Source organism: Camellia sinensis, chromosome 11 (genome assembly GCF_055761805.1).
Source record: "Camellia sinensis isolate YWXY chromosome 11, ASM5576180v1, whole genome shotgun sequence".
Lineage (NCBI taxonomy): Eukaryota > Viridiplantae > Streptophyta > Magnoliopsida > Ericales > Theaceae > Camellia > Camellia sinensis.
This window is the reverse complement of record NC_138971.1, coordinates 34,791,991-34,864,079: the sequence shown is the minus strand read 5'-3', so window position 1 is coordinate 34,864,079 and position 72,089 is coordinate 34,791,991. Positions and strand designations below refer to the sequence as shown.

The 72,089-nt window shown below is 38.7% G+C and overlaps 1 long non-coding RNA gene and 1 pseudogene across 1 annotated transcript; one reads left to right on the top strand and one right to left on the bottom strand.

Annotated features, from left to right (window-relative positions):
* Positions 1–45,549: 45,549 nt before the first annotated feature.
* Positions 45,550–50,137, top strand: LOC114284232 (uncharacterized). Its single transcript, XR_014343733.1, has 4 exons — positions 45,550–45,693; positions 45,912–46,019; positions 49,675–49,719; positions 49,842–50,137. It is a non-coding gene; the product is annotated as an uncharacterized LOC114284232 (long non-coding RNA).
* A 6,534-nt stretch (positions 50,138–56,671) lies between these two features.
* Positions 56,672–71,866, bottom strand: LOC145802250 (putative late blight resistance protein homolog R1B-17; annotated as a pseudogene).
* Positions 71,867–72,089: the final 223 nt, after the last annotated feature.

Sequence of the window (72,089 nt, the reverse complement as noted above, 5' to 3'; positions counted from 1 at the left end):
CTTGATATACTCAAATTAATATTTTTATCATAAGAGGAAACTTACTAATTAGTTCTGAAGATAGTATGTCATGACTTGACAATTTGCATTGCGTGTACACTCAGGTCATCAACTCACATATGATAATGCTTGCACCATTATATTTGATGATAAATCATTTCTTATTTAGGACAAACACAACAAACAAGTTCTATGTAGAGGTCATCATCAGAATGGTCTCTATTAGTTTCCTTCTCCCTCATATTGATCATTGTTCAAAGGCTTTTTCTATTTTACTAGTTCTCCAACTACTACTTGGCATAAGAGACAGGCGTACTTCTTCAGATGTTTTTCATCATATAGCTCATTATTGTGAAGGTTCATCTCTTGGGGTTTTTATCTCTCCTCTCACAACTCTTGAGGTAGGAATACTTTTACCCTTGTACATCTATATTTTGGTTTGAATATGTATTAATTTCATGGTATAGATATGTGATTAGGTGGAGGCGATGATATATATCTATTGACATAAATGGTGACGGTGGGTTTAGCCTTAAGATTTATGGAAGGATTGATTAATTTTTAATGAAAACTAGTGAACACGTCTTGAGCTTAGGAAAATGAAATAAGGAAATGAAAAGCCCTAATTGTCTTGTAAAACCCTAATTAATGTTCATGGGTCTTGATTGGTCATAGAAGGGAAATCATGTGTAATGTGAAATGTATTGAGATTCCCTGTTTTGGAATAAAATTTGAGCTTTGATGGCTTGTTTATTGTATATTATGGTCTTACCCGCGCGGGGAAAATTGAGGTGCCCATTTGCTTGATCATGTGAGGACAACAAATGTGGGGATGTTTGATGTGTCCACGTGCCTGATCATGTCAGGACGATAAATATGGAAAGTTGAGGTGCCCACTGGCCGTCCGTGTGAGGACAGAGAAATGCGAAAGTTGATTAAATAATGTGTATTTGATTATGAAATTGGATAATTAAATGCTTTTGAGTAAGATGTGTGACAATGCATATTTAAATCAAATGTTTATATATTTGGTTAAATGTATTCTCTATTGAACAATTGCTCATTCCTATCTGTAACGCCCTCGGAAATAAACCCATTAAATATATATAACATCAACATGCAATGTTAAAAAGGAAACAGTTCATTATAATATTCATCAGAGTCTTACTAAACAAAAGCATTACATGTAACATCAAATTAAATGCCCTGCAGGCTTACATCTTTCCAAGCCAACACTTGGACACAAAAGTATGAGTTCTAACTCAAATACAAATAAAGCCCTAGGCTTGTGTGTTTACATGTACTAATAAATGAAAGCAAATAACTGAAAATAATCTTCAAAATCCAAGTCCTTCCAAGCTATGTCCTTGGAGGTAGCTTATCACCTGAACCTGAAAATGATGTTCCCATATAGGGTGAGCCACAGCCCAGTAGAAATATACTAAACCAAATATAAGCATTGAATAAAGCAATAGCATTCAATAGATGGTTAACCAAGATAATCAATTACATCATTATCCAATCTCATGACATTATTGTCAACGACACGTTTCACTTTCCAACATTATCAATATGGCTCAGAACCTGGCCAAACTTACAATAGTGAATTATATATATATCATATTCACATTCTTCCAATGTCAACAAATAAATGAGACTCAAGCTCAAATCAAAACACTTCATACTTCCAGATTGATACACATTTTAGTGTTGTATCAATAAAAACACTTCTATATAAATAAGCACACATAAAAGTGATGCTAATGGAGTCCATCCCCTATCTCCTCCCAAACAAAATCCGGTTTAGAGGTCCATCCCCTATCTTCCCCTAAACCGTGGAGTACATCCCCTATCTCCTCCCACACAAAACAATGTATGCAAATGCAATGCTCAATCAATACACGTATTTTCTGTATTAATGCAATAGTCAAAATTAATGACTTAACCAATGTGATTAGTTTCAGTTATTCCTAATCACGACTATCCTCCACCAATAGCCCAAAACAGTTATTTCTAGACTGGAAATAAATATAACAACAATTCACTAGGCGAGTGGTTTAAATTATCCCACCACACCATTTAATCAATGAATTCCTCAATTTCATGAATTTAACCAAATTCCCTTAAACTAATTATACAAATTAATTTATTAATACAACTAGGGTTTTTCCCAAAATTACCAAAGTATCCCCAACATATCAAAATACCAAAACTTAGAACAAAACTTATAGAATGGAGTAGGAAATCCCTATCTCGAAGTGAAGAACTCAAATAGAGATGATGACCAAAGACCAACGTGCTCCAAATCCCAAGTTTCTCAGATTAAAACGAAGCCCTCAACCCACTCTATCTTTTTAATAAAGGACTAAGGTTAGATACTCACCCTAGGTAGATCAATTCTTAGAGAGAAGACAAGTTTTAGAGAGAGAGAGAGAGAGAGAGTTGGCTCTAGGGTTTCAAAAGAAAAGATGATGAAAAAAATCATGTTTAACCCGCTGCTGCTTACTGATATATAACAACCCATTAGGACCTTACAATTACACCAAAAATAATGACCATTAAACAAGAAAATGGTTACACCAAAATAATGACCATTAACTAAGAAAATGGTTATACCAAAATAATGACCATTAACCAAGTTCATGAATTCTATTTATCCTCTATTTATGACCAAGAGGTTACCAAAGTAATGAAACCCCATAAATAAATATAAGATAGTAAGGATTGGTCGCTATAATGGACCACTAATAAGGATAGTAACTGAACCACTAATAAGGATATTAAATGAACCATTATGAAAATTTAATGGACACTAACCCTTGGTTTCCAAATACAACCAACATGTTTTAAACCTACCCAACACAACCCAAGACTCATATACAAAGAGTAAAGGATGGAAACGGGAAAAAGACAACAACACATCTACGGAACCGAGTCTGAAATACAATTAAACAATGAAGGGAAAACTGGGATCGCTATAACCTCCCCCCCTTAAAGAATTTCGTCCCCGAAATTAGGTAAATAAATTTCAACAATATGATTTCTCAATTCTCAACAATATTACAATTCAATATTCATCAACCTGACCTATTACCGGTTATTCTATCTCTATTCAAGAGGCAACTCACAACATATAACATAGTTCACAATTCCATAACATATTCAATGCCAATAATATATTTGCATTTCTATAACACATTTAACATATACAGTGCTAAATTAAACTTCTATTTTCAAGGCATGACCAACCATTACCATACTTCCAATAACCAAAACATACTTAATGTTTTTCAACTTAAGACACATTCAGTGCGCTTAAAGTTTATCAGTACAACAAAATTCCCAATACATGGTTAAATATTAACAAACAAGTCCAGATACTTCTCACAGACATCCAACTCACGTTCCCACGTGGCTTTCTCCACCCCGTTATGTTTCCACAACACCTTAACTAATAGAAAAATCCTGCTTCGCAAGACTCGATTACAAAGATAACAGTATGACACAATCAACCACTACAGTGTTCTGAGACATCCACCACGTCTCAACTACTGACAATACTCAGACCAGTATCTAGTACTTAATACCTCAACATAGGAAACACGAAAACATTCGTACACCAGGCCTCCGGTCAACTTTCACAGAACGAGGACGTAAAACGAGACACGGGTAATGAACAACATACGAACCAAGCACTATCACACATCGTACTAGGCAAAACCTCCTCACTTACTGCAAGTTATCTTACGCCCATACTGAATCCCTCATTCAGGGATTTCACTCGCCACCTCGACTAAACTTATAATAACAAAATTTGCATACTCATTCCCTCGTACCGAATTAGCTAACAAGGGTTTACCACGCCGCAACACTTATCACTACCACATAACTGTTCGTACCAAACACAAGCAAATATAGTACCTTCATTCCTTAATGACCTATAGGGTCTACTCTTTATTCCGCATCCTACTTGTCACTTGTCTTGAGAGTACAATCAAGACACTAAGCCTCCGTGCCAAATCATTTGCCACCACTACCACTGAACCACTGCTTAGAACCAAACCCTGGCACAATCGCATGTCGCCGACAAGGCTTTCAAAGACGCACCATCCTAACTCTCCAGAAGAGTAAGAGTCCTCACCCTCATCGCTATCAACTCAAACCTTTATCTGCAAACACCATACCACTGTGACTCTACTCACAGGTCACATCTTAACCACGGGTTATACACCCAACCAACCCTACCGACAACATCTCCTAACCTAACCAGTATTAAGGTACACACCAAATGCATTTAAACATAGCAAAAGAATCCTGAAACTTAAGAGAATATCCATTATACTACTACCCAGGATATAATACCAGTTGCTCACAACACGCCACTCCCCGATGCCAACAACCACAATCTTAACAAGGGCTAACACTCCCTCAAATGAGACAACCATTCAGTACGTATGCAAATTCGGTAACGTCACCTACCATGAAGGTGTAAGTCTACTCCTAACGAAATTATGCGCTATGCCTCCGTAAAACATCATGCTAAATATACCAGACCTAGTAGTAATCGCACACTTCACATCCTCTTGAAGAGTTCTCACGACAGTTGGCCACAAACTCTACCACTCACACAAGATTAAATAGGTAACACCCTTGAAATTTCGCACACCCGGCAAGTATAACTGTTCTCGCCCCATAGTAGTCCTGACTAAGATACGCATCCCTCAATAATTCTTTCTAATTTCTAAACATGGCTCACCAGCCCTCATTCTCCCAAACCAAATCACACGTATACCGATGCATTGTTACAAATATTTTACGGTTTCACAACTTGTCACATTAATAAAACTTTAGAGCCACAACATGTTCCAGTCCGCCTAACCCAAGGAAATTAATAAACACAAACATATATATATAAACAAGCAGTTTTGATGTTTCAACATTCCTAAAACACATTGGTTACACAACAGAACCCATGATTTCAAAATGATAATTCACCGATTACAAAACGGATTAGTCAAAACAAAACCATACTATTGGTACTACCACTGTTATCGTCCCCCACTCACACAGCCTACTCTCAAACTCCGAACAACGCAGCTCCTCCGTCTCCACTAACTCTGGGGCAAACCTTGACAGGTTAGCAAACCATGCTTCAAACTGTACCAAAGGTGTAGTACCTTGGCGTAACTCCACAAACTGTTTCCACAACTCTTCCCGTGTGGAAGGAGGGAAATCACAACTTCCTCGTCTAGGCATCCTAGTAAAGGTAACAAAGATATTAGCACATTAATAAATGTGCCGAAGCTAAACACCCACGTCCTAATGCATTGGACAACAATAATTCATTCCACGTAAGCACATAATCACATAAGCACCTACGAATTTAATTCCCGGATAATGATAGTCCCAATGCGTTACTATAGTTCCGGTTGGAAGCAGCAGTGATCAAGTGCCTTTCCAACAAGACTACTAGAAACTCAAGGGTCCAATCAACATCCTAGAAACTACATTCCATACCCACATAATCCCATAAACATGTTATCACATAAGCATATAACATTACACTAAGTCTCTATCAGACGAGATGAACCCATTGTGATACTAATCACTTCCCACGTACCCAAAGTACCCAAAGTATTCAAACCCGGTACGCTCTGATACCAAGTTGTAACGCCCTCGGAAATAAACCCATTAAATATATATAACATCAACATGCAATGTTAAAAAGGAAACAGTTCATTATAATATTCATCAGAGTTTTACTAAACAAAAGCATTACATGTAACATCAAATTAAATGCCCTGCAGGCTTACATCTTTCCAAGCCAACACTTGGACACAAAAGGCTTGTGTGTTTACATGTACTAATAAATGAAAGCAAATAACTGAAAATAATCTTCAAAATCCAAGTCCTTCCAAGCTATGTCCTTGGAGGTAGCTTATCACCTGAACCTGAAAATGATGTTCCCATATAGGGTGAGCCACAGCCCAGTAGAAATATACTAAACCAAATATAAGCATTGAATAAAGCAATAGCATTCAATAGATGGTTAACCAAGATAATCAATTACATCATTATCCAATCTCATGACATTATTGTCAACGACACGTTTCACTTTCCAACATTATCAATATGGCTCAGAACCTGGCCAAACTTACAATAGTGAATTATATATATATCATATTCACATTCTTCCAATGTCAACAAATAAATGAGACTCAAGCTCAAATCAAAACACTTCATACTTCCAGATTGATACACATTTTAGTGTTGTATCAATAAAAACACTTCTATATAAATAAGCACACATAAAAGTGATGCTAATGGAGTCCATCCCCTATCTCCTCCCAAACAAAATCCGGTTTAGAGGTCCATCCCCTATCTTCCCCTAAACCGTGGAGTACATCCCCTATCTCCTCCCACACAAAACAATGTATGCAAATGCAATGCTCAATCAATACACGTATTTTCTGTATTAATGCAATAGTCAAAATTAATGACTTAACCAATGTGATTAGTTTCAGTTATTCCTAATCACGACTATCCTCCACCAATAGCCCAAAACAGTTATTTCTAGACTGGAAATAAATATAACAACAATTCACTAGGCGAGTGGTTTAAATTATCCCACCACACCATTTAATCAATGAATTCCTCAATTTCATGAATTTAACCAAATTCCCTTAAACTAATTATACAAATTAATTTATTAATACAACTAGGGTTTTTCCCAAAATTACCAAAGTATCCCCAACATATCAAAATACCAAAACTTAGAACAAAACTTATAGAATGGAGTAGGAAATCCCTATCTCGAAGTGAAGAACTCAAATAGAGATGATGACCAAAGACCAACGTGCTCCAAATCCCAAGTTTCTCAGATTAAAACGAAGCCCTCAACCCACTCTATCTTTTTAATAAAGGACTAAGGTTAGATACTCACCCTAGGTAGATCAATTCTTAGAGAGAAGACAAGTTTTAGAGAGAGAGAGAGAGAGAGAGTTGGCTCTAGGGTTTCAAAAGAAAAGATGATGAAAAAAATCATGTTTAACCCGCTGCTGCTTACTGATATATAACAACCCATTAGGACCTTACAATTACACCAAAAATAATGACCATTAAACAAGAAAATGGTTACACCAAAATAATGACCATTAACTAAGAAAATGGTTATACCAAAATAATGACCATTAACCAAGTTCATGAATTCTATTTATCCTCTATTTATGACCAAGAGGTTACCAAAGTAATGAAACCCCATAAATAAATATAAGATAGTAAGGATTGGTCGCTATAATGGACCACTAATAAGGATAGTAACTGAACCACTAATAAGGATATTAAATGAACCATTATGAAAATTTAATGGACACTAACCCTTGGTTTCCAAATACAACCAACCTGTTTTAAACCTACCCAACACAACCCAAGACTCATATACAAAGAGTAAAGGATGGAAACGGGAAAAAGACAACAACACATCTACGGAACCGAGTTTGAAATACAATTAAACAATGAAGGGAAAACTGGGATCGCTATACTATCTAACAACATTTCAGGACTTGGCGAACTGCAACCACATCAATGAAGAAGTTGACCAACGCTTTTGTATTAAACTTAAAGATATTTTGAAATTATAATCTAATAGTCGAACTTTTACGTTGTTTTCTTTTGGGAAATTATGGGCCCTTTTGTTCTTTGATGGCCATATTTAAAACTTGTAAGCCCATGAGCTAATTGTTTTGTTTGCTCTAACTTAGTGAACTATGAACGATTAATATGTAATTTGTAACTCTAAAATTATAGTTTAATGTGAAAGAAAAAAGTTGAGATTCGTTGTGAATGTGAGTTTATTATTATGTGTACATCCTTGCTATGTTAGATAGTTTATAGTTTTAGATTTTGGAGCGTTACAAATTGGTATCAGAGCGAACCTGATTTGAATACCTTGAGCTCATTGGAAGTGGCTAGTGTCATGATGGGTTTGCCATGTTAGGAAAGGATGTTAATCGCTAAACATGATTATGTGTTTATGAGACTATATAGGTATGGGGTCAAACTTCAAGGATACAACTTGCATTCATTGAAGTCCTCTTGGAAAAGCACCTGATCAACGGTTTTTCCACTTGGAAGTCTTTGAGCTTCGGGAAACATGTTGATATCTTAGATGGGTGACCCGTATGTGTTCTGTAACGCCCTCAAAATAAACCCATAAATCATACATTCTTGACATGCTTAAACATAAGGGAATGAAGCCTAATCACATTTCATCAGAGTATTCATTACAAAATATATTACATGTTGACAACAAAAGTAAATGCCCTATAGGCTTACAACTTTCCAAGTCAACACTTGGTTACAAAAGGAGAGTATTAACTCTACACAAAAGAAGCCCTTGGCTTGATATACATGTAATACAAAAGGTAATCACAAAAGATGTCCCAGCCACTAAGCCTCTCAAGCTACGTCCTTGGAGGTGGCATGCTACATGTACCTGAAAATGATGTCCCATATAGGGTGAGCCAACGCCCAATAGAGATATGCTAAACATAATATGAGCAATAACTAAAACATTAACACTTGATAAATGTTTAACTTAACAAACTCAACTTATACACATGTTTCAGAACCTGGCCAAATAACTGAAATAAGACTACATCTCATGCCAACAATACTACAAACTGCCATTTTACGGAAATTGCGTCCGTGGGATTCAGCACCCATGTATTTTCAATCTCTTGTGGCCATTTTACGGATATTTCATCCGCGGGACTCGGCACCCATGTATATATATTCGGATTGCCATTTTACGGATATTGCGTCCGCGGGATTCGGCACCCATGTATAATTATATTCAAATGGCCATTTTACGGAAATTTCATCTGCGGGATTCGGCACCCATGTATTCAAATACACAACTTGATTAGTTTCAATTCACCTAATCATCATGCAATGTCTACAACAATTAAGACTATCCTCCACCGATAGCCCAAAGCAGTTATTTCTAAACTGATAATAAATGCCTCAACCCAATTTCATAACAAATGTCATTAATTACGCTAATGACCCAAATATACCCAAATATGGCATTTTCCCTTTAAACTCAATATTGACCCAAAGGTCCAAATATTACCAACAACATCAATAATCTCTTTTAAGACCCCAAATATGGATATATGAGCCAGAAAGACAAAACCCTTCTTTTTCAATATGGTGCAATACAAACCCTAACTTCCTAAACCAAACCATTTATACAAAAGCTCTACATTTAGGTTAAAGACCATAAAGATGAGTAGGAATCCCTACCTCAAGAGATGAAACCCAAAAGAAATGATGAAGAATTCGAAAATGCTCCAAATCCCAAGATTCTCAGATCAAAAGGTAGCCCTCAACGATCAACACACTTTTTACAAAGGCCCAAGAGTAGAAAATCATTCCTACTAGATCAATCCTAAGAGAGAAGGAAGAAAGTAGTGAGAGAAGCTCTCAAAAATGGCTTTTCGAAAAAGTAAGAGAGAGAATGGAAGTTGAAAAGTGATCTAAAAAGACCCAGCTGATAACTGATATATGTATGACCCGCTCGAGTGGATAATAGGACGCTCGAGCGTCAGACACAAAAACTGGACCCGCTCGAGCGTAAAGATTCCAGCTCGAACGCCAAGACACAACTGCAAAACACACCCGCTCGAGCGCAAAGGGAAAGCCGCTCGAGTGTAGATTTCCCCCTTCCAGAACTTTCACAGACCGTGAACTACCCGCTCAAGCGCCAAGACACCCGCTCGAGTGCTACCCGCTCGAGCGTAAGGAAATCCGCTCGATCGTGAAAAACACACCTGCAGAAGTTTTGCAGAGGTACGAAATGCTGAGAGTGTGTAAACTCCACTCGAGTGCAAAAAGGACCGCTCGAGCGGACAACCAAAAATCAAACTCCGCTCGAGTGCAAAGGGACCTACTCGAGCGTACCATAAAAAATCTGGACAACAAGGAATGAGACTAAAGCTCAACCAACCTGTTCGAAACTCGCCCAATACATCCTAAAACTCAAACACACGGAATTAAAGGATAACAACAAGATATACAACCACCAACTCCACGGAACCTAAGTCTGGAATACACCAATCAAAGGAAGAGAAACCGGGATCGCTATAACCTCTCCCCCTTAAAGAATTTTGTCCCCGAAATTAAGTACGAGTTTTCAAAAGCATGTTTTCCTCAATTACCAACATTATTACAACGTAAAATTCAACAACTTGACCCATTACCGGTCATTCCATCTCTATTTAAGAGGCAAACTTCCAACATAATCTCCAACATGCATTATCAACATGCATCACAAAACAAATTCAATGCCAAAATTATATTTGCATTTCTAAAACAGAGTTAACATATGCAATGTTAAAATAAACTTCCATTATAAGGCAAGTTCCACAATATTCCCATAAACCAAAACATTCACAATGTTTTACAACTTAAGACATATCTAATGCTCTTAAAGTTCATCACTATTACAAAATCCCAATACATGGTTAAACATTTACAAACAAGTCCGGATATTTTTCACGGACATCCGCCTCACGTTCCCAAGTGGCTTCCTCCACTCCGTGATGTTTCCACAAAACCTTTACCAAGGGAATGGTCTTGCCTCGCAAGACTTGATCCCGCCTATCCAAGACCCGTACCAGTCTCTCCTCATACGAGGCATCCTCATCTACCTCTAAGTCGGTCCAATCCAACACATGCGATGGATCCGGCTCGTACTTCCGAAGCATACTAACCTGAAATACGTTATGCACTCCGGACAACTGCAGCGGCAAAGCTAAACGGTAAACAACCTCCCCAATCCTCTCAAGGATCTCAAAAGGACCGATAAATCGAGGGGACAACTTCCCACTCTTCTCAAACCTCATCAAACCCCGCCTAGGTGATATTTTCCAGAAAACATGATCACCCGTCTCAAATGCCAAAGGCCTCCTCCTACGGTCGGTATAACTCTTTTGGCGACTCTGGGCTGTAACAAGCCTCTTACGGATAAGCTCAACTTTCTCCGTCGTTTCCCTCACCAACTCCGGGCCCAACAAAGGTGCGTCACCCACCTCGCCCCAACAAATCAGAGACCTACACGGTCGGCCATATAAGGTCTCAAACGGCGCCATACCGATACTAGACTGAAAGTTGTTATTGTAGGCAAACTCTACCAAGGGCAAGTGTCTCTCACACGTCCCACTAAAGTCAAGGACACAACCCCGAAGCATATCCTCAAGGATCTGAATAGTATGCTCGGATTGTCCGTCAGTCAGAGGATGGTAAGCTGTGCTAAAGGTCAGTTTAGTACCCAAGGCACTCTGCAAACTCTGCCACAACCTAGCAGTAAAACGAGGATCTCTATCAGAGATGATCGACACTGGGACTCCGTGCAACCTCACTATGTCCCAAATATACAAGTCGGTAAGATGATCTACCGAATCTCTCACGCGCATAGGAATAAAGTGCACTGACTTAGTCAACCGGTCTACAACCACCCAAATAGCATCACTACCCCACTGAGTCCTCGGAAGACCTACAACGAAGTCCATAGTAACATGCTCCCACTTCCACTCGGCAATAGGCAAGGGTTGCAACAAACCCGCTGGCTTCTGATGCTCGGCCTTCACTTGCTGACAAGTAAGACACTTAGACACGAAAACTGCCACATCCTTCTTCATACACCGCCACCAAAACTGATGACGCAAATCACGATACATCTTAGTGCCTCCCGGATGTACCGCAAGGCGCGAATGGTGAAACTCTCGAAGTACGTCCTCTCGGTAAAACTCTGGGACAAACGGACGGTCTCGGTATCTCACACTCAGGTCGGGATACACAGTCAAACCCTTCTCAGCCTTCCTACTAAAGATCTTATCTCGAAGGGATTCTACCTCAAGGTCACCTCTCTGTGCCTCCAACACTCGATTCACAAGTGTAGGTTGTGCAACAACAGAAAACAAGGCCGCACCCTCAATGGATTCGCCCAGAAGTAAATCAAACTGGCCAAGTGCGCCCAACATCTCCCACTCCCGGATGGCTATGCAAGCTACATCACTAATGGATTTCCTACTAAGGGCATCGGCCACAACATTGGCCTTTCCCGGGTGATAGTGCAACTCAAAGTCATAATCCTCTATGAACTCCATCCACCTTCTCTGCCTCAAATTCAAGTCTCTCTGTGTAAACAGATACTTCAAACTCTTATGGTCCGAGAATACCTCGAACCTCTCACCGTAAAGGTAGTGTCTCCAAATCTTCAAGGCAAAAATCACAGCTGCTAATTCTGGGTCATGTGGAGGGTAATTCTTCTCGTGTATTTTCAACTGACGTGAGCCATAAGCTACCACTTTCCCCTCTTGCATCAGCACACAACCCAAACCCTCTCGTGAGGCATCACAATAAACCGCATAACCCAAACCTCTCTCTAAAATAATCAAAACCAGAGCGGTGGTTAATCTAACTTTCAGCTCTTGGAACGACTTTTCATAAGTCTCACTCCATACAAATTTGACCCCTTTCCGTGTCAATCTAGTCAAAGGTGAAGCTAACCTGGAGAAATCTTTCACAAATCGGCGGTAATACCCAGCTAATCCCAGAAAATTACGGACCTCAAAAACACTCTTATGCTGTGCCCAATCCTGCACTGCCTCTATCTTGGATGTATCAACAGACACCTCTTCCTCGGAAACCACATGGCCTAAGAACTTGACCTCTCTTAGCCAAAACTCACACTTTCCAAATTTGGCATACAGCCTATGGGCTCTAAGCAACTCGAGCACCACTCTCAAGTGTTCCTTGTGCTCCTCTTCAGAAGGCAAATAAATCAGGATGTCGTCCATGAAAATGACTACAAAACGATCTAGGAATTCCCGGAATATCCGGTTCATCAAATCCATAAACACTGCCGGTGCATTAGTGAGCCCAAATGGCATCACCAGAAACTCGTAGTGGCCATACCGCGTACGGAAAGCCGTCTTCGGAATATCCTCCTCCCTGACCCTCAACTGGTGGTAACCTGATCTCAAGTCTATCTTAAAGAAACAACGGGAACCCTTCAACTAATCAAACAAATCATCTATACGGGGCATACGGTACTTATTCTTAACCGTAGCCCGATTCAATTTCCAGTAATCAATACAAAGTCTCAAGGCACCATCTTTCCTTTTAGCAAAGAGGGCTGGTGCTCCCCACGGCGAAACACTAGGGCGAACAAAACCCTTATCTAACAACTCCTGGAGCTGAATCTTCAACTCACTCAACTCGGTTGGAGCAAAACGGTAAGGTGCCATAGAAATTGGTGCCGTGCCGGGCACTAAGTCAATAGAGAACTCTATCTCTCGATGAGGTGGTAAATTAACAAGTTCCTCGGGAAAAACATCCGAATACTCGCAAACCACTCTCGGCAACTCAACTCCGATCTCATCACACTCACTACTCAAAAGGCTAGCGAGAAGACCACTAAGCTCACTCCGTTCTCGCGGATCATACACCGGTGGTAATACACTACCAACCCAATCCCCCAAGAAATGAAAACATTCCCCGCTCAAGTTACATACTGTGACTCTCTGGCGGTAACAGTCGATAACTGCCCGATATGACAATAACCAGTCCATACCTAAAATAACATCAAAACCTGACATGGGCATAACTACAAAAGGAAATGGAAGTCGACGGTCGGCGACCTTTATATCGTAGCCCCAACACACCTGTTTCAAAATCAATTCACCCCCAAGAGGCGATACAACACATATAGGAGATGCTAACTGTGCTAACTCCAACCCCAAAATAGATGCAAATGCAGCAGATAAAAAGGAATGAGATGCACCCGTGTCAATCAACACATTGGCAACCGAGTTGCAAAACAAAAAGGTACCTCTCACAACTGATGGAGCCGGTACAAGATCCTGCGCGGTAACAGCATACATGCGCCTTGTAGGCCCCTGATCTACCTGCTCACCTCTCGGAGCATAGGACTGATACGCAGACTGAGACGATGAAGCCCCCTGATTGCCCCTCGAGGCCTGAACAGATTGTGCTGACTGCGAACTCTGCGTCTGTCTCAAACTAGACGCACCGGGTGTACCACCCAACTGTGGGCAGAACCTCTTCAGGTGCCCTGCCTGACCACACTGATAACAAGAGGACAATCGGCCTCTGCCCTGACTCTGGCTCTGAGGTCGAGCTGAAGATGAAGCTGTTCCCTAACCTCCTCCCCTCTGTGGGCAAGCTGGAGACTTGTGGCCCAACTGACTACACTTGAAACAGGTAAAGTCTCCCTGGCTGCCTCTCTCAGAACCTGAACCTGGTACTGGAAAGATAGATCTCGCTAAAGCACTCTAGGACTGCTGAAGGTTAGAACCCCTCTACCTCCTGCCATCCCCCTGGCCTTCCTGACTCCTCTTGGAGCCCCTCATCCTCTCCTCCTCCTCCATCATGGACTCCATATGGGTCGCGACATCCACGAGACACCCATACTCCCAGATCATGGATCCCCCAACCCTCATCTTGAGGCCATGCCTCAACTTCCTTTCGAACTCAATACAACAGCATTCCTCCGACGCCACGAGCTCAGGTGCGAACCTAGACAAACTAGTAAAGGTGGCCTCAAACTCGGCCACTGACAAACCTAGTTGCTTAAGCTGGCAGAACTGGTCCCTCAGCTTGTCCCTAATAGCTGGGGCTAAGTACTTCTCCTGGAAAGCATCTACAAACGCCTCCCAAGTGCCACCAATACGGCCCTTCGTGAACTTCTACCATTGACCCGCATCTCCCTTAAGCTGGAAAGATGCCAAGGTCACCTTTAATACTCCATCCTCGATGCCAATCATTTCAAATGTCTTGGTCATCTGCTCTAACCACTCATCCGCCTTAAGTGTCTCCTTTGGATCCCCAACAAACTCGTCCGGATTAGACCGGAAGAACTCCTTCTTTGAAAGGAAGGCCGTGCATCAACAACCTGGGCCTGCGCTGGAGCCTGGACTGGAGCCTCAGCTCTAAGGATGCCCGTGGATTCCCTCAAAGTATCTGCTATCCTACGGGCTAAGGTGCCCATAGCCTGCTGACCTGCTGGCTCGGCCATATTGGCCTGACTAACCCCCTCCTACTGTTCCAGAATATCATCCGGTATAGGCATTTCCTACCTCCTAGGCCTGCCTCGCCTACCACCACGTCCTCGTCCTGACATCCTAATAAAGGTAACGAAGAACATTAGCACATTCACAAATGTGCCAAAGCTATAACACTCGTGTCCTAATGCAATGGATAACTGTAATTCACTCCACGTAAGCACATAATCACATAAGCACTTATGAATTTCATTTCCGGATAATGATAGTCCCGAGGCGTTACTAGAGTTCCGGTTAGAAACAGCATTGATCAAGTGCTTTTCCAACAAGACTCATAGAAACCTAAGGATCCAATCAACATCCTAGAAACTAAATCCCATACCCAAATAGTCACATAAACATGTTATCACATAAGCATATAACACTACATCTAAGTCTCTATCAAGCGAGACGAACCCATTGTAGTACTAACCACTTCCTGCGTACCTAAAATATTCGAACCTGGCACGCTTTGATACCAAGTTATAACGCCCTCAAAATAAACCCATAAATCATACATTCTTGACATGCTTAAACATAAGGGAATGAAGCCTAATCACATTTCATCAGAGTATTCATTACAAAATATATTACATGTTGACAACAAAAGTAAATGCCCTATAGGCTTACAACTTTCCAAGTCAACACTTGGTTACAAAAGGAGAGTACTAACTCTACACAAAAGAAGCCCTTGGCTTGATATACATGTAATACAAAAGGTAATCACAAAAGATGTCCCAGCCACTAAGCCTCTCAAGCTATGTCCTTGGAGGTGGCATGCTACATGTACCTGAAAATGATGTCCCATATAGGGTGAGCCAACGCCCAATAGAGATATACTAAACATAATATGAGCAATAACTAAAACATTAACACTTGATAAATGTTTAACTTAACAAACTCAACTTATACACATGGCTCAGAACCTGGCCAAATAACTGAAATAAGACTACATCTCATGCCAACAATACTACAAGTTGCCATTTTACGGAAATTGCGTCCGCGGGATTCGACACCCATGTATTTTCAATCTCTTGTGGCCATTTTACGGATATTTCATCCGCGGGACTCGGCACCCATGTATATATATTCAGATTGCCATTTTACAGATATTGCGTCCGCGGGATTCGGCACCCATGTATAATTATATTCAAATGGCCATTTTACGGAAATTTCATCTGCGGGATTCGGCACCCATGTATTCAAATACACAACTTGATTAGTTTCAATTCACCTAATCATCATGCAATGTCTACAACAATTAAGACTATCCTCCACCGATAGCCCAAAGCAGTTATTTCTAAACAGATAATAAATGCCTCAACCCAATTTCATAACAAATGTCATTAATTACGCTAATGACCCAAATATACCCAAATATGGCATTTTCCCTTTAAACTCAATATTGACCCAAAGGTCCAAATATTACCAACAACATCAATAATCTCTTTTAAGACCCCAAATATGGATATATGAGCCAGAAAGACAAAACCCTTCTTTTTCAATATGGTGCAATACAAACCCTAACTTCCCAAACCAAACCATTTATACAAAAGCTCTACATTTAGGTTAAAGACCATAAAGATGAGTAGGAATCCCTACCTCAAGAGATGAAACCCAAAAGAAATGATGAAGAATTCGAAAATGCTCCAAATCCCAAGATTCTCAGATCAAAAGGTAGCCCTCAACGATCAACACACTTTTTACAAAGGCCCAAGAGTAGAAAATCATTCCTACTAGATCAATCCTAAGAGAGAAGGAAGAAAGTAGTGAGAGAAGCTCTCAAAAATGGCTTTTCGAAAAAGTAAGAGAGAGAATGGAAGTTGAAAAGTGATCTAAAAAGACCCAGCTGATAACTGATATATGTATGACTCGCTCGAGTGGATAAATGGACGCTCGAGCGTCAGACACAAAACTGGACCCGCTCGAGCGTAAAGATTCCAGCTCGAACGCCAAGACACAACTGCAAAACACACCCGCTCGAGCGCAAAGGGAAAGCCGCTCGAGTGTAGATTTCCCCCTTCCAGAACTTTCACAGACCAGGAACTACCCGCTCAAGCGCCAAGACACCCGCTCGAGTGCTACCCGCTCGAGCGTAAGGAAATCCGCTCAATCGTGAAAAACACACCTGCAGAAGTTTTGCAGAGGTACGAAATGCTGAGAGTGTGTAAACTCCACTCGAGTGCAAAAAGGACCGCTCGAGCGGACAACCAAAAATCAAACTCCGCTCGAGTGCAAAGGGACCTGCTCGAGCGTACCATCAAAAATCTGGACAACAAGGAATGAGACTAAAGCTCGACCAACCTGTTCGAAACTCGCCCAATACATCCTAAAACTCAAACACACGGAATTAAAGGATAACAAGAAGATATACAACCACCAACTCCACGGAACCTAAGTCTGGAATACACCAATGCTTATGTGGTTTACGTTATGTGAAATAGATGCATGAGTAGGGTTGGGACTATTCGGTGAGATTCGTGGAATGATATGTGAGTACGTGAATTGTGAGTTAATCCTACCTTATCTTTACTTTATGTAGGATTTCTAAACGTGGCTGAGGCCATGGTAGGCCTCGCTAGGGTGATCAGGGTATTTCGGCCCAACAAGACCTTCCTTCCCAAAAAGAAGGGGAAGGACAAAACAACGTGGCCGCACCTCCGGTCCAAGATGCAATGGGGACACTAGCCTAAGAAATGGCCAGGGCTTTTAGAGATTCTATGAATATATTGAGAGCTGAGCAAATGGCTTGGACCGTAGAAGGAGAAACTAGAACTTCCTTCTTAAAGAAATAATTTTTTTCGCTCTAATCCTGCTGAGTTCACTAGTAGGTCGGATCCCATGAAGACTGATGAGTGGCTAGAACAAACTATCAAATCCTTTGAAATCTTGGATATCCGTGAGGGAGAATGTAACAACCCTCTTCCGTAATTAGTTACTAATCAGTAATTAAGAATGCTAATTAAGTGTTAAGGATCAAATTATGTGTTAATTGTGCATTTTGTGTGTTATTTATATTCCTATCTGTCTGTTGTAGGAATATCTGTTTGGAATTCTATTTCGATATGAAAATTGAAAGCCTTATCGGCATCTGAACATGAAATTGATGAGGTTAATGCGTTATTTAGAATTTTTAGAATTTTATGATGAGTTTAATTAGAAATTGATTCGAAGCCAAATAATTAGAATAAATTAATTAGAGCTGATTAGAATTAACTAATCTAAGCTAAGTTAATTAGTCTAAGTTAAACAAGACTATAAATAGGCGTGTTGAACTTAAGAATTCACATTCCCTATCACCTTTGAACCTTAAAAACGTGTAGAAGAATAGAGTAAAAGGGAGAGAGTTTAATTCAAGAAGAAAAGAAGAGATTGAAGAGAGAAATTAAGGAATTGACTTGGAAACTAAAGAAATTTGCTACATAGAGCTCAATTGAAGACTTTAGGTAAGAATTCAACTCTTAAACTTTGCATTCAAAACATCAAATGTATGAATTTGAGAGGGTTAAATACATTGCCATAAGAATTGAGCTAAGAGAGTATAAATGAGGTCAATTATTACATGCATGCATAATTCTTCGTTCTAGAGTTGATTTTCATCAAATTCCTCACATGCATGAAGCTTTGTTCACTAAGTTTTGAGAATTCAACATGATTTTGCACTTAACACCTCATTTGTTCATGTTTTGGAAGCTAAGAGCTCAAATCATTACATGCATGTGTTTGATACAAAGTTTAAAGCTTGGTTTTGAAGAATTGAAAAGAGTTTGATCTTTGATTTTGAGAATTGATCATGAATTCATGTTTTTGAAAGAGTCTTTAAGTATTTTTCCAAGTTTTGGCTCAAATGCACAAGTTTAAAGCTTGGAAGTTGTGTTTTGAACTTGAAATTGAAATCTAGAAATTCCAAAGTTTGGTCACATCGCTCTAGCGACCAAACCATCGTTCGAGCGCACTTCGCGAGCTCTCAGAAGTTTTGCAGACATATGCAGTCGACTTGAGCGATCAATTGTTCGCTCGAGAAAACTTACCTTTGCATGGCACTTGGCTCGAGCTTAGATACATAGCATCCAGCACTTTTGCAGACTTTACAGACCACTCGAGGGAACTACCCTGTTTTCTAAAATTTTGCAAAGTATTTCTAAGTGCATACATCCATTCTCATTCCATCTTAAGCATTCTTAAGCCATGGTTTAGACCGCAATAACGAGGAAATGAATTAGAAACATACTAAGAAAGAATTGAATCAAGTTAAGCACTATTTAGAATGTGTGTTTCAATCTGTATCTGTTATGTGTTTGTGTAGGTCATGCACTACAGTGTGACATTTTTGTCTTAGGTGACCGCTTGAGCGGTGAAAATACCGCTCAAGCAAAGATGGAGAACATGCAGTAGTTTTGCAGGCGGGAGAGGATTGCTCGAGCAAATGAGTGGTCAATTGAGCGAACTTGCAGAGCTCCTGGTATCTCATTTTGCAGAAAAAAATACTGAGAAGCCTCGTTCACCGCTCGAGCGATGAAAAGACTGCTCGAGCAGTCTGCGTGAAGTCAGCAATTTAAAAAGGCACTTTTTAGAACATTTCTTCACCTTTTTCTTTCTATCTTCTTTCTTTTCTCTCTCTCTCTCTCCGAAAGCCCTAGGTTTTTTAACCTAAATATCTCTCATTTCTCTAAGATCTAAGCCCAAATCGCTTGCAAAAAGAGGAGTACACATAAAGATCTTTGTTCTTCTATTGATTGGATCTTAGTTTTGCAAAGGATTCTCCTAGAAGTCTTGCTTTCTTGCTCTTTTCTTGAGGTAAGGTTACTTTTAACTTTTTTGAAGGTGATTATATGGTATAGTTGTGACTTTAAAGTTTGATTTGATGATTGAGTTAGATTAAACTTTGTATTTAACAAAAAAGGACACTTCATTCAACTTTTATCAAAATTTCACCTAATTTTACATGAAACATGAACATTGATGTTGAGAATCCATATATATATATATGAAGATGAAGAGAAAGCCCCAAATTTGTTAAAACCCTAATTTTGAATTTGAGTTTTGTGAATAATCAAGGTGTGAACTATATGGTTATTGTTGTTGAATTGAAATTGTGACTTGGAAGTTGGTATCTCTTGAACATCATTTTCTTCATTTATTTCATACAATGTTGAATGCTTGTTTGCTTGGAAGAAAGCTTAACTTAGAGGTGAAGAGATATGAACTTGGGTTAGGAGTCGATTTTGTGAATATGGTGTTGTGTCGGTACCCGCGTAGGGAGTTAAAGTGCCCAATTGCCCTATTTTAAGCTTATCTCCAGATGAATGTGGGAAAATATTTTTGGGTGTCCACTGGTCCTGCCATATAATAGTCGATAAAAGTGGAAAAACGGATATTTTTGGGTGTCCACTGGTCCTGCCATATAATAGTCAGTAAAAGTGAAAAAAATGGACTTTTTTTGGGTGTTCACTGGTCCTGCCGTATAATAATTAGTAAAAGTGGAAAAACAGATGATTTTGGATGCCCACGTCCTGCCGTATAATAGTCAGTAAATGTGGGGAAAGTTTCAATTGGATATGACAAGTATATGTGGTTTGGACTGTTATAAGGGACTTACAGTGTATTTCTCTTTCTATTATTGAGAATGTGCTTTGTTCGTTACTTATTTATTTTCTCAAAAATACAAATTTTTAATGTTGTTTTAGTTATAACCATGCCATGTGATTGTTCAAATGATTAGATACTTTGTTAAATGTATCTCTACTGGGCAAATAGCTCAACCCTATCTGACTTTTCAGGAACCGGTGACGTGCCTCCACCGAAGTGACTTGGAGCTTGCACTTTTGTTTTGTTAGGAAACTATGGCTCAAAGACATCAAATTTTGAAGGCTTGGAACCTTAGCATCAAAAATTGTAAACCTATTTTGTGTACAAGGCAATGCCTTAAACCTTTCTCTTTTATTTTGTATGCTATCAAGGCTATCTCTATTGTGTTACTTTCTAACTTTTTGAACTTGGTCATGGATTTGAATTGTAATGGAATTGTAGAAGTTGGAATTGTAATCCTATATCTTAGTTCTATGAGAAAGAAGATTCTATGGTATTTGGCTATGCTTGGTTGTCGTATATTTATTTGAAATATTTCAAGGCGTTATATACAGTTTGTCCGATCTGTCTCTAGAGCTATCTGTAAGTAACAACTTTGTAAAGATATATTGATTATAAGTATTTTTTGAATTATATGATATACTTTGTTTCTGAAATGATATTTGTGAATAAATGAATGATTGTCCATTTTTTTAAATGAATGATAGGCGTTATAAATGAATGAGCATCTATATCTGTTATCTACTATTTGTTACCTGGTACCAAGGATCTCTATGGGTTCCAATCATGGAACTATCTGTTAAACCTATATGGTTATCTGTTATGATTATACATAATTATCTGCTCTATATATAGGTCTTAAATGACCATCTGCTCCGTATATGGGTCTTATATGATCATCTATTCTGTTAGCTAATGGATGTACCACGTATGATTGAATACAAATCTGAACATGTATCTGAATTTGATATAATCTGAATTCTAATTTCTGAATCTGTTATGGGACATCATTCATTAAAAACCTTTACTTTGTTGTTATTCACTGGGCTCCAGCTCACTGTTAATATTATGCATGTAGGTGATCAAGCGCATGACCAGGTTTAAGACTACTAATCTGGGATCTGTTTTTGTCAGCCAACTCGTGTGTCTCACGTGGAGGTTCCGAAATTGTGATGTGAACAAGTTTTCTGATCAAGATCCAAGTTTTATTTTCCATCTTTCGAGCGTAGATATCAAGCTTCCAGTATTTTCATTGTAGCTCTGCAAAACTTCTGAGGCCTTGCGTTTACCGCTCGAGCGGTGGATAATTCGCTTGAGCGGTCTACTTGTGTTGTGCGCATTGCTAGAGAGATGGAAAGTTTGCTCGAGCGATCTATTCGAGACAACTATTTTAAAATTCGATCTAAACACTTTTTTGGCTCACTTTTTAATCTAAACCCCATTTCCGAAAACCCTAGCTCCTAAACACTAGATTTCATCTATTTTTAGCTAGAATCCATCCTTGCTCCTTCATCAAATTTGTTTGTCTCACCTAAGGCTACATTTTGAACCGATTAGATCTTGTTATTGTGAAGGTTCATCTCTTGGGTTTTCATCTCTTCTCTCATGACTCTTGAGGTAGGAATACTTTTACCCTTGTATATCTATATTTTGGTTTGAATATGTGTTAATTTCATGGTATAGATATGTGATTGGGAGGGGACGATGATATATATATATCTATGGACATAAATGGTGATGGTGGGTTTAGCCTTAAGATTTATGGAAGAATTGATTAATTTTTAATGAAAACTAGTGAGCACATCTTCAATTTAGGCAAATAAAAGAAGGAAATGAAAAGCCCTAATTGTCTTGTAAAACCCTAATTAATGTTCATGGGTCTTGTCTGGTCATAGAAGGGAAATCATGGGTAATATGAAATGTATTGAGCTTCCTTGTTTTGGAATAAAATTTGAGTTTTGATGGCTTGTTTATTGTATACTATGGTCTTACCCGCGCGGGAAAAATTGAGGTGCCCACTTGCCCGGTCGTGTAAGGACGACAAATGTGGGGATGTTTGAGGTGTCCACGTGCCCGATCGTGTGAGGACGATAAATATGGAAAGTTAAGGTGCCCACTGGCCATCCGTGTGAGGACGGAGAAATGTGGAAGTTAGTTAAATAATGTGTATTGGATAATTAAATGCTTTTGAGTAAGAGGTGTGATAATACATATTTAAATCAAATGTTTATATATTTGGTTAAATGTATTCTTAACTGGGCAATGGCTCATTCCTATCTAACAACATTTCAGGACTTGGCAAACTGCAACTACATCAATGAAGAAAAAGCCGATCAATCCCTTTATATTAAACTTAAAGATATTTTGAAATTGTAATCTAATAGTTGAACTTTTACATTGTTTCTTTTGGGAAAATATGCGCCCTTTTGTTTTTTGATGGCCATATTTGAAATTTGTAAGCCCATGAGGCAATTGTTTTGTTTTCTCTAACTTATTGAACTGTAAACGGTTAATATGTAATTTGTGACTTTGAAATTATAGTTTAATCTGAAAGAGAAAAGTTGGGATTTGTTGTAAATGTGAGTTTATTATATATACATCCTTGTTATGCTGGATAGTTTATAGTTTCAAATTTGGGGGCGTTATAGTTCCAGGATTGCCTTATGAATAAGTATATGATTATTTGAAACAGGTAGATTCAAGGACATATTTATCTGAAAGTGGATGTAAATTTTTGGAAAAATGTCTGATGGAACAAGATCTAAAAGGATGGGATGAGATGCTTGAAGAATATGATGAAAACTATGATCATAGTGATATCATGGGTGATGAGAAGGTATGGAATCTAGATAATACAATGGATTGACAAAACCATGGGCAGTTTACACTTTCATACGATCTTGTTCACAAGTAAATCAGCATGTGGCCACACCATTTGCTTGTTTGTCTTTTGTTTGTATTCTAGTAACAATAAAATATTTTATGTTTATAGATTAGGTTGAAATTCAGATTTTGAAGTCCACAAGGTGACCATATAAAGGCCTTGAGGGAGAGCAAAAGGGGATAAAGATTATTACAGTATACTTGAGACTAAGAAAGAAGTCTGGTTTTTAGGCCTTCTTAGAGCAAACAATACTTTAACAATCTAACAATCTACAAAAATTCATTTCTTTGTAAATCTTTGTTCAATAAATAAAAAAAAATTTATTTTCAAAAAAGAGTGTGTTACTACCATATGTCAAATTATTGATATTAGGTCTCCTACTTAATCAAAGAAGCAGTTTCTAAACTTACTGTTTGAGGTGGGAAACGAAACAGATTTGTGCTGAGCCTGATCTAAAGAAGGAAAGGTTGAGGTTAGTCACCTCTGTAAACTAGAAACTTGCCAATGCCAGAGTCCTATGCCAACTACGTTTAGATAACAGTCATAATCCTTAGATATTGTTCTTATTTTGGAAACATAGTGGGCTCAAAATCAAAACATCTTAAAATTACAAGAAATAATAAGTTTTTTCTTTTCATGAGTATTTATCATCATTTCTATATCCAAGATCTGTTAGTAGATCGTAATCAAGTACTAGTATTAATCGCAAACTATCAATAACGTTGTATTTTTTTACAAAATCTACTAAATACTGGTGTTATTAAAGATATAGAATTTACTATAAAAGTATTGATAAAATATTTTAAGAAATCGTATATTATCAAGAACAACTAGATTTAGTATCCTAAAAATAAATAAATAAATAAATAAATAAAAAACAAAATAAAATAATAATAATAATAATAATAATAAAAATTTAATAATTATTTTCTACCAAGCAACACCCATAGCTAAGCACAACAATTAAAAAATAAATCAAAATACAACTCGTAAAACATTGAGATATGCCAAATAGATATGTAGCAAAATATTTCAATTACACAAAGTAAATTACTTGAACCAATAAGTGCAGTAACTCTTCACAAACATCATCAATATCAATTTCATAAAACTCACTAAGCAATAATAATAATAATAATAATAATAATAATAAGAAAATTCTAATATACACATCGCTTAAAAAGATATATTATATGTATTTTTAATTATATATATATTTTTAGTTATGATATTATTTTAGTCATAACTAATGAGATTTTTAATTATGTGTTATTTTCTATTTAGTTATGTTTTTTTTTAAAATTATGATTAAAAAAATATGAAATTCATGTATTTTTATGATAATAATAATAAAAATAAATCAAAGTCAGTTTAATAAAACTTTAACGTATTCACTTACATTCACTGAGGAGTCTGGCATCGGGCATTTCACAGGTTGATCTTCGTCCAGCGGCTCAATCGGATGCTCTACCGTCCAGAAGTCAGTGTTGCATTCAACCCCATTTTGGCACAAATCCATACATCCCCTGTTTCCTGTCTCTCTGCTTTCATCTACTACAACTGGAATTAGGGTTTCCTTCTTATCCTACAAATTCAGAAACAAATAATCAAGTTTGAACAAAGTGGCTGTCCTCAAGTTTGAGCTGCTGAACCATTTAATGTTGTTCATTTTACTGAAATCAACTGGACGAATTCCAATTGATCTGTGTATTGTTGAGTAGATCTCATTTCATTTTTGGTGTAGATCTCATTTCATTTTTGGTGAGCATGGCTTCCCTCATTTGTTTAGCTGCGTATTTTTGTGGACTTGAGCAGTTGTTTTTGCTGAATTCATTATTGTCTTGTATTGAAGATGCCTGTCTCTCTCCATATACTAATTTTAACTTTTCTGGTTTGTTTCAGGAGAAGGAAAACCATCCAAGGCAGTTGTCGACTCATTGGCTTTATTTGGGGTCTGATTCTTCCTGCCTTTTTTTTTATTGTTATTATTTTTTTTCAAGTTCTTTGAGTTTGTGGATTTGAATTGCTACTTTCTTCTATGTTTTTGGCAGTTACATCTGTTGAGTACATGGATTTTTTTTTTTTTTTTTTTTTTATTCAAGAAGCTGTTTGAATTGCTTGATTTTTTTGTCACTTCAATAATTATGATGATGGATTACTTTCTAATTTGTGACTACTACTTGGATTACTACATGTGCTAAGCTATGGATATTTAGTATTCAATGTTGCAATAAAATTTGTCCATAGCTAATCCACAAAAGGTTGGATGCCTTTGAGTTGATATGTTGCAATAAAATTTGTCCATTACCTTCTCTCTCTCTCTCTCTCTCTCTCTCTCTCTCAGATATCTTTGAGTTGTTGAGCAAATGGGGGACTAATTCTTTCGGTGAAATGGCACTTATGTGAGATTTTGTTTCTTCAGTTTCTTTGTTATGAGGCTGCTTACCTTCTATGAATTTTTGCTATTTGCAGGCGGGAGCTATGCTATGTGATGCTTTTCTTCATCAATTGCCACATGCTTTTGGTATGCAACGGGTCTGATGTCATTCTTTGGTACTTTAATGATGCTTAGCCTGTTTGTTTTTGTTTTTTTAATTAAATTTATTTATATTTTTTATTTACGTTTTATATGTACTACTGCGTCTTGAACTTCTATCTATCATTGCCACTAAACAGCTTTGGCTATTATTATTTCAAAAGAAAATTTTGAAATATGGTTTCAGTTGAAGTGTTAAAGTATGAAAAACTTAGATTAGGGTTAGAGAGAAAGAGAAAAGGAACGAGGAGAGGAAGATTTTTATTTAACGCATGTTCTTAGGTTCTTAGAATAAACCTAAAACAAATAGCAAATATTTATATGAAATATAATATGACCATATGACCATAGTACCCTCACTTAATGCAAAAAATAACAGATGACTATATATTCTAACACTTCCCCTAAAGCTGGAACATAGAGATCGAACATGCTCAGCTTGGTAGATAGATGTTGAAATGAAGAGCGAGCAAGGGGTTTGGTGAGTATATCACCCAATTGATCATCAGAGTGTACAAACGGTGTTCACAAGTTGCTTGCGCAACAACAAATTTCGAATAAAATGACAATCAACCTCAATATGCTTCGTGCGCTCATGAAACACGGGATTATTAGCAATGAAATACCAAAATCCTGTAGAAGAGAACAAACCCATAACATCTTAGAGGCGGTATGAGCCATGGCACGATGCTCAGCCTTAGCACTCGAATGAGCGACAACCAATTGTTTCTCGCTACGCCAATTAACAAGATTACCCCCAACAAATGTGCAATATCCAGATGTAGAATGACGGTCAGTCCGACTACCAGCCAAATTAGCATCACTAAAGGCAGTGACAGACAAGGAAGGAGAGGAACGGTAGAGTAGACCGCGATTTGGAGCTCGTTTTAGGTAACACAAGATATGACAAACAACATCAAAATCAGTTGGCGAGGAGCATGCATAAACTAGCTAACAACGCTCACAGCATAAGTAATATCTAGACGAGTGACAATAAGATAAATTAACTTCCCAACCAAACGACAATATCGACCAATGTTAGGAAACATTGCCCCAGTCTCACCATCGAGTTTAACTAAGGAATCCATAGGAGCATTGCTAGGACGAGTGCCCAAGAGACCAGTTTCAGAAAGAAGATCAAGAACATACTTGCGTTGAGAAAGAAATAGACCCCGAGATAAGCGAGCAATCTCAATCCCAAGAAAATACCGACGATGGCCCAATTCCTTATTCTAAAATTGCTTACCCAAATAAAGCTTCAAAACAACAATACCGGTGGTGTCATTGCCAAAAATGATGATGTCGTCCACGTAGACAATGAGAACAATGACTCGAGTAGATGAGTTGTGTACAAAAACAGAGTGATCAAAAGTAGAACGGCGAAACTCATATGCAAGCACGATGGTACTGAAGCGATCAAACTAAGCACGAAGAAACTGTTTGAGTCTATACAAAGCCTTCCGTAGTCGACAAACCATATGCTCACTACCAGGAACAATATAGCTAGTGGGTTGATCCATATAGACCTCTTCATGCAAATCGCTATGAAGAAAGGCATTCTTTATATTAAGTTGATGATTTAAAGGCCAAGACTGATTAATGACAACAAAAAGTAGAATCCGAATAGAATTAAGCCGAGCCGCAAGAGAGAGTCTCCAGATAATTAGCACAATAGGTTTGAGTATAACCTTTGGCCACTAGACGGGCTTTGAGCTGCTCAATAGTACCATTAGGATGATACTTTAAAGTATAAATCCAACGACAACCAATAGTAGGTTTCCCAGAAGGAAGAGGTGTATGTTCCCAAGTTTGATTTTGATGAAGAGCACTCATTTCCTCATCCATAGCATGTTTCCAACCGGACATAGACAAAGCCTGTTGATAAGAAGACGAAATAGAAGGGCAAGGCAAACAACAAACAAAGGAGTGAAAATTAGGAGAAAGACGAGCATAAGAAACAAAATGAGCAATAGGATGCTGAGTGCAAGTATGTTTTCCTCGGCGCAATACAATAGGTAAATCATCAGATGCCATAGGTAGAGGAGGGACATGAGCCTATGACAAAGAAGATGATGTAGCTGGGCCATAAGAAACAATGCGACGAGCTTGGGACCGCTGATAAACCTGTAGAGGAGATGGTGGAGAAGAATCTAAATTGATGGAAATGGAGGGAGAGGATGGGGAGACAAAGGGCATCGGAAGAGTAGGAGTGGGAAAAGATGACCCCCTCAAACAAGAGATAAGATCATCTGACAACCGCTGATCAGAAGGGGAAAAAAAAGAGGACTCAAAAAAGGTAACATCGGCACTAACAAAGGACCGACAAGACTCAAGATGACAACACCGATAACCTTTTTGAGTACAAAAATAACTTAAAAAAACACATTTGTGAGCACGGGAAGATAACTTATCCAGTCCCAAATTGAGGATATTGACAAAGGCCACACAACTAGAAACACGAGGAAGAGGAAATGGGGAACAAGTGGGGTATAACTGAGAGAATGGAGACCGGTTTTGTAAAATAGCTAATGGCATGCGGTTAATAAGGGAACATGCAGTAAGCACAGCATCACCCCAAAATTGTTTAGGAACATGTATGTTGAACATCAAGGTCCGGGCAATATCTAACAAGTGGCGGTGTTTCCGCTCAGAAACACCATTTTGCTGGGATGTATGAGCACAATTAGTTTGATGTATAACACCATGATCATCACAAAAAGTATTCACAACAGACTGCACATATTCTAAGGTATTATTAGACCGAATAATTTTAATATGTTTCTTAAACTGAGTAAAAATTTCATTATAAAAGTTAGAAATTATTTGAGGCAAGTTAGACCATTGCCGTAGTAGAAATGACCAAGTCATTTGAGAGTAATCATTTGGAAAAATAACAAAATAAAAAAAACCGTTAACAGTGGGAGTGCGAGAAGAACCCCATATGTCTGTATAGACTACGTCAAAGGACGTAGACACACGACTAATACTACAACTAGAAAAGGAACTATGGTGATGTTTGCCAAGCTGACATGCTTCACATTCAAGCTGAGACACATGACTTAAACTAGGAATAGCTAACTTAAGCTTGGCCAAGGATGGATGACCCAAACGAAAATGCCATTGTAAGGGAGACATGATAGCACTCAAAACAGCAGAAGTAGGAGGAGAAGAGCCATCAGTGTCTAGAAAATATAAGCTATCCTTCTCATGCCCCGAACCAATCATCTTCTTGGTCTGGAGGTCTTGCAAAACACATGAAGAGGGAGAAAACGTTACAGAATAGTTAAGAATTTTGGTTAATTGACTAATAGAGAGCAAATTAAATGGGAAAAAGTTAACGTACAGACTAGAGGGTAAGGAGAGAGGAGTGGGCTGAAGTGTACCCTGGCCACTGATAGGTCGAGAGGATCCATCAGCTAGTATAATATTATGGGTAATCGGATGAAGGGTATGAAAAGGAGAGGAATTACCGGAGATATGAGAACTAGCTCCAGAGTCTAGAAGCCAAGGTTAGGATTGAGCCATTCATGCAATATTACTTGAACTAGCCAATGTAGCGGTAGAGGATGAAGGAAGAGTAGTACAAAGAGAATTGACTAGCTCAATAAGCTCGCTAATCTGAGTGTAAGTGCATCATGAGAATCAGCTGGGGAAGCACCAGGACCAGAGGGAAAGGATGTTGATTGAGAGGATGGAACATCCATAACCTGATTCACATGATCAGGTTTACCATATTTCTGTCAACACTAAGGTTCAGAATGACCCAAGGAATTGCAATGGGTACACTTTCTATCACCACGGGACGCGGAACCAGTACCACGCCCACCATGCCCACCACCACCACGAGAACCATGAGTATAATGACCACCACGAGAACCATGGGAACCGGTATGGGATCCACGGTGACTAGAATTGCCATGAAAACTACGACGGTTAGTCCCACGGTCACCACTACTTGAGATCAAGGCAGAAGAGGACAATGATTGAGAGAAACCAGATGTGGAAGAACTCTGTCCCAAAGAAGAGCACAACAGCTGAGAATAGGCATTAGCACCCAAAAGTAAGGATGACATCATAAATTCCTCCCAATATTTCTTTTGTTGAGCCAAATCAGTAGTAAAAGATCGGTGTTGCAATAATTGATCCCACAAGGTCTTAATGCCATTGTAAGGCGATTGTTATGTTCAGGAAGAGGACGGCCAGACTGTCGGGTAGCAAAGATCTGCTCATATAACTCATAAACACGAGAGACATTACTCTGATTGGAAAAAGAATCAGCAAGGGAGTCACAAATGTCCTTAGAGGTGTCACAAAATTCCACTGTAGTAGCAACATGAGGTTCCAAACTATGCCAAAGCCACCCCATAACACATGAATCCTCACTCAACCAATCATCATAACTTGTAGCATCCTTAGCAGGTGAAAGTTTAGTAAGAAAACACGACTTCTTGCCACGCAAGAAAATCTTAACAGCATGAGCCCAAGCCAAATAATTCAGACCATTTAATTGTTAATTTTAGAGAATACCTAGATTAGGGAATGATTATGATATCATCCCCTTTTTATATTAATAAAGATTAATAATTACAAGGAAGCCCTAAGGTATAGAATAATTACAATTGAATAAAAAACCAACTAATAATATTCTAACACTCCCCCTCAAGCTGGTGCGAAGATATATCTCTCATGCCCAGCTTGCCTAGGATGCCATGCAATGGCTTACTCCCAACTCCCTTGGTGAGGATGTCAGTGAGTTGTTCACCAGACTGCACAAATGGAGTGCATATTGTGCCACTAGTGAGTTTCTCCTTAATGAAGTGGCGATCAATCTTAACATGCTTTGTCCTGTCATGTTGCACCGGATTGTAAGCGATGTTGATGGCGGCCTTATTATTGCAGTATAACCTCGTGGAGTCTGTCTGATCAATACCTAGATCACGCAACAATAACTTGATCCATAAGAGCTCGCACACCCCTTGTGTCATAGCTCTAAACTCGGTTTCTACGATGGACCTGGCAACCACATTCTGTTTCTTACTCCTCCAAGTAACTAGGTTGCCTCCAACAAAGGTGCAATACCCTGAAGTCGATCTCCCATCAGTTACTGATCCAGCCTAGTCAGCATCTGTAGAGGCTTCCACACGAAGATGATCATGTTTTGAAAAATAAAGACCTTTACCAGGAGTAGACTTTAAGTATCGCAAAATTCTTATGACAGCCTCGAAGTGAATCTAATGAGGAACATGCATACACTGGCTAACCACACTAACAGCAACAACAATATCAGGACAGGCATGAGATAGATAGATGAGCTTATCCACTAAACGCTGATAGCTCTCCCTATCAACAGCTACTCTGCCTTCATCATCCCCCAATTTCTGATTGGGTTCCAATGGAGTGTCACATGCTTTGCAACCAAGCATCCCAATTTCCTTCAATAGGTCAAGCATATACTTCCGCTGCGAGATAAATATCCCATCCTTAGAGCGAGCAACTTCAATTCCCAGAAAATACTTCAAGCTCCCTAAGTCTTTGATTTCAAACTCGCTAAATATTTCTTCAACAGAGGTATTTCCTCACTATCATCGCCTATAAGAACTATGTCATCCACATAAATGATGAGCGCTGTAGTTTTATCACGTGAGGAATGTTTCACAAATAAGGTGTGATTTGTCTGACTCTGTTTGAAGCCATATTTAAGCATAGCCTGAGTGAATCTCTCAAACCAAGCCCTTAGAGACTGTTTGAAACCATATAATGACTTCCTAAGCTGACATACTTTACCCTCTGCCTGATGATCCTCAAAACCAGGAGGAATGTTCATATATACCTGTTCTTCGAGGTCACCGTGGAGAAAGGCATTCTTTACATCAAATTGATGAAGTGGCCAATCTAGATTAGCTGCTAGAGAGAGAAGTACTCTGACTGAATTCATTTTGGCCACGGATGCAAAGGTCTCTTGATAGTTAATGCCATATGTCTGAGTGAACCTTTTTGCCACAAGTCTAGCCTTGTAACGCTCAATATAACCATTCGTTTTGTGTTTCACAGTATACACCCATTTGCATCCAATAGGTCGTGTGCCCTTAGGTAACTTAGTCAATTCCCAAGTGCCATTCTTCCTAAGTGCTTTCGTTTCCTCAATTATGGCAAGTTTCCACTCAGAGGTAGCAAGAGCATCCTGAAAATGGTTAGGAATGCTAACAGAGGAAATATTTAACACAAAAGCTTTACATGAGGATGACAACTGAGAGTAGGATACAAAATTTGAGATAGGATGTTGAGTACAAGATCTCACACCCTTTCTCTTGGCAATAGGAACATCAAGTTGACTCAAGAGATTCAAAGTTACCTGGACGCTCATCAGAAGCAAGAGATGACAGTGGGTGAACGGAAGTGGTCTCTTGTATCCAGTTTACTTTCCGTCTGTCTTTGTCCTTGACATAAACTTCCCCTTGCCCTTCCATATCCTTGGTGACATTGGGTTCTGTAGTCCCAATAAAAGGTGGTGGTGCAAAAACAACTGGTTCCACCATAGGAATCATAGGAATCACTTCATTCACAGGAATCATTTCACACCAATGCTTCCCCTGAAGGGAGGACTGTGACACTAGAGAGGACAAGAAATAGTACTGAGACTCAAAAAAGGTGACATCCATGGACACAAACCACTTACGAGAATGAGGGTGATAACACTTATACCCTTTTTGAGTAGGAGAGTACCCAAGGAAAACGCATTTGAGGGAACGAGGGTCTAACTTACCACGAGTAGGAGAGTGGTTGTGGACAAAGCAGACATAGCCAAATATTTTTGGAATAGAAAACAAGGACTCAGAACCTAGGAGGACTTGAAAGGGAGCTTGTTTTTGCAAGACCTGGGTAGGAAGACGATTAATAAGATGGGCAACGGTGAGAACGACGTCACTCCAGTAGGACCGAGGCACACTCATAGAAAAACACATGCACCGAGCCATGTTAAGAAGATGACGATTCTAGCATTCCTCCACCCCATTTTGTTGAGGGGTATTGGTGCAAGAGGTTTGATGGATAATGCCATGGGCAGAAAAATATTGCCCTAACCTAGAATCTATGTATTCCCCCCCATTATCAGAATGGAAGATTTTTACAGTGGTGCCAAACTGAGTAGAAATCATCTTATGAAAATTGCGTAACACAGAGAAAAACTCACTCTTGTCTTTCATAAGATACACCCAAGTAGTACAAGACAAATCATCAATAAATGTAACAAAGTATCGATGACCTTTCACAGATATAACACAAGATGGACCCCAGACATAAGAATGTATTAATGAAAAAGGAACTAAATTTTTATTAAAATTGGGAGCAAAAGAAGTTCTGTGTTGTTTTCCAAGTTGACAAGACTCACAAAGAAACTCAGACACATTATTGTTTGTAAAAACAAATGGAAATAAATGCTGAAGTAAATAAAAAGAATGATGCCTAAGACGCCGATGCCACACCTATAGATCATCTTTGGTAGTAGGACTTGTGATGGAAGAATGAGCAAGCTGGTTCAGTTGATTCAAGAAGTAGAGACCATTTTCTGTAGTATCACTGCCAATCGTCCTCCTCGTGACAAAGTCCTGAAAAAAACAATGATCAAGGAAAAAAGTCACTCTACAATTCAAATCCTTTGTAATACGACTCAAGGATAATAGGTTAACAAAAAAATTGGAAATATGGAGAACAGAAGATAGTGGTATGGTAGGAGTGACATGGACTAAACCTTTCCCAGAAATAGAAGAAACAGTACCATCTGCAATCCTAACTTTGTTTTGACTTGAAGAGGGCTTGTAGGCAGAGAAAAGGTCAGAGGATCTAGATATATGATTTGAGGCACCAGAATCAATAATCGAAGGTAAAAACTTATGAGAAAGTAAAACACGAGGTGAAGATGCTAAGTTACCTGAGCGGGCAAACGACGAGGAAGCTGTGTTGAGAGTAGTAAACAACCGGTGGTCTAGCAAGTGATTCAGAACATTCTCTAGCTCATGAGCAGTCATGCCAGAGAGACCATTAGAAGCCTGGCTAACGGAAGCAGAAGTAGAATCAAGTGTATCAACGGCACTAGACTGATGAGTCTGTGGATGAGAGCCACATCCTTGAGACTGGCCTGACCGACCGACCTCCTCTAGAACCAGGCCGATCATCTCAACCCCCGGATGGAGGCTCATGAAGCTTCTAACACGTCTCACGAGTATGCCGCGACTTGCGACAGTAATCGCAGAATACAGACTCCTTGGCGGCAGACAAAGGGATGGGAGTTAGGCTGAGGCTATCTCTAGGGATAGACAGTAAGGCGGAGCGGTCAGTAGAGACAGGTGACATCATAGCAGACCGGCGACTCTCCTCATTTTGTACATAGGCGAATGCCTCCTGAAGTGAAGGAAGAGTGTCCATACCCAGAACTCGACTCGGAACCGGATCATACTCCACATTGAGACCAGCTAGAAACTTGAAGACTTTTTCCTGTGCAATGAACTTCCTTTACCCGACTGAATCAACAGTGCAAATAGGTTTATAGTTCTGCAAGTGATCAAGGCGTTTCCAGTTGTTGGTGAGGAAGATAAAGTACTGAAGAACAGTTTGCTCCCCCTGAACAGAGCTCTCAATAGAGCGGCGCAACTCAAATGCCTGTGAGAAATTCCCTTTGTGGGAGTAAGTATTAGCTACGGCCTCCCAATATCTTGTGCAGTGTCCATAGATAGATAGCCCTCTCCAATCTCCGAGGCCATAGAATGTATCAATCAACCCGTAATTAGGGAGTTGGTGATCTCTCACTGATCATAACCTAGGTCCGTGGTGCTGGGTGCCTGTATCCTGCCATCAACATATCCCATCTTTCCTTTGCTTTTCAAAAAAATAGTCAAACTCTGCGACCATGCTAGATAGTTTTGACCATTGAATAGAGAGGTGGTGATTTTAAGACTAGGGTTGGGGTTATCAGTCATAGTAGTAAGTATAATGAAACTCTCTCTCTTAGGTGTTTGAGAAGTAGTGGACCCACTGGTAGAATTGGCCATGGATACTATATTACCTAACTCAACAAAAAACTAGTGCCAATCACAAATTCGGAAGATGGTGGAGGAATAGTAAGCGCAATGACCACTAAGAATATGAAAGAATTAAACACTCATCAAAAAAAAATTTTTCCTTAATTTTTATTTTTTAGAAGAACACAAAAAATAACAGAGGTCAAACAGTCATCTCAGAGTCACGACAGAAGCAGTCAAAGCAGAAGGTCAAACACACACGTAGACGACACAACAGAGGGAGACGAAGGAAACCAGAATGCCTCAGGGCTGTCGGCAAGCCAAGTCAACATAGCCACAGTGGTCGGTGAGGCAAGAAGGCCTGTTGGCAGGGACCAACACAAGTTTTGGCACCTGAGACAGTGAACAAAGGGGTTAGCTCAGGCCAGAAGACCTGTCGACAGGAACCACAGTGGTCGACTTAGGCCAGAAGGCTTGTCGGCAGGGACCAACAGGAGACTTGGGCACCTGTGACGACTTAGAGCTGCATCCGGCAGGTGCAGTCAAACCTGGTTTAGGGTGGGAGCTTTGTGGTGGCTGTGTGGTGTACGGATTTAGGGTATAGGGTTGTGGCTTTTATACCATGTTAATTTTAAAGAATACCCAGATTAGGGAATGATTGTGATATCATCCCTTTTTTATATTAATAAAGATTAATAATTACAAGGAAGCCTTAAGGCATAGAATAATTATAATTGAATAAAAAACCCAACTAATAATATTCTAACATTAATTTCTTAGTGGTAATAGACTTAGTTAACTCATCATCCTTAGCTACTGAAGATTTCACATCAGGCTTTCGCTCAGCCATGATAAGGAAAACAAAGACCAGCAGCAAACACAAGATTGAAAAGGGAAGGGGGGGTGTTGGAATGCACAAGGGAAAGCAGCCCACAGGAATAGAGTTTGGGAAAGAAATTACCCAATCACTAGCATCAGCAAGCAGCCAAAGATGAGCATAAATTATCCAGAATGATCAAACCAGGCAGAACAGGGTTGCCGAACCAGGGAAAACACCAAAAACCATCAACAAATCAACCGAGCAGCAGCAGCGAACCAGGAAAACACAAAAAATACCAGAAAATCAACCCAGCAGCAGCACCGAAGCAAAACAAAGTCAAAAAGAGCCTCCTAGGGCTATTTCGGATCCCAAGGAATGTAATTCAACAATCAAAAAATCTGGGTAAGGAGCTTTAGCACATATCAGAATATTACCACCAAGAACTCGAAAAAAAATTTCAAAAATAGAAAACACACACTAGATGTTACCCCAAAGGCAATCCAAGAGGGGGGGTCAAGGTTGTTAAAATCGGGATCCTAAGTAGGATCGGTGAGTGAGTCTGGTGGATCGGATCGTAAGATTAAAATGATACATATTAAAAATAAGGTGAAAAATCATAAAATCTACGATCCTGCTTGCGATCCTACCTACGATCCTATACGATCCCATGCGATCCTACATGATTCTACTTGCGATCCTGTTATAACATTGATCCTACAACGATCTGGATCGTTTTGGCAAAGTAGGATCGTTCCGGATCGCGATTTTAACAACCATGGGGTGAATAGGATTTCTGTAAATAAAAATTAACAATTACCCAATAAAATTAACAACTAGTACAACAAATAATTAACTGATGATAGATGGATGAATAATAGTTAATGATCAAGCACAATAATGAACTTAACAGTGAAGTAGCTAACAGTTAATGCAGTGAATGATTTTTCACTTAACAGATTATGATTTAAAAAAATTAGCAATGGATTTAACTAAATTAGGTAAGTAAAGATATTTGTAGATTTAGCACAGTAATAGCAAATACTATAACAGTTATAGCAGAGACAGAAATGTAAAGAGATTAGGGAAGATGAGGCAAACAAATTTATAGTAGTTCAGCTTCAACCAAGCCTACATCCACTTAAGCTTCACTTGAGATTTTCCATTATCTTCTAGCTTCACAGGGTTGCAGCAACCTCTTCACAAATAGAGTAATCTTCTACAGATTTTACACAGATTGTACCAGTCTTCAAAACCTTGCAAACCTTAGGTGATTCACAATCACTCTCAAGGAATCAAGAACACTGTGTACTACACTCTTATAAGATTGAAATGAAGGTGTTTTTGCTTTCAAAGAAAGCTACAAGGATAATCTCTCAAAGATAGATACACAATATTGAAGCTCATAAAAAATAGAAACTCTTAGAAGCAGATAAGCATACATCTTAAGCTTAGTGTATATGTTCTGAAGGAAAATGAAAACTCAGTTTAGGAATTCTTCAAAAACTCAGAGAGATGGAGAATATGTGATTGATGAAAGATGGAAAAATGTTTAGCACGTTGTATCTGTTGTTGTTTGTCTCTCTACTGTGTCTGTGTCTTTGTATATAATAGAGATGGTGCTCTGTTATGTCTGACAGAGCCCATCCTCTTCTTCCCATTGAAGAGATGGAATGGTGATGGGTTGGGAGGTTGTACAAATCATTGCTCAGATATTCCCTGACATCCATGTGTGTTTTTCCTGTTGAATGATGGGTCATTTGATGCAAAAACATTTTTTTTTTCTCTTCTCAACATTTGTTAGATTCAGTGAGCGTTGCATAGAGAGGACGTCCCTGGGAGGTCCTGCGTGAAACTTTGCTCTTGGTGGTTGTCCACCCAGATGTCCCTCGGACATCCCTGGTGAAGCTTTGCACTTGGTGGTCATCCACTTGATTGTCCACCCGGATGTCCTTGGGATGTCCCATCGAGTCCTGGTTGAGAGGTATGATGACCACGGTCGTCGAGTATATTGTCTGTGTGACAGCCAGAGCAAAGCTTGGTGGTCATCCACCCAGACGTCCCTCGGACATCCCTGCAGCTAGAATTCCTGCTTTGCAGCTCTCTACTGCTGCTGCCTTGTGTTATACCTGTTTAATCTTCATTTTGACCTCCAAATAACATAATTAACACAGAGAAGATATTTTATCAAATAATAAGTTTCCAATGATAATCTACTCTTCAAAATAAATCAAAACAAAGAATTAAAAATCATCAAAATATATTATTTCTAACACTAGATGATTCCAAAAAATTCCAGAAAAATCACCATTAACATCAGGAGAGAAAGATGACCTCAACTAGCTTGACTCGTCCATACGGACTGTGACGTCACGCTGACGTGATCATACAGAAGATGACGTCAGATGTCATTGTCACCTCAGCAGAATCTCAAGAGTCTGATTAACACTTGACAAAGTCGAATCAATGCTTTGATACCAAGTCGAAGTGTAAAAGTATGGAAAACTTAGATTAGGGTTAGAGAGAGAGAGAGAAGGAACAAGGAGAGGAAGATTTTTATTTAACGTATGTTCTTAGGTTCTTAAATAAACCCAAAACAAACAGCAAATATTTATATGAAATATAATATGACCATATGACCATAGTACCCTAACTTAAGTTAACACAAAAAAATAACAAATGACTATATATTCTAACAGTTTCTATTGGGATAAGATTGATTTCATTGATGAAGGAACCATGCTTTCCCTCTTTTAGGAGTGGTGCTTTTGTTTTAACCCCTTGCCCAGTGTCAATTTCTGAGAGATGATTTACTTGGGGTTGGGGATAAACCTATTATACCTGGTGAGAATCTTAAAGGCCATTACTCCTTGTTTTTCAGAGTCTTGACACTATGGTAGTATGTCGTAAATTGAATGTTTCAGAAGGTAAATTGTCCTGATCATGGGAGGGGGTTAAGTCTTTCAGGGGTAGGAGACTTTGGGGTAGTTTGGGATGTTCTAAATAAGTGTACTTTTTGACTTTTTGGTGAAAAAATGAAAAAAAAGATGTGCGTTTGGGGTAACTTTTTAACTTTTTACGAAAAAATGTGTAATAAAATATTGTAGGATCTACCAAAATTACTGTTTTACCCTTCTTGCCTGACACAGCAGCAAGAAGAGCGGTTCCGTTCATGTTGTTTACCGGGTGATGGGTTTTCGTGGCTCCCATTGTTCCTTGTAATTGCACAATGGGAATGCAGTGGAACAATTGCAGTGTTGTGTTTTGTTTTTCTTTTTCTTTTTTTTTAATTTTTGTTGTTGTTAGCTGTTGTTGTTGAAATGAACGACAGCACAATTGTGGCAGCAAATTCGTGCAATTATTGATTAGAATGTATGAAAAAAAATCAAAAACCAATAAACCTGTACAAAAAAAAAAAGAAAAAGAAAAACAGGTTGCTTGAACAAGTACAATTTTTTTTTCTTTTTTTTTTGTATTTATTTTGAACAATTTTTTTAAATTTCTAGACATACTGAACATAAATATACATAAACAGTATAAAGTTAAGAATTCACTAACTATGAAAAATACCCAAAAAAATAAAATTAGACACATGTCATTATATTTTTCATTTTTTAAAGTAATTATTAATTTTGTGCAATATTTTCCACACATATTTTTCTTTGTAGAAGGTGCATGTAAAAAAATAAAAAAATGCTTAAAATTATGAGTTTATTGCACATACTTCATATTTTCTATGTTAATTATTGGACATACTTCCTTAGAAAGTAAGATTTTTGCAGAATCTATTTTACAAAAGACATCATAATGTTAAGGTAGCGTTTGGTAATGTTTACGTTTTTGGTTTATGTTTACAAAAATATTAGAAATTGGTTTTTGTTTATTTTTAAAAAAACATAAATTACAAACACATTTGGTTTGAACATGTTTTAAAAATTTTAAAAACATAAAGTAAAAAATATGTATGTTCAGGACTAAAATATTTATATTTATTTTTTTATTAGTTATGACAATGGGATCATACACATTATAATTGAAAAAAAAAAGTAATTACAAAAGATTAATTGACAAAAAAATATTAATTGGAAAAAAAATGAATTGAAAAAAAAAAATAATTGGAAAAAAAATTATTTGAAAAAAAAAATTAATTGAAAAAAAAAATTTGATAGTCAAATTTTTAAATTTGTGTTTAAAAACAAACGTAAAATTATTTTTTGAGTTTACATTTTTTTCTCAAATTTACAAACTGAGACAACCATTTATAAACTACAAAAATTATCAAACAAGTTTATATGACAGCTTTTAAATTTTTTGTAAATATACACTGAAAACTGAAAACGAAATGGTTACCAAAGTAGGCCCTAAAAAACTCGTGTTTACAAATGTATCATAATATAATTGGTCACATATATTTCAAATATAAATGGTATATAATCTGAATTCTCAGTTACACATATTCGAATAAAAACTAACAATATAGGTTAAAAAACTCGCCCCTACCCATGCGCTTTCCGTCGAAGTTGGTATGTTATGTTTGCTCTTACAGCAGCCATTGCCAAGTCTAAGTCCCCTTCCTCCATCACATCGGCAACCCGTGTGTATTCGTCGTGGTCAGGCATTTCTGGTGCCACAAAATCGTCGCTGTCTGGGATATGTAGCGTGACCTCATCAATTTCACTGTGCCGGCGTATGAATCTATTTAACGCCATCGATACACATAAACCTGATTAGAAAAACGTAACTTCGGCATATTCCGCAATCCCCCCCACCTAGACTTCCAGGCACCGCATGTCCGCTCAATACATCTACGCAATGACGAATGTGCCTTGTTGAACCGTTCAAACTCGTGTTATTCGATTCCGATGGGCATTTTGGTGATATCTATACCCCTTGTACAGGGTTAGGTAGCCTGTCTTGTTGCTATAGCTGCTATCCACCAAATGGTATTTTCCTGCAAGGAACACAAATATGTTTTCACTTTTTAACTAACACAAAAAGATGGATAGAAATTTTGACCTATTCACTGTTGTTACTTCCAATATGATGATGAATAATGCTCAGTGTCACTTACCGTCGATGCATGCAACCAATATATATGGCCACTAACTAAAGCCAATTATTTCAAAATAAACGGTTACATTGCATTTTCATCAGTTGATGTATTGAGAGCAGTAGACGACCGGCGGTCCAGCAAGTGACGCAGAACATCCTCAAGCTCATGAGTAGTTATACCAGAGAGACCATCAGAAGCCTGGCTAACGAAAGCGGAAGTAGAATCAAGTGTATCAACAACACTAGACTGATGAGCCCGTAGATGAGAGCCACGTCCGCGAGACTGGCCTGACCGACCTCTAGAACCAGACTGATCACCTCGACCCCCAAATGGAGTCCCGTGAAGCTACCAACACGTCTCACAAGTATGGTGCTGCTTGCGACAGTAATCACAGAATACAGATTCCTTGGCTGCAGAGGGAGGGATGGGAGTCAAGCTGAGGCCATCTCTAAGGGTAGACAGTAATGCGAAGCGGTCAATAGAGACAGGTGACATCATAGCATACCGGCGACTCTCTTCATTCTATATATAGGCGAATGCCTCCTAAGGTGAAGGAAGAGTGTCCATGCCCAGAATTCGACTTCGAACCGGGTCATACTCCACATTGAGACCTGTCAGAAACTTGAAGACCCGATCCTGTGCAATGAACTTGTATCCGACTGAATTAGCAGGCCAAATTGGCTTATAATCCTGCAGGTGATCAAGGCGTTTCTAGTCGTTGGTAAGGAAGGTGAAGTACAGGAGAACAGTCTGCTCCCCCTGAATAGACCTCTCAATAGAGCAACACAACTTAATTGCCTGTGAAAATTCCCTTTGCGAGAATTGGTGGCAGCCATAGCACCCCAAATATCCTGGGCAGTCTCCATAGACAAGTAGCCTTCACCAATTTCTAGTACTATCGAATGAATAAGCCAACTCATAATCAAAGAGTTGGTAATCTCCCATTGGTCATAACTTGGGTCAGTGGTGCTAGGTGCCTATATCCTGCCATCAACATATCCCATCTTCCCTCTGCTCTTCAAAAACATAGTCAAACTCTGCGACCAAGCTAGATAGTTCTGACCATTAAATAGAGAGGTGGTGATTTTAAGACTAGGGTTGGGATTATCAGTCGTAGTAGTAGGTATAATGGAACTCTTGCTCCGAGGTGTTTGAGAAGTAGTGGACACACTTGTGGAATCTGCCATGAATACTGTATGACCGAACCCTCAACAAAACTAGTGCCAATCACAAACCCGGAAAGTGGAGGAATACAAGCACAATAGTAGCTAGACAAACATAGAAAATTAAGAATCCAGTTTTCCTTTTATTTATTTATTTATTTGTTTTTAGGTCAAAACTGTTGAAAAAGGTCTTTAAGAACCAAACATTACAGATTTTTTTTTTTGGGTCAAAGCTGTTTAAAAGAGATCTTTAAGAACCAAACATTATAGACGGAAGACGAAAGGTCAACAGAGGCTAATTATAGACAGGAGAGAGCCAAGAAGGAGTTGCCGACAGGGGCCAAGGAGCCCAGAGGGGCTGCCGACAAACCCCTACAAGAGCTGAGAGGCTACCGTTCAAGCCTAATAGGTTGTTGGGGAGCCCAGGAGGAGGGCCGAAGACCTGGGCAAGGAGGTCAGAGCTCTGGGTCGACTGAGACGAAGACGAAGACGAAGACGAAGACGAAGACGAAGACGAAGACGAAGACGAAGACGAAGACGAAGCTGGGCCAACTATAGGTGGCTGGAGAGAGGCCGACTGGACTGTGGGAGTGGGTGAGAGGCTGACTGGACTTGTGGGAGAGAAAGGGACTGCCGGCAGAGGAGATCGACTGCAACGATGTTCTAGGTTTTTGGCTCTGATACCATGTAAATTTTAGAGAAGAAAAGAGATTAGAGTATGATTGTGATATCATCCCCTTTTATATTAATGAAGATTAATAATTACAAGGAGTCCTAAGACATAGAATAATTACAATAGAATAATAACCCAACTAATAATAATAATAACCCGACTAATAATATATTATTCTAACACTTAGGAGGTGGGTTTAATGGAGGGTTTTGTGAGACGTTGGGGTAGGATTTTAGTTTTTCGCCTACAATTTGCAGATGATACTATATTTTTCTCTTTTTAGATTTTCACCTACACTTTGTAGCATTTTTTAATTGTTGGTGGTCATAATATATTTTTCTATGATTGTGTTATATTTCTAGGTGGTGAACACTCCCATTCACATGATCATGATGTGGACCATGCTCATTCTCATGTTCATTTTGGACATGAGCATTCACATCCTCTTAAACATGCACTTCCTTAAAAGATCTTTCTGTTGGTTTGTCCGTTTTGGGTAAGTTGAGAAACATGCAACTTGCATACGCTATTTGTTAATCTCAGTCACATGCTTTCTTGTTTTACAATATGTATGTATGCATTATGCACATGCAACAATTATCTCTGTTTTATATATTCCTGTAATTTTGCCTCTAATAATGTATAGAAAAAAAGTTACTTCTAATAATGTATAGAAAAAAAGTTACTTCTAATAATGTATAGAAAAAAAGTTACTTCTAATAATGTATAGAAAAACGTTACTTTCTATCTGCCACATTTGAAAATTAATAATTCTGAATAATAAATAATTATTAATGGTTAGCAAAGTAATAAACACATTATAAATGCACATTTATTGATAATCCAAATGTGTCACTGGAGTACATTGGACCACATGAATAGTTCCAAAGCCTTGAACACACTGTTGATGGTTAAAAGAGCACAATTTCATTGATTGAGGTAATGGTAGTCACTCTTTAGGAAGGAATATCACCTTAAGAATATGAAAAGGTTGACAGAGTAAATACACAAAGTGAAATTGAGAAAAAAGTGGCCCTAGTTGATATACGGGACTCAAGAACAGTGACACAGTCTGCATTACGGGTAATGCTAGGGGACGAGGAAGACCAAACTAAACATGAGTTAAGATAGTAAGTGTTAAGCAAGTATTTGTTTAGCATTAAGGGTAGTTTAGTCATTGTTAGCCTCTAGGGTTTTACTTAGTTTTCTTATGTATATTTCTCTTGTAATCTTTAATTAATTAATTCAATAATACCATCGTTTAGTTTAAACCTAGTTTTCATGGTATCAAAGCCAAGTTTCGATCCTGGGACACAAGTTAATAGCTTGTTGTTCAACTAAAATTATGGATCTTAATCAAATATGCAAACTAGGACTCATCTAGCCAACCCCAAGTAGTTGGTAAAGATTTGCGTAGTTGAATTGATTTAATATATTTTTTCAGTTTGTATGTTTCTTTAACCTTAAGGTAGTAATATACTTAGAAGGTGGCTGTGCATAAACCACTTGTTGAAGTCGTTGTGCATGAACCACTTGATGTTAAGGTGATTGCTTGTAAGCATCTTCTCAACTACTTGTCACTTTTTGAAGTGGCTGTACTTGGCACTTGTTTGTCATTAAATGATTGCATGTAAGGCAGTTGGCAGTTGTCACTTGCTTGTTATTGAGAGGCTCTGTGTAGCCACTTTTCACGTACTTGTCATTGAGCTTGTTGGCTGTAAGCCACTTTTAAACTAATTTCCAGTCGTAGCCTTCTTCTCTATCATCATCATAAGAACAGTAAAAAGTTGAAGGATGGCAATGATGATGATGACAAGATTCAGCAGCAGTCTGTCAATGGAAAGAATGAAAGTGTATCAGAAGAAATGTCATCTCAAGGGAAGGTTTTAGACGAAGGGTCTGAAAAGCAAAATCAGCCTGAATCTCTTCGGAAAGTAAGATGATTGTGATTTTTCCTCGCAGGTTATGATCAACTTTGAACTAGGTTGGTTTCTGGGCATTTCTTCATATGTGGACCTAGAATTATAGTCAGGCAGCAGCTGGGCTAGACTAGAATTGTTGTTTTTTTTTTAAAGAGTTGTCTCTAGCCACAAATGTATACAAACACATGTGACATATATCGATCTCTGATCTGTATCTGTTACATGCAAAAGAAATTGTTTCTTCTTCATTCAGAATAATTTTTCCACAGTTCCTAATATCCTTGTGATAGAATATTCTAATAACATGAAATGAAATATGAATTGTTGCTTTTCTTATTCTTAATTTTAGTTTTCTGTTTGTTCAAGATCAAAAATAATGATTTAGACCTCGATAAATTACAAAGTTTTTTGGCAAAGAAAGTCAAAAACATAACACATTGAGAAACAAATGTATATATCTAGTGGGATTGTTCTGCTAGTGCACAACAATTTCATATCAAATATGTTTTGTTGACTGAAATGTCATTACATTTGATGAAGTATCTTATTTCATAGAAACATAATCCATTATCGATACATTGTTATGTCCTGATCAAAAGAGAACCACGCTCGTGATTTGAATTACCCAACACGTCAGAACCATGTGACATCATGTTCCCATTCACGCCCCATTGGCGCATGCCCCCTTATTTATTTATTATTGTTAAAATCATTATTGCAACTTGTTTGTTATTGAAACTTATGTTTGATCCTCACTTTTGCAAAGAAAAACTGGCAGTGGTGCTGGAAAAGATAACATTTCAGATGCTCCAAACGGCTCCACTCACCATATAAAATCCGTGGTCGAAAAAGAACTTTCTCATTCTCCATCAAATCTTGTGTTTGGTTACCTTAACCTCTTCTCCGATGGTGTAGTATGTTTTTTTAATTTATTTATTTATATTATTAATTTTTAATTTAAATTTCAATGGTAATGTTGTTTCTTTATGGTTGGTGTTACTGTCCATGAATATAGATTTAATGGACACACACATGTAAGGGTTTTACAATTCTATAGGGAAATATTTTTCATTTTTAATTGATGTATGTGACTGAAAACTGAAGCATTTCAATGTGACGTGTAACATTTCAGCACAATTTTACTGATGGGATGGATTTGGGAAGTGTTTTGCTCCTTTATGGATCAGTTGGTGGGTGGTCAAGAACTCTGTTTCTGCTTGCACATGAGCTTCCTCAAGAGGTTTGCTTCTTCCACTTGTTCCTTCATTTTCTATGGAGATTTTAATAAAGAATAATGACTATTTAATTTTATGTCATTATATTTATATCAATTTCAGATAATAAGTTCTTTAGCTAGTTAATTCTAAAGAGTCGGAATGGATTTTTATACAGTACATCATTGAATTTGCATATTATAAGTGCGTAGATATCGGTAATTTTATGTTGTCACTAAATTGTCTTCCCTGCTAAAATTTTTTTCACTCTTGGCCTGGCTTAAGGATGCAAGCATGCAAAGTGTCTTGTTTCCTATAAAAACATGTGAGTTGATGGGTTATTTTACTCCATAACTAAATGCATATATTCTACTAGGCTTGATACCGACTCTTATGTATTGCAGCATCTTCTAAAATTATATACTATGGGTAGAAATGCAAAATTAATTAGACTTATTAGATGAACATTGTTACTGGTTCTTTTCTTATGATAAATATGATTGTTTACCTTTTGTCATTTTGGTCTCTGTAATTTCAATTAACTCGATTTTGTCCCTTAATTTTAAATGTTGTGTCAATTAAGTCTAATTGGAAACAATCGTCACAATTTTTTATGGAAATTTCGCATGTGCCGCACACAACCAATTTTCAGGGGCATAATGGTCTATTCAGCTGTCTCTCTCTCTACCCTCCACAATGATTGTTTCTTTCTCCCCAATAATCCAGCACAAACCATCCTTAGCTTCCATCATCAACGCCGGCTATCTACACCATGCACACCACCTTATTCCATCACTGCTGGCAATCACCACCATCTTCCACCCTCCCAAACCACCACTTCTGCCACCCAAACCCTCTTCTGCTGAAACCCCTCCACTGCCATTGCCCCCAACTACCATCAGCTACCATCAACCACTCTGTCAACCATCACCAAAACCCCCTTTTTGCCACCCAAACCTTCTTCCACCAGCCTGAAACCCACCTCATCACCATCATCCAACAATCGCCTAGCAATAATAATGATAATAAAATAATCATTTAACAATCTCAACCCTCTCCACTGCCATTTCCATTAGTCACCATCAACAACCATCCCAACCACCAGCAAAGTCCCCCTCTACTACCCCATTACTGTGAAACACCTCATCTACCAAATCACCCCCTTTCAACCACAGCAAACCCACCTTTCTGCAAACCACTCCGTTTGTCAAATCAATTTTACCCTCCACCACAAATCAATGAAAAAGAACAGAGGGAAGATAAAGTGAATGGGTCAGAGGAAGAGGGGGAAAAGGAGAGGAAGGAGATCGACTGAGATTGCCCTTGCAATTGTCATTGAAGATCTTTGCCTCTGCTGGAAGGATAGATTGCTACTTCTTCGTCGCCATTGTTGCGTTGTGCTCCTCCTTTGTTGCATTCATCCTCAACACCCGTTCTCCATTGCCTAAAACCCCCTTCCCCTTTGCCTTCCCTAACGCCCACCAACTGCCTACTCTCTCTCTTTTTATATATATAATATTATTTTTGAGGAAGTTAATTAAGTGTAACAGGTGATTCTAAATGCACCTCATTATACCCCTAAATGAAATTACCAAAAATCCTTAACCATACAACCATCTTCTACCCTGGCTAGCTGGTGCCACTAGCAGCTCCAATAGCCACCTGAGCCCCCTCCCTTTCCAACTCCCCTCCACACCCTCTCCAACTCCACCCGCCACTCCCCACGCTCCATGCCCCCTCTCCACCCCACTCCGGCGATCACCCCATGCCTTTTTCCTCACCTAGATGTCGTTGCTGCGAGCCACACCCACCCCAGAACTCTCCCATCCTTGCTCCCTTCCACTTCATTTGAAATTGTAGAGCACCGTCACCAAAAAACATGATGGTGGTTCAGACGTATACCACTAAACAAATAGTGGTGGTTAGGACATAGACCACTGAACCAAATTTATGGAGATCGCATCGGGGTAGCGGCGGTCATGACGGCTGGTGGGGAAGGAAATTGAGAGGGGAGTTGGGGTTTAGGGGTATAGTTTGATGGGTAAGGAAGGGAGCTAGCGTCAGGCTACAGGGAGGGAAGGGGAGGCTGCTGTGCACTGTGGGGAGGGACAGGGAGATGTTGCTGGAGATGATGGAGCGGTGGTGGTGGTGTGGAGGGGTTGGGATGGATGGGGGTAAAGTTGGTGTTAACTAGGGTGCTCAAAGAAAAGAACAAAATTTGAATTCAGGAATTAGGATGCTCAAAGAGATGAAATGTTCAGCCACAAGTTTGAGGAGCATTTAGAGGCACCGAAGCATTACTCACAAAGTTGGATGGGGTATGGACGAATGGACTATTTTACCCTTGAAAACATGGCGTGTGTTGTTCATGTGTGAAATTTCAGTGAAATTGTAACGGCCATTTTCAATTAGACTTAATTGACAGAAAACTTGAAAGTAAGGTGCAAAATCAAGCGAATTGAAATTACATGACCAAAATGACACAAGGGGTAAAGTATAAGGACTATTGGTGCAATTTTCCATTATTTTTATGTATACATCAAAAGTGCAGGATTAATTGGACTTGGTACATGTGTGTAGTTCAGGATCTTTACCCAGAAGGACATTCATAGTGTGATTAGCATGATATTAGACACTTTATATTATTAGTCCACATCTTAACATAATTTATCTTAAAGGAAATATTTGATCTAAATTTTGTTGACATATTTTTGTTGTGCATTATTAAGGATTTGCCATGTTGGCGTAGTTATGAACGCCACATTAGAATATAATCATACTTTGGGCAACACTAAATCTTGTATTTCATCCTTGAAAACTTTTCATTTTTAATTATAAATGTAATTAAACTTTCCTTTGGTGCTATATCTTTTGTTAAACCCTCTTGTGCAGATAGGTGATTTTGGAATCTTGGTAAGCTATGAAGCACCGACATTGCAAAACAAGTGCCGTATCCGTGTTAGACACACGGACATGTCGGGGTATGGGACACACCACATGGCGTGTCCCCTCATAGAACACACTAGGGACATGTCAATTTCTCTAACACGGACATGTCGGGGTATGGGACACACCACATGGCGTGTCCCCTTATAGAACACACTAGGGACATGTCAATTTGTCTTTTTTCCCATTTTATTTAGTACTTTTGATGAATGTTGAATGTTTATTATTTTTTTCTTTAGATTTAAATACTTAATAGATCATCCATAAAAAAATATATAAACTGTAAGTATTAATTTAAAAGTGCTTTAAAAAAATGAAATAAAAATAGAATTAGAGTTAGTTTTTGTTAATATTGATTGTTTGTGGATGTAATATCAATCTTGATTGGAAAAAAAAAATATATATATATATATATATATATGAAAGTATATTTTATTGCCATGTCCCCGCCTTCCCTGTCCGTATTTTTTTGAACTCGCTTTGTGAACTCGCTTTGTGTTATGTCTGCATCCGTGTCTGTGTCCGCATCCGTATGTGCTTCTTAGTTGGTAAGATCCAGTTTCAGTATCTCGAAAGCTCTCTTTTTCAATTTCCTCAGCACTAGTGGCACTAGCAAGAACAACATTGGTTAGTATCGTTTCAGTATGGCAAGTTGAATCCTATTTTTTTATTTATTTTTTAATCCCAAAACAATTGAAGAATTAATAATCACGTTTTACTGTTGTTGTTGCACAGGCTTTAGTCATGGGCCAAGATCAAGGACAATCATCTTTGATTGAGGTAAAAAATCTTCAAGAAATGATCCAAGCAAGCTCATTTTGACGCTGAGGGTATGATATGCATTAGCATTAGTAGTAATCCCAATATGTTTTTGTTGTTTTTATTTTTGTTTTTGTTTCCAGGATTCATGGCTGGCAGGTTCGTGTACATTGCAGTTGCCAAAGTGCTGGCAGAAATGAACAATGGCAGCAGCTCAACAATAAAAAGTACTGTACTCCAATTAACCTCACTGATATCTGAAATGGCCGTCACACTTTGTATTTCCCTTGTTGAATGAATATAAAACACCTTCTAATATGTGTTTAGTAGTTTTTCAGATCAATGTAATCCAAGTTGTATAACATTACTCATTTGTAAATCAAGAGACCACAATATGCCACATCACTCTATACAAAAATATTTGTACAATTTTTCTTTCTGTATGTCTCCACCACTCACAACTATTAATGCATGGTGAATCGGTGATGTATCATGCATGCAACTTATATGAAAAATAAAAGATGTATTGTTAACTCAAATGCTCTGTTCCTCCCAGTTGAAGTGGTTGGCCGGCCATACCAAACACCTAAATCTGCTTAAACCAAGTAAATTTAGAGTCACAAACTCTACTCCATTTTTATATTTTGACAGTAAACAAGACAGAATAATACTCCAACAATTTCCTCCCAAACAGTAGTTATATATTATAGACAAGCACTCACAAACAGTTATATTACATAACTACCGCACTTAACTGGCAATTTCTAGCATAATCAAACCCTCAATCTCTAATTGGTACACTTTCTCAGATAGCACCTCTAAAAACACCATTTCTGCTTGATTCAGAACTAGGGAGGGAAGCCATAGCAAGACAATCTTCATCCTGAAACATGTTATCAAACTGGTTTTACATTTTCAGCCAAAGGAGATAGAAGTACTACCAAAAACAATGAAATTCCACTTGAAAAAATTAAAATTCACTGTGAAGTTGCATTCCTCGTTAATTTTACTGTGTGAAATCTTAAAAGAAAAAAAAAGTTCAAAAAAGTAAAAGAACGAGAACATGACAAAAAATAGAAACATCACAATAGACATAACATTATAAGATGTTTCAATGCCTCATAGGTTAGTCCAAAGTTTTCCACTAGTTAGATCAAGATCTTTGGCAAGTTGTTGCCCGTGCAGAATCCCTAATCAGGACGAGTGAGACACGAAAATAGGAAGGAACAAAATAGGAATTATAAATTATACATACACACAAGAACACAAGATTGAAAGTGGTTCATCCCAAAATTATATGTCCACAGTCATTGGGGTTGTGCAATGATTAGAAAAAATACAACCAATATACAGAGAACTATGTATTCATAGTTGGATCTACGGTCGAGTGGTAAATATTCAATACTTATCATATCAACACTTCTCAACAAAGATTGGGTAACAAGCCAAGGATCAACATCCCCTCCCACTCTTTCTCGGTTTTTCTCAAGGTTGAGCACTTAAACTCCCATTTGGTAATGTTTATGCTTTAATCTTTTGTTTATGTTTTACAAATATTTTGAAAATGGGAAACAAAAACTTTGTTTGGTGTCTCATTTTTTTTTCCAAAAAATGGAAATAATTTTGAAATTTTATTAAATTATACAGAAAAAAGGTATTATTTTTAATACAAATAGCCAACACAAAATTGATGAAGGGGTACTACTCATTTTTTCCGAATATTATATTTTAGCATATGCATTAGAAGAAGAGATTCAGTAAGTTGTTTAAACATCAACTTCTTTTGAGCACAGCTATCCCAGCCCTATGCTCACTTGATATACTCAAATCAGTATATCCATCATAGGAGGAAAATTACTGATTAGTTCTGAAGATGGTAGGTATGACCTGACAATTTGCATTGTGTGTACACTCAGGCAAGGCTGGCTCAACTCGTGAAATTGGTGCCCAAGCTCTTCTGTGGCTAAGCTCAATAGGTTTTTTTCTAGTGGGCCACGCCATGCCAGAGCCAAAAATTTTAGGCCTAAGCCCTGAAGAGCTAGCGAGGTGCCTAACCCTAACAATCTTTTTAAAAAAAAAAAACAATTTTCCTCTTTTTGCTTGTGGGTTGAGCCAATGGGCTGATTGATCACCTCTCAAGGGCTAACTAGTCAGTCTACAACACCTAGACATAGACCTAGTCCTAAGCCAAGCCCTTTTCAGCCTATCCAAGAATATGGACCTGGCCGAGTCACTGGTCAAATGATGACCCTACGATAAATTTTGATAGCATCTTAAAAACACAAACTTATGTTTTTTCTTATATGTTTTTTAACATGTATCAAAACATACTTATTATGAATAAAAGGAATATAGGTAGAACCAAAACAGTGCCATTGCATCTTGGGAAGTAAAGAAACTGTTAGACACAGAAGAGGCAGGAGCAACATCTTTAGCTCTAGTTATATCATTGTATGAGAATTAAGAGGCAAAGGAGGAGGTAAAATAGGAATAGTAAGACTAATACCAGGTGGAGAGCGAGAAAAAGGAACAGAGGAAGAAGAGGACATGATCATTAGCAAGACTAGGATTAGGAGAAACAGAAACATGACTAGGAGAAGAAACAACGACATTATCTACTCCCTCCTTCAAATTCAAACTTAATAATGTGTGGCATGTTCCACAAACTTCATCTATTTTGTTTTATGTTCATCAACTCACATCAGATAATGCTTGCACCATTGCATTTGTTGATAAATCATTTGTTATTTAGGACAAACACATCAACAAAGTTCTATGTAGAGGTCATCAACAGAATGGTCTCTGTTAGTTTCCTTCCCTCTCATTTTGATCACTGTTCAAAGGTTTTTTTCTAGTGTTAGTTCTCCAGCTGCCACTTGGCATAAGAGACTAGGGCATCCTTCTTCAGATGTTTTTCATCATATAGCTAAAACTTGTGGTTTTTCCATTTCTCATAAAGATTGTTCTTCTTTTTGCAGTCGTTGTGTCTCAAAGAGTCACAAACATCCTTTTGTATTGACTAATACTAATTCCAATGTTCCTCTTACTTTAATTCACTCTGATACCATGAAGAAAATAGAGAGAGAGAGAGAGAGAGAGAGAACAAAAAGATATTTTCTATTATTTCATTATGAACTCAACTACACATAGAAGTCTTTGATCAATGTATAAATGGAAACAAAACAAAGTATCTCTAGATTAGTCATAGATTCTAACTAACTAAGTTTGTTATAGCGGAGAGGATTGTGTACTGCTATCCTACATCCTTATGATAGTTTTACAGGTGTGTTATAGTTGTCATTGCAGCTCTGTCTTCAATAGCCTTAGTTGTGGTTATGGTTCCTGAGGTTATAGTATCTAGGAGCCAGGTGTGGGGATATAATTTTCGACATGTCCATGTGGCATGACCTTGGCCTAAAGTGCTACACGGCGGAATGTGATTGGCCGAGGTATGAAAATGATCCATGTCTAGGCTTAAGTATTTGGTGAAAGACAAAAATCCTAGTGAATGAATGACTCCTAGGTTGGGTGTATTTAGGACTCTTTTGAGAGGTTAACCGTAACCCAACTAGGAGAGATGAATCATCTAGTATTATTTCTAAAAGGAATAAGTGTTTGACTTGATCACTACTTCTAGGAGGAGGACACCTTTATATAGGCACCCCCATCTGTGAGAGGTACGTGAGTTTATGTGTGTTAATTTGAGTTACTGTTAGTTTGTCGAAATATCTTGGGATATTAATTTACTGACTTTATCATTGGAGTGCCCTCTAGGTCGACAAGCAATCGAATTAGTTATTCTTCTAATTGTGCAGACGTGGGTCTATATAGGCTGTGTGTTCTACAATTGTGTTCCCAGAATTCTAGGAGGAAGATCAGATATTGGTTGTGTGGTAAAATTTTAGCACACACATATTCTATACACTTTATTTTTTGATAATTTTTTGAAATACTTTTCTATACTTATTAGACCAGATGAATATTGTTACTCAATACATATGTATCACATATTTCAAAAAATTTTACAAAAATTAAAAATGAAAATGAAATATGAAAAAACACAAAATGCTATATGCTTAGTTAAATTAAAAAATGAAAATGGAGTGAAAGAAACTATATTTTGTTCTGGTTAGGTTAAGAATATGAAAAAAAATGAATTAGATAATAGTACAAAAATAACCATTTTTATTTAATTAATTTAATTTTGTTTCCCCTGTAATCATTATCCAAATGTAGCATAAATATTATTAAAAAATTTAATAGCAATTCTTTTATGCAATTATCTTAAATATATGTGAATAAAATATATAACTTATAAGGATAAATTACAGTCACCTACATTGAGGTTCCTGACAATTACACTGATCTCCCCTTCTTTTTCTAAAATTACACTGAATTTCCCTATGATTAACGGCGTTATTAGCCATATTTTTGTTAATAAACATTAAATGTGCGATTATTATTTTGGTTATACCTTATATTGTGTTTGGTTATGAGTCATTATTTTTTTAGTTATGACTGAAAAAAAAAAAATAGTTATAATATTTGTGGTATTCAACACCACAAATGTTATAATTTGCATATGTTACATATAAAATGGTATGCATTTTAGAATAACCTATTGTTACGACAAAAGTGATGGTGAAACAAATTAAAAAATTAATTATATAATATAAGAGAAGTTATTTGGTAGTTTTTAATCAATACTTGACATCATACAGTTTAGTTGTCTTAAAAAAAACAAGATAAAATTGATGAGTCTTACTATCTTTCTTCTTCATTTTTTTTTTTGATGACATGAGTCTTACTATCTAAATTAATAAAAATAAAATTGGGACACCACTTGTATTTATTTGAATAGTATTAAATAATATTTTTAAATAGTCACATGGTTTAACTATATATATATAATTTATTGCATTACATACATACAAGTTCTTGTATTTTTCATTTGGCTTCAATAATTCATATTAATTTGTTTGCCTAAAAAATAATTAATTGATTTATTTTATTTTTAATTTACAAATAATCACTTCAAATGTTATACAAAATCAAACTAAAACCCCCCTATGTGATAATCTAACAATTAATCACTAACTTTCACACACATAAAAATAAATAAATAAATAAATAATAATAATAAAAATTAGTCAAAATAACAATCAACTAACGGAAAGGAGGAATCTGCAAATCAAAAATAAACCTCAAGGGAGGTCAGTGTAATTTCTAGAAAAAACAGGAGAGGCCAATGTAATTGTCAGAAACCTCAAGGGAGGGGAGTGTAATTTACCCAGCTTATAATAGTTATTGTTTTCACTTATTTTTCAAATAAAATTTTTATTTATGAACAATTAATTGAAAATACAAAATTCATAAATTTTTAAGTAGATTGCAAAATTACCATTTAGGCAAATTCTAAATACACGTAATTTTCTAATACTAACTATAAGTTGAATGGTTCAACAACTCTAAGACCAGTCTAAGCGGTTCAATTCAAAGATATTAAGGTCAAATTAGAATTTTTATCTATTTTTATCCATGATACAAACATTGGCTAACAAAATGATTTATATATAAAAAAAAAAAAATCTCTACATGTTTAGACAATATTTATAGATTTATATTTTTAATTATGTACAGATTGATTTCTCTTATGTATATAATTAATTATAGCTAGAATATTTAAATTAATTAATTTTCAAACTAAAAAGTAAAAAATGATGGTTTGTAGTGCTGGATAGGACAAAGAAAAGGTATTAAATGGAATTGGGTTAAGATAAGTTGGTACAAATGTTGTAATATTCACTTTGTGAATAACTAAACTTGCATACGACCTTGGGTTTATATTTTAAGAGAATTGCGTATCAGTGAGGCAAATTAAAAAAGTTTGCACTATATATTTGTATCGTTTGGATGAAAGTCTGACACATAAAAGACTTGCATCAAACACAAGAAATAACTTGCACCAAACATAAGACATATTTGACCCCAATGAAAATGACATTCTTTTTTAGCCATTTTCTATTTGATTTGATATTTTTCCTCATATTTTTAATAGTTGACCTAATTTTAACCTTGCACCACGTCTAACCATTCCATGTTTTTATAATCACATGAAATATAATCCATTCGATGAGATTATTTACAAGGGGTTAGTTTAGTGAATGAGGATAAAGATTATAGAATACGATCGGTATAGATTCTAACAAAGTTCACTTAGAGGTTGATTGTAGGATTGAAAATTGTGAGGGTAATTGGGGGAAGGGGAATAGAAAAGTGTGTCTACGAAGGAACCTAAAAACATGAGTTGAAAGAGGCTAACAAGAGGAGTGAAATGATTTAGAGGTGAAGTTTGATGCAGGTTAGAGATGACTTCATTTTGGATGGCTTGGGAAAAGGGGTTAATGCTTCCTCTTTCTATAAAATAATAATAATAATAATAATAATAATAATAATAATATTATTATTATTATTATTATTTCATTCTCCAATTTATTTTCAATTTTAACAAATTTGAAATGAATTTTATTATGTAATTGTAAATTAAAAATTTTAGTTGTTATGTCATTTGAGAAAATCTAATATAAAAGTATATATTATTTATCTTGTATGCTAAATATAATTTTTATAATTCATTCAATGTTTTTACTTTAAAATGTGACTAATCCACGTAATGACATATATATATATATATATATATATTAGTTAATACTTAAAATAAAATATTAATAACACCACAATTAAAACACGATTTTAGTGCAATTTAAATAAAAACAACTCATTCACATAATTTTTACTATTTTTTCCTTTTAAAATTTAAAATTATTACTTTAATTTTTAAGATAAAATTTTAATTATTTGTTTAAGACCGTGCATAGAGTTTTAGGTTAGTTTATATATACACAAGGTAGATTACTTTTATTTTATGTAGGGTCGAATCCAAAATGAGAAAAAAAAAAAATTAAACCTAAATATAAAAAAAAGAACATACCTTTAGGAGTTGTATCATTACACTAACTCATAGGTCCACTGTTGTTCCCTAATCAGCACTTTCAACCAATTATTTCCGTTCCTCTCTTGGTCTTCCTTAATTTTCCTGACAGATTCCTCAACAGAGAAATGAGAAAAGTTTACCTCAATCAGTTGCAGAGTGAGTATATCCCCCAAACTAGATGGTATTTCCTTGAGATCTTTACACCATTCCAACGATAAGTGTTGAAGGCTTGGAAAGTGACTAGAGCAGGTGATCCATTGCTTAAATTTGAGGTTCTTCAGTTTCAAGAATTTGAGTCGAGGAAACCCACCATCAGTTGTTGCCCATTGCTGTCCCCAGGCAGCATCATCTTCTAATTTGAGAATGTAACGCCCTCAAAATTAACCCATTATATATCATTGACATTCATTATTTAAAGAAGACATTCTATTAATTCATTCATCAGAGTATTACAAAATAAAGCATTACATGTATCATCGAATAAAATGCCCTACAGGCTTACATCTTTCCAAGCCAACACTTGGATACAAAAATATGAGTTCTAACTCAATACAAGAAAAGCCCTAGCCTTGAATGTTTACATGTACTAATAATTTAAGACAGTTAACTAAAAGTAGTCTTCTTCAATCCAGAAGCCAAACCCTCCCAAGCTAATTCCTTGGAGGTAGTTTATCACCTGAACCTGAAAATGATGTTCCCATATAGGGTGAGCCACAGCCCAGTAGAAATATACTAAACCACATATAAGCAATGAATAAAGCAATAGATTTCAACAGATGGTTAACCAAGATAATCAATTACTTCATTTTACAGACTCATGACATTATTGCCAAAGATACGTTTTACTTTCCAGTTTTATCAACATGGCTCAGAACCTGGCCAAACTTATAACAGTGAATCACATATATCATATTCACATCCTTCCAATATTAACAACAAATGAGACTCAAGCTCAAATCAAACACTTCATACTTCCAGATTGATACACATTTTAGTGCTGTATCAATAAAACACTTCTATATAAATAATCACACATAAAAGTGATGCTAATGGAGTCCATCCCCTATCTCCTCCCAAACAAAATCCGGTTTAGAGGTCCATCCCCTATCTTCCCCTAAACCGTGGAGTACATCCCCTATCTCCTCCCACACACAAACAATGTATGCAAATGCAATGCTCAATCAATACACGTATTTTCTGTATCAATGCCACAGTCAAAATTAATGACTTAACCAATGTGATTAGTTCCAGTTATTCCTAATCCACATGCAATGTCTACAACAATCACGACTATCCTCCACCGATAGCCCAAAACAGTTATTTCTAAACTGAAAATAACTATGTCCACAATTCAATAGACAATGATTCAAATTATCCAATTATGCTATTTAATCAATGAATTCCCCAATTCCATGAATTTAACCATCTTTTCCCAATTCCATGAATTACTTATACAAATCAATTCAATAATTCAACTAGGGTTTTTCCCAAAATTTATCAAAGTATTCCCAACATATTAAAATACCAAAACTTAGAACATAACCTATAAAATGGAGTAGGAAATCCCTACCTCAAAGAAAACAACCCAAAAGGTGAAGAAAGAGATGAGTGCCCAAATACCAAAGTGCTCCAAATCGCCAAATGCTCAGATTAAATGGTAGCCCTTGCCTCACTCTATCTTTTATATGAAGGATCTAGGGTAGAAACACACCCTAAGTGGATCAAATCTAAGAAAGAAGGTGAGTAGGGAGAGAGAAAAGTCGGACCTAGGGTTTGGAATCAAAAGAAAATGAAAAAGACTGATCAAATCCCGCTGCTGTGTATATAAACTGGACAGGCTCGCTCGAGCGAAGACTTGGTCGCTCGAGCGACCAGACACAGAGAAACTACGCTCGAGCCAAGGAAGCCTTGCTCGAGCCAACAACTCAAATGCTCGGTCGAGCGAAAGAAAGCTCGGTCGAGCGAAGAACTCAAACCCTCAGGTCTGAACCCAGACACACGCTCGAGCGAAGGAACTATAGCTCGAGCGAAGGATGAACTAACTCGCTCGAGCGAAGAAAAGCTCGCTCGAGCCAAGAATGCACAGCTACAGGTCCAAATCAAACACTACCTCTCGCTCGAGCGAACAACTCCTCACTCGAGCGAAGAACCAAAAACCTGGACAGCAACTCTTGGTTTCTAAACCCAACCAACCTGAAACAAACCTGCCCAACACATCCTATAATTCCAAATGAGAAAAAAATAAGGGACAACAACAACAATTAAACAATGACAGAATCTACGGAACCTAAGTCCGGATACAATAATCAAATGGGAAAAGACCGGGGTCGCTATAACCTCCCCCCCTTTAAAGAATTTCGTCCCCGAAATTAAGCATAAGTTTTTTTTTTTTTTTTTATAACAGATTTTTTTTTTTTAAACAATTCATTAGTAAACATCTTGACCCAAAACTGGTCATTTCATCTCTTTATCAAGAGGCATCTCATATCAAATATATAACACAACATATATCTCAATCTGTATCATTATTATGCATTAATCCCTTCAATGTTAACAATTTCCATATCATATTCAATTGCATGATATATATAACACATCCAACAATGTAATCAACATATACAATGTTACACTAATCTTCTATAATGAAACAAGTTTCAAAATACACCCATTTACCAAAACATACTCAATGTTTTACAACTTAAGACATATGTAAAGCTCTTAAGTTCAATAATATAACAGAATCTAATTATAAGATTACAAATCAACAAACATGTCCGGATATTTCTTGCGGACTTCCAATTCACGTTCCCAAGTGGCTTCCTCCACTCCGTGGTGTTTCCACAAAACTTTGACCAAAGGGATGGTCTTGCCTCGCAAAACTTGATCCCGCCTATCCAAGACTCGAATCTGTCTCTCCTCATACGAGACATCCACATCAACCACTAAATCGGTCCAATCCAACACATGTGATGGATCCGGCTCATACTTCCGAAGCATACTCACATGAAACACGTCATGTACTCCAGACAACTGCGGCGGCAAAGCTAAACGATAAGCAGCCTCGCCAATCCTCTCAAGGATCTCAAACGGACCAATGAATCGAGGGGACAACTTCCCACTCTTCCCAAACCTCATCAAACCCCGTTTAGGTGATATCTTCAGAAAGACATGATCACCCTCCACAAACACCAAGGGTCTCCTCCTACGGTCGGCATAAGATTTTTGACGACTCTGTGCTGTAACAAGTCTCTTACGGATAAGCTCAACTTTCTCCGTCGTTTCCCTCACCAACTCCGGACCCAACAGAGGTGCATCACCCACCTCAGCCCAACAAACAGGAGATCTACACGGTCGGCCATACAAGGCCTCAAAAGGTGCCATACCAATACTAGACTGGAAACTGTTGTTATAGGCAAACTCCACCAACGGCAAGTGCCTCTCCCACGACCCACTAAAGTCTAGAACACAACCCCGTAGCATATCCTCAAGTATCTGAATAGTACGCTCGGACTGTCCATCAGTCTGAGGATGATAAGCCGTGCTAAAGGTCAACTTAGTGCCTAAGGCACTCTGCAAACTCTGCCACAACCTGGCAGTAAAACGAGGATCTCTATCTGAGACGATCGTCACTGGGACCCCGTGCAATCTCACTATGTCCCGAATATACAAGTCGGCAAGATGATCTACCTAATCTCTCACGCGCATAGAAATAAAGTGCGCCGACTTAGTCAACCGGTCTACAACCACCCAAATAGCATCACTACCCCGCTGAGTCCTCGGAAGACCTACAACGAAGTCCATAGTGACATGCTCCCACTTCCACTCGGCAATAGGCAAGGGTTGCAACAAACCCGCTGGCCTCTGATGCTCGGCCTTCACTTGCTGGCAAGTAAGGCACTTAGATACGAAAGCTGCCACATCTCTCTTCATACCCCGCCACCAGAACTGACGACCCAAATCCCGATACATCTTAGTGCCTCCCAGATGCACCGCAAGGCATGAATGATGAAACTCTCGGAGTACCTCCTCTCGGCAAGACTCCGGCACAAACGGACGGTCTCGGTATCTCACACTCAGATCGGAATACACCGTCAAACCTTTCTCAACCTTTCCACTGGAAATCTTCTCACGGAGAGATTCTACCTCAAGGTCACCTCTCTGAGCCTCTAACACTCGAGTCACAAGTGTAGGCTGAACAACAACAGAAAACAAGACCGCAGCCTCAACGGATTCACCTAGAAATAAATCAAACTCCCCAAGTGCACCCAACATCTCCCACTCTCGGATGGCTATGCTAGCTATGTCACCAACAGGTTTCCTGCTAAGGGCATCGGCCACCACATTGGCCTTTCCCGGATGATAATGCAACTCAAAGTCATAATCCTCTATAAATTCCATCCACCTTCTCTGCCTCAAGTTCAAGTCTTTCTGAGTAAACAAATACTTCAAACTCTTATGATCCGAGAACACCTCGAACCTCTCACCATAAAGATAATGCCTCCAAATCTTCAAGGCAAAAATCACAGCTGCTAACTCTAAATCATGTGTAGGGTAATTTTGCTCGTGAATTTTCAACTGACGTGAACCATAGGCAACTACTTTCCCTTCTTGCATTAGTACACAACCCAGACCCTCTCGTGAGGCGTCACAATAGACTGCATAACCCAACCCTCTCTCTGGAATAATCAATACTGGAGCGGTAGTCAGTCTAACTTTCAACTCCTGAAACGACTTTTCACAAGTCTCACTCCATACAAATTTGACTCCCTTCCGAGTCAGTCTAGTCAACGGTGATGCTAACCTGGAGAAATCTTTCACAAACCGACGGTAATACCCAGCTAATCCCAGAAAACTGCGGATCTCAAATACACTCTTAGGCTGTGCCCAATCCTGCACTGCCTCTACCTTGGATGTATCAACAGACACTCCTTCACCGGATACCACATGGCCTAAGAATTTGACTTCCCTCAGCCAGAACTCACGCTTCCCAAACTTGGCATACAGCCTATGGGCTCTAAGTAACTCAAGCACCACCCTCAAGTGTGCCTCGTGCTCCTCCTCAGAAGGCGAATAGATAAAGATGTTGTCCACAAAAACGACTACAAACCGATCCAAGAATTCCCGGAAGATCCGGTTCATCAAATCCATAAAAACTGCCGGTGCATTGGTGAGCCCGAATGGCATCACCAAAAACTCATAATGGCCATACCGCGTACGGAATGCCGTCTTCGGAATATCCTCTTCTCTGACCCTCAACTGGTGGTAACCCGATCTCAAGTCTATCTTAGAGAAACAACGGGAACCCTTCAACTGGTCAAACAGATCATCTATACGAGGCATAGGATACTTATTCTTAACCGTAGCCCGATTCAATTTCCGATAATCTATACAAAGTCTCAAAGCACCACCTTTCTTTTTAACAAAGAGGGCCGGTGCTCCCCATGGCGAAACACTAGGGCGTATAAAACCCTTGTCTAGTAACTCCTGGAGTTGGATCTTCAACTCAACTAACTCGGCTGGGGCAAAACGATAAGGTGCCATAGAAATCGGCGCCGTGCCGGGCACCAGGTCAATAGAGAACTCAGTCTCTCGATGCGGTGGCAAACCAACAAGATCCTCGGGAAAGACGTCCGAGTACTCACAAACCACCCTTGGCAACTCAATCTGAGTCTCAACATCCTCATTAATCGAAAGGTTAGCAAGTAGACCACTAAGCTCACTCCGTCCTCGCGGAACATACCCCGGTGGCAGCACATCACCAACCCGGTCCCCCAGAAAATGAAAATACTCTCCGCTCACAGTACAACAAGTGACCCTCTGGCGGTAGCAATCAATAACTGCCCGGTATGACGATAACCAGTCCATACCCAAAATAACATCGAAACCTCTCATAGGCATAACGACAAAGGAAAATGGAATTCTATGATAATCAACCTCTATATCACAACCCCTAACACCTTGTTTCAAAATCAATTCACCCCCAAGAGGTGACACTACACATATAGGAGATGCTAACTGTGCTAACTCCAATTCCAAAACAGATGCAAATGCAGCAGACACAAAGGAATGAGATGCACCCGTATCAATCAAAACATTAGCAACCGAGTTGCAAAACAAGAAGGTACCTCTCACAACTGATGGAGTCGGTACAAGATCCTGCGCGGTAACAGCGTACATGCGCCCAGACGACCTCTGATCAACCTGCTCAACCCTAGGAGCATAAGATTGCTGCACCGACTGAGACGATGAAGCCCCCTGATTGGCCTTTGAGGCCTGACCCGACTGAGCTGGCTGATGACCCTGAATCGGCCTCAAACCAGATGCACCAGGTGTGCCACCCAACTGTGGGCAATACCTCGTCATGTGCCCTGGCTGACCACACTGATAACACGAGAGTGGCTGACCTCTACCCTGACCCTGGCTCTGAGATCGAGCCGAAGAAGATGCTGCTCTCTGAACTCCTCCCCTCTGAGGACAAACTGGAGACTTGTGGCCCAGCTGGCCACACTTGAAACAGGTAATGTCTCCCTGACTGCCTTTCCCCGAACTAGCACTCGGTACAGGAAAAGTCGATCTAGCAAAGCTACCCTGAGACTGCTGGGGATTAAAACCCTTCTGTCTCCTACCATCACTCTAACTATCCTGACTCCTCTTGGAGCCCTTCTGCCCTTCCTCCTCCTCCTGCATCATGATCTCTATATGGGCTGCAGCATCAACCATACGCCCATAATCCCGAATCATAGTTCCCCCAACTCTCAGCTTGAGGCCACGCCTCAACTTCTTCTCAAACTCAATACAATGGCGTTCCTCAGACGCCACCAACTCAGGTGCAAACCTGGACAAACTAGTAAATGCAGCCTCAAATTCGGCCACTGAAGAACTCGCCTGCTTAAGCTGACAAAACTGGTCTCGTAGCTTCTCCCTGACTGCTGGAGATAAAAACTTCTCCTGGAAAGCATTCACAAAAGCCTCCCATGTACCTCCTATACGCCCCTTAGTAAACTTCCACCACTGACCTGCATCCCCCTTCAACTGGAAAGATGCCAAGGTCACTTTCAACCCCTCGTCTTCGATGCCAAGCATCTCAAACGTCTTCGTTGTCTGTTCGAGCCATTCATCTGCCTTAAGTGGCTCTTTAGGATCACCCACAAATTCATCCGGATTGGACCGGAAGAACTCCCTCTTCTGAAAGGAAGGTCCTGCATCCGCAATACCAGCCTGAGCTTGATTCTCAGCTCTAAGAATGCCTACTGACTCCCTGAATGCCCCTGCTATCTCTCGGGCTAGAGCGCCCATAGCCTGCTGGCCTATTGGCTCGGCCACATTGGCCTGGCCAATACCCTCTTCAACTGCCGGAATCTCCTCTGGCACAGGCACCTCCTGCCTACCCGGCCTACCACGCATACCGCGTCCCCGTCCTCGTCCTGACATCCTAATAAAGGAAACAAAGACATTAGCACATTAATAAATGTGCCGAAGCTAAACACTCGCGTCCTAATGCAATGGACAACAATAATTCATTCCACGTAAGCACATAATCACATAAGCACCTACGAATTTCATTCCCGGATAATGATAGTCCCAATGCGTTACTATAGTTCCAGTTGGAAGCAGCAGTGATCAAGTGCCTTTCCAACAAGACTACTAGAAACTCAAGGGTCCAATCAACATCCTAGAAACTACATTCCATACCCATATAATCACATAAACATGTTAACACATAAGCATATAACATTACACTAAGTCTCTATCCAACGAGACGAACCCATTGTGATACTAATCACGTCCCACGTACCCAAAGTATTCAAACCCGGTACGCTTTGATACCAAGTTGTAACGCCCTCAAAATTAACCCATTATATATCATTGACATTCATTATTTAAAGAAGACATTCTATTAATTCATTCAACAGAGTATTACAAAATAAAGCATTACATGTATCATCGAATAAAATGCCCTACAGGCTTACATCTTTCCAAGCCAACACTTGGATACAAAAATATGAGTTCTAACTCAATACAAGAAAAGCCCTAGGCTTGAATGTTTACATGTACTAATAATTTAAGACAGTTAACTAAAAGTAGTCTTCTTCAATGCAGAAGCCAAACCCTCCCAAGCTAATTCCTTGGAGGTAGTTTATCACCTGAACCTGAAAATGATGTTCCCATATAGGGTGAGCCACAGCCCAGTAGAAATATACTAAACCACATATAAGCAATGAATAAAGCAATAGCATTCAACAGATGGTTAACCAAGATAATCAATTACTTCATTTTACAGACTCATGACATTATTGCCAAAGATACATTTTACTTTCCAGTTTTATCAACATGGCTCAGAACCTGGCCAAACTTATAATAGTGAATCACATATATCATATTCACATCCTTCCAATATTAACAACAAATGAGACTCAAGCTCAAATCAAACACTTCATACTTCCAGATTGATACACATTTTAGTGCTGTATCAATAAAACACTTCTATATAAATAAGCACACATAAAAGTGATGCTAATGGAGTCCATCCCCTATCTCCTCCCAAACAAAATCCGGTTTAGAGGTCCATCCCCTATCTTCCCCTAAACCGTGGAGTACATCCCATATCTCCTCCCACACACAAACAATGTATGCAAATGCAATGCTCAATCAATACACGTATTTTCTGTATCAATGCCACAATCAAAATTAATGACTTAACCAATGTGATTAGTTCCAGTTATTCCTAATCCACATGCAATGTCTACAACAATCACGACTATCCTCCACCGATAGCCCAAAACAGTTATTTCTAAACTGAAAATAACTATGTCCACAATTCAATAGACAATGATTCAAATTATCCAATTATGCTATTTAATCAATGAATTCCCTAATTCCATGAATTTAACCATCTTTTCCCAATTCCATGAATTACTTATACAAATCAATTCAATAATTCAACTAGGGTTTTTCCCAAAATTTACCAAAGTATTCCCAACATATTAAAATACCAAAACTTAGAACATAACCTATAAAATGGAGTAGGAAATCCCTACCTCAAAGAAAACAACCCAAAAGGTGAAGAAAGAGATGAGTGCCCAAATACCAAAGTGCTCCAAATCGCCAAATGCTCAGATTAAATGGTAGCCCTTGCCTCACTCTATCTTTTATATGAAGGATCTAGGGTAGAAACACACCCTAAGTGGATCAAATCTAAGAAAGAAGGTGAGTAGGGAGAGAGAAAAGTCGGACCTAGGGTTTGGAATCAAAAGAAAATGAAAAAGACTGATCAAATCCCGCTGCTGTGTATATAAACTGGACAGGCTCGCTCGAGCGAAGACTTGGTCGCTCGAGCGACCAGACACAGAGAAACTACGCTCGAGCCAAGGAAGCCTTGCTCCAGCCAACAACTCAAATGCTCGCTCGAGCGAAAGAAAGCTCGGTCGAGCGAAGAACTCAAACCCTCAGGTCTGAACCCAGACACACGCTCAAGCGAAGGAACTATAGCTCGAGCGAAGGATGAACTAACTCGCTCGAGCGAAGAAAAGCTCGCTCGAGCCAAGAATGCACAGCTACAGGTCCAAATCAAACACTACCTCTCGCTCGAGCGAACAACTCCTCGCTCGAGCGAAGAACCAAAAACCTGGACAGCAACTCTTGGTTTCTAAACCCAACCAACCTGAAACAAACCTGCCCAACACATCCTATAATTCCAAATGAGAAAAAAATAAGGGACAACAACAACAATTAAACAATGACAGAATCTACGGAACCTAAGTCCGGATACAATAATCAAATGGGAAAAGACCGGGGTCGCTATAGAGAAGCTCAAGGTTGGGTAACATCATCCCAAGGACTGATATCTCCTCCCACTCTATCCCTGTATATTTCAAGGTTAGCCTTTTAATATTTGCAGGAAACTTGACCTCCCTGAGAGTAGTTGGGTATCTGGGGAAAAAATTGCTGCATAGCTTCAAAGTCTCAAGGTGTCTTAAAAATTCTAGGTTAAGAAACATCCAATTCCCCGAATCTGAAAACAGTTGTCCACAAATTCCCAGCTCTGTAAGAAAAGGAGTTCTTGCCAATAAATCCTGAATAAATCCATAACAGTTTAAGTTAGCGATGGTTTGTAGGTTTTCTAATATAGAGGGATGGTTGTGATCTGTTACTGCTTCTTCAGAACATAAAGACGCATCATATTTTGCTCCTCCTTTTGCATAAAGGTGCCTCAACTTTGGAATCTTCCAAATATTACATGGCAGAATAACATCACTCCATGGCCATTGTGCAGAAATAATGATGAGTGTTTCTAGGTTTGAGAGATTGGATATTGATGGCGGTAATTCGCAAGAACTTTCCAAATTAATTGCCAAATACCTCAAATTAACAAGTTGTGTTAATTCTCTTGAAAAGAAGGCATTCATGTACCATATGTCCAACACTCAAAGAAGTTTCAAGGTCCAACAAATAAATGAGCACACATCACCGAACGGATTGTCGCCGTAACTCATTTTTATCTGAAACTTATTTCTGAAGCACAATAATGATTGAACAACTGCTGGGGAATAAGACTCTAAGAGAACTTGATCACATTTTTCCAAGAAGTCAGAATGGATGCACAGACGGCGTTGGTTATTTGTTTCGTAATTACTTGAAGAAGAAGGAGAAGCGTCTTTATAATTGTGAATCCACTGTAAGAAATTAATTTCACTGGCTTTCTTCACGCATAAATCACGCAACAAATCATGCATACGACATGCTTTAATTCGACCATCAAGCCCTTTTCGAGCAACAATTACCAGACTTCTCTGAATTAGATCCATTAAGTAATCCTCTGCTACTTCCTCCAAGCTTCTCTGCCCAATTTTTTGTATAAACCCCTCAGCTACCCACAAACAAATTAAGTTCTGCACCGGGATTTCATTGTCTTCTGGAAATGCTCCTAAATAGAGAAAGCATGGTTTCAAGTGGCGAGGCAAGTGATTGTAACTCAGTGCTAGTGTGTCTAAGTACTGGTTTGGATCACTAACAATGTATGAGCTTACACTTTGGGCAACTTGTTTCCACGACTCTTGTGTCTTCATGTTCTTTACAAGAAGTCCTGCTATTACAACAATTGCAAGTGGAAGCCCTTCACATTTTTTCATTATTTGCTTCCCAATTCCAATCAGTTCTGGAGGGCAACTTTCATTTTGAAACACCTTCCGTTGTAATAACTCCCAACTCTCTTCTTCAGTGAGAAAACGCAGACAATGAGGATGGCAATCAGGTGAGGCATGAATAGGCAGCTCTTTGAGGCGACTAGTGAACATAACTCTACTTCCATTGTTGTCATCGGGGAAATACATTTTAAGAATGACCCAGGCACCAATATCCCATAAATCATCAATGACAATGAGATATCTCTTGCCTTTTAATTGCTTGTACAACTTTTCGCCCAGCTTCTCATTGGTCTTCTTTTTAATTTCATCGGTAAAGACGACATTAACAGAACATAAAATGTCTGTAGAAATTTAATGTATAAAGAGAAATAGAGAATTGTATTATTGATTGATTTATATTGATATCTATTACAATGATTCATGATTCCTATATATAGAAGAGGGTGAGTGTGTAGTAGGTAAGGAGTAGGTGAAGTGGAGGTGGTAGTGGTGTAGTGGGTTAGGTTTAGTGGAGTAGGTGAGGTGGTAGTGGTGTAGTGGGTTAGGTTTAGTGGAGTAGGTTTAAGTGGGTGAAGTAGGTGGAGAGTAGGTGGATTTTAACAGCCCCCCCGCAAACTCAAGGGGGATAGGAACTAACCAACTTGAGTTTGGAGAGAGTAACAAAACAAGAAAATACATAAAAATAAAAGAGGATAAGAGACACTGTATGGTCGTGTCAGACCATTGGTGAAGACACTGGATGGTGGTGTCATAACGTTGTAGAGGACACTGTATGGGGGTGTCATAACCATGTAGAGGACACTGTATGGTGGTGTCATAACGGTGTAGAGGACACTGAATGGCAGTGTCAGACCGATGTAGAAGACAGTTTATGGGGTCATGTCGGACCGTTGTAGCAGACAATGTTGTGACAGTTGTGGTGACAGTTTACGGAGTCTTGCTGGACCCTTGTAGAAACTAACTGGAATCAATGTCGGGACAGTTTACAGAGTCTTGTCGGACCCTTAAAAAGTCGCACCCTCAAAAGGTGTGCCCAATCTTTCAAAAGGCGTGCCATCAAAAGGCGTGCCCAATCCATAAAAAGGCGTGCCATCAAAAGGCGCGCCCACTTCATCAAAAGACGTGCCCGACAGAAAGCGTCGAGCCATCAAAAGGGGCGCCTGACACGCGGCGATGCACGTGATTGACAGAGCGCGTGTCGGCCTCGTCGTCTCTGTCTTTATAAACCAAAGCGAAGTCTGAGGCTTGGAAGCATAACAAACCAGTTGAAACCTCTTCGTTCTCTGTAACATTCTGTAACCAACCCTTCTCTGAAACACTCAGCAACCCAAAAACATGGCTTCTTCTTCCCGTTCAGCTACCCAGAACATAGCCTCTTCTTCCCGTGGTCTGCTCACTCTCTTTCCCGACCTCAACGAGTCAACAAGAGAGATAACTGGTGCGGTGGCCTGTGAATCTCAACCAAACACCTCTGGTTTTGCTCCGTTGAACTTTCCGATGTGGTCGGTGGAGCAAAAAATGGCAGTGCAAACGGATATTGAAGCTAATCAGTATACATTGAAGTCCTGTGTTGAAACTATGACTGCGGTCACAAACTTGTCGCACCGGCTGCAGAGTAGGACAAATGAGGTGCAGCAGTTAAACGCCCAACTGGCTCTGCTCCAACGCATGTATAAGGATGCGCGAGTAGAGATAAGTGTGCTAAAGGCGGAAAATAAGGAGCTGAAGCGGAAGGCCACCGTTATGTTCCGATTTGGAGGTCCGCCATATGCTGTAGTGGAGGAGCAGGGTGGAGTGATCGTGCCCAGTGGAGTGGGAAACACGAAGGCAACACCGTCAAGGGCCGCCCAGGACGGAGGCAAGAAGAAAAGATCGGTGGAATAGGCGAAAAAGTGAGGTCGGTGGGTGGCCGTCTGCAGAAAAGAAAACAAATCTTGTGGTGTTGTGGTTTGTGTTGTTGTGGTTGTTTTTTTTTTTTTTTTTTGTTAAAATTGTGATCGGGGTTGATCCCTGAGATGAATAAAAGATGGTTTGGTGTGCAAAGCTATATGGTATGAATGGAATTTGAAAAAGATTAAAAAATAATGTGAAAGAAAAATAAAGAAAGAAATAATAAAAATATATTTGAAATCAAAATGAAAGATGGGGGAAATAAGGAAAGTGGTTTGGAGAAAATAAATAAAAATAATGGATTTTGAAATCAAACGGAGGAGAGAGAGGGGACAAGCCCATGTGAGAGAAAGAGGGGAAAAATGATAGCCGATGCACCCAAAAATAATCTAGCTGCTATCCACAGGCGCTTAGGGGAAGGAAATGGTAGCAAGAGACGGCCAACACCATATTTGGCTATAGCAAAGAAATGGAGTATCAAGCTCAATGGGCTAGGATTTAGACCAGAGAGTAAAGCCACTGGTCCTGTTGAACACACACCTCCAAGGCTCAAATAATCAAAACATGCTTCACGCATTTCCTTCCTTGCTTGATCAGGAGATGCACAAAACACCTTATACAGGGCTCCAGTCATTCCTCCACCAGTTAAAGGATGACGCATGTTGAAAGCATCACCTATTAATAGTGCTCCGGGAGTAGGGTAAGGAGCAGCTGGCATACTTCTATTGGGCATTGTTCTAATACTTCCCTTATCAATTGCAGCTATAAATGAATCATGCAGCTCAGGTGGAACCTGGGGAGCCACCAGAGGGAAGCAAAGCCGAAGGCTGCTGCAAAGCCGAAGGCTGTAAAAGAAAAAAAGGAAAAGAAGGCTCCGGCTAAGACAAAAGCTGCTGCGCCAAAAGCTAAAGCCGCTGTGAAGCCCAAGCCAGCGGCAAAGGCCAAGCCAGCTGCGAAGCCAAAAGCTGCTGTGAAACCGAAGGTTGCGGTGAAGCTGAAAGCTGCAGTGAAGCTCAAGGCTGTGGCGAAGCCCAAACCAAAGCCGAAGGCGAAGGATCCTAACAAGAGGCAAATGAGCATGGAGGAGAAGCATAGATTGAGTGTTGGGTTGCAGAGTTTGCCCCAGGAAAAGATGCCACAATTAGTGCAGATTATGAAGAAGAGGAATTCACATTGGCCTCAAGAGAGAGGATTTAGGCAGTGATGGGAAGGTATGTGTAGAAAATAAGCGGAATAGGTTGAGGTCCGGCGGGCGGCCAAGGCGAGGTTGCCGCCCGCCGGTGAAACGAAAAATACTAAGTGCTTAACCTTGCTCTGATACCATGTAGAAATTTAATGTATAAAGAGAAATAGAGAATTGTATTATTGATTGATTTATATTGATATCTATTACAATGATTCATGATTCCTATATATAGAAGAGGGTGAGTGTGTAGTAGGTAAGGAGTAGGTGAAGTGGAGGTGGTAGTGGTGTAGTGGGTTAGGTTTAGTGGAGTAGGTGAGGTGGTAGTGGTGTAGTGGGTTAGGTTTAGTGGAGTAGGTTTAAGTGGGTGAAGTAGGTGGAGAGTAGGTGGATTTTAACAATGTCCAACAACATATCTGTTTTTCTGGGTGATTGAGAAGCATAGGTCCATGCATAAATATGAAAGTAGTGTGTGATGTAAGGATCATTGTACAGTTTTCTGGCTAAAGTTGTCTTACCGAGTCCAGGCATCCCAACAATTGATATCATTTGTAGCTGCTTCTTCCCTCCAGCAAGTAGCTCTTTCATAGTCAACGCCTCATCATCAAAGCCCACTGTAATGTCTTCATCTACCATCTTTCTGTTCTCCATGGACATTGACGAATGGACTCCATCATTGAAATCTTGTAGGAGTTGGATCTGATTTATCTGGTCATAAAACTGCACCACTTTTGCCTCGATCGTCTTAATCTCTTCCATGATATTTGTGCCAATTAAAATATCAAAAAAACTGTCACCGTTGTTGTTGCTGTCCCTCTGCCCTGGAACATGAACATCAAAAAAACGGATGATTTGTCTTGTCTTGCAGATCACATAATAAATTTGCATCGGCAGGTTTTTAGCTTCATGGTTTAGCTCATGCTGCTGCTGCTTCTCGTCCATATCCTTGAGAATGATTGCTAGGAATCTTAGCCGATCTGCGGTCAAATTGCACTCCTTACTGATCATTAGATGATTCAGTTTATCCAAGACAATAATTTTCACCCATCTCCCTCCCGAATCCCTCTCTCTGTTTCCATCTCTCTATCTTTAGTCTTCGTTCTCTTTCACTTACTCTTTCTCGTTCTTTGGCTTCCTCTATCGCATACTCAAACATTTTTTTGATCAGCAAACACTCAAT